The sequence below is a fragment of the Aulonocara sp. 'chitande type north' Nkhata Bay genome, linkage group LG3, assembly GCF_057382095.1.
Source record: "Aulonocara sp. 'chitande type north' Nkhata Bay isolate Kocher_YH1m ecotype deep benthic linkage group LG3, A_spYH_male_GT1.1, whole genome shotgun sequence".
NCBI classification, from domain to species: Eukaryota; Metazoa; Chordata; class Actinopteri; order Cichliformes; family Cichlidae; genus Aulonocara; species Aulonocara sp. 'chitande type north' Nkhata Bay.
This window is the reverse complement of record NC_141346.1, coordinates 65,565,385-65,637,473: the sequence shown is the minus strand read 5'-3', so window position 1 is coordinate 65,637,473 and position 72,089 is coordinate 65,565,385. Positions and strand designations below refer to the sequence as shown.

The 72,089-nt window shown below is 52.9% G+C and overlaps 2 protein-coding genes across 2 annotated transcripts; both read right to left on the bottom strand.

Moving 5' to 3' along the window:
* Positions 1–16,643: 16,643 nt before the first annotated feature.
* LOC147336620 (cyclin-dependent kinase 3-like) lies at positions 16,644–17,558 on the bottom strand. The gene has a single exon (XM_086286212.1). The coding sequence runs from the start codon at positions 17,556–17,558 to the stop codon at positions 16,644–16,646; it is 915 nt and encodes a 304-aa protein (XP_086142338.1).
* A 26,992-nt stretch (positions 17,559–44,550) lies between these two features.
* On the bottom strand, positions 44,551–48,621 carry LOC147336619 (uncharacterized). The gene has a single exon (XM_086286210.1). The coding sequence runs from the start codon at positions 48,619–48,621 to the stop codon at positions 44,551–44,553; it is 4,071 nt and encodes a 1,356-aa protein (XP_086142336.1).
* Positions 48,622–72,089: the final 23,468 nt, after the last annotated feature.

Genomic DNA, 72,089 nt, shown 5'->3' with positions numbered 1-72,089 from the left:
GATCCGTCATCATCGCCACACGTCTCATTGTGACACAACCCTTCTGTAATGACGCGTGAAACGCGTGTGTTGATCGATTGTATCTTTCCGATCTCGGATGCGACCCGATCGAGCAACGGTCTGCGTTCGCGTCGGTAGTATCCGCTCGCTTGTCTGTTGACCCTGGTGTCGTGAGAACCGAAGGCGAACGGCTTCAGGTCGCAGGACAAAGTAACTGTGAGCGCTCCGTGGTTCGCGACGACGATCATTTTTAGCACCACTCCCGCTTCCACCTCAAACCCCCGAACGTCTACGGGGTACCCGGTTCCACCTTGAGGCCAACCGTTCTCGACCACGTTAGCCAGCGCGAGGCACGAGCTGGAGCGCTGCAGACATTGAAGGACGAGGGAAATCGCGTGCGTTTCCGCCACCGCACCAGCCTCTCGCTTTGACTCGACAGAGCTGCGCTGCTGTTCAATGTCGGCCGCGTGAGACAACCACATCGTGTCTTCGAGCGACAAAACGGGCTCGCTCATCGATCGGCGTATAAGCCGTATGTTTTCAAGTAGCGTCTCTTTCTCCGTTTCAGTCCGCGCGGGCAATGTCACCGCGAGCCTAGTGTGCCGACGGTCGCCGGGTACGCTTTGAACGCACCCGACGCCCAGTAGATTGCGCTCCGCATGTTTGACGGCGACGCCAAAGGGCAACGTTCGAAGCGCTGCCCCCGGTGTTGTCGGTGGTGGAACGTGGTAACATATGACATCCCTGTCTGTGTCCACAAACACGACAACTCCGCTCCGATTCACAAGGACCGTCTTTGCCCCGTACGGTATGTAGCTCATTTCTCGTGCGGCGCTGGCCATTGGGAGTTTGCTGATAGGCAAAGTGGAGCCTACGTTCATATCGGAAGACAGCCCGAATTCCAACTCGGGCACACCGGGCATCGACACGAAGCTTTTCACTCGAGGACTTTTGTCCGATACGCGTCTAAAAAACATTCCTGCCTCTAGCTTGTACACGCCGTTGACTTTTACGGACGAAAACCCCCCGTCGCCAAACGCGAGGTTCCTCGTGTAGCGGTAGTGTAACGTCCTGAAACGGGTGGCGGCTACCTCGACCGCGTTGGCCAGCACGGTGAACAGCGGCACGCTACTAGCCCTAGCGAACGTATAGTCGAGGTAGCCTAAGCCATACCGAGAGACACCCCATCTGGCCATGTCTAGTGCGAGCACAGAGAGTTCTTGTTCGCTGTACATCAACGCGTTCGCCGAGCGTGCGTTGTATCTGTTTGTCGGATTCGGCGGTTCTACGCAATCGGGTCCCAGTTCGTACGCAGAAGACGGCAGAGATACTATTATGCCGCCTCGATTGTTCGAGCGTCTGCTCAGCTCGTCGAAGACATAGAGGCCCGACAGTTGCAGACGCCTAACGTCCGACACGTCGACGATGAGCTCGTGCTCGTCGGAATACCCTTCGGCTCGCCATATCTGGGGATTTAGCGTATCGCAGCAGCGCTTTTCGAATGGGACGCGCACGTTGGTCAGATCTAAAAACGCACCGTGTCGGGACACCACACGTCCCAGCGTCCGTAACGTGTTTTCCGCGGAGGTCTGCCTGGGCGTCAGTCCTGCGAGCAGTTCGGCGTGAATACCCCTGGCGAGCATTAGCTCTGCCAATGCGCTAGAGGTCAATCCCGGTTTCACGTCAAACCTAGATCCGTACGTTGTGCTGACGAGATCCAAGTCGAGAAGCGCGCCTTCCTCCAAGCTCGCGTCGATCACGACAATCTGAACGTCGCTCCTCGAGAGCGCCAGCCAGTCTAGCGCACCGGACAGTTCTTCCTGGGTTGGGGTCGTCAGAGCGTTACTGCCGTTGTGAAATCGGAGTTTCACTCCGATTTCAGTCCTCCACCTTTGGCGATCGATGATCGCAATAGCGTGCTTAACCGCGCTAGGAACACACAGCTCGCCGTTCGCCAGAGCCCCCTCGAGCGACCTCACCGGTACACGGGTGCACTTAGATGCCCTCGCAACGCTGTCTTGGTCCGTGGGCAGCACGGTCGCGTCCCCCCCGATTGTGAGAATGTTAAATTCTAGCAGCGTGACATCGCATCGCATCAAGTCCAAGGGAGCGGAGGGTGCTTCTGCGGTCGGTCCTTGCCAAGATGAAAAAACCGCCGGTGTCACGACGCAGAAGATCTCGGTGTTTGGTTTGACGGATCCGTGTACGACTCTGCTCCGTCCCAGCGTAGATTCTGCATGATTGTAAAAAACCTCTAGCTTCCAATCGTTGTTGGTGCCGGGCAGGCCTGAGATCACGCGCGAGAACGGCACACAGCTGGGTGAACAAGGCCCGTCACGGTCCGTGTAGTCCGCCGTGTTCGCGCAATGGCAATCGGCGTGCCGTTTGTGTTTCCAAACATATTTCAGATGTATTCCTCGTGTGATTACACTTTCTGTAACGTTGCCGTCAGGGCCAACCCGGTCGTACTCCAAATCCACTTCCACGTGTCTAAATACACGGAGAGACGGAGGCTTGATGATCAACGAAATGTCAAACACGTAGACAAAGAAGCCCCGTGCGTAGTCCTTATCCCACTTGGCACCCTTGGCGATATCACATCTGCGATCCACGCGGTTTACGGTCGAGCCGGTCGCGGACACCAATAGAGGGGATGTCGTTTGCATAGGCGAGACACGTTGCACTCTGTACCACCTGACGTCCGTGGGTCTGAAAATGCGCTCACCGCCCAGCGGTATGGTTGTGCGGGCCTGTACGATTAGCGTGTCGCTGAAAACGTCTACCGTTAAAGGGTCTTTGTGTGTCAATTCAATTCCAACACTGGTAGGATCCAGTCCGGGTGACATAAACGGTTTCAATATGTCTTTGTGCATTCTAGCTGCCGCGTCGAGCAAAGACAATGTGTTTAGGGCATAGTACAGATGTTCGGCGACCCTCGACCCATCGGCAAACAAACGGTCCGCGACGATCTTGCCGCACTCGTCGGATATCGTAGACGGTGAAAAGTACTTGCATAGTTTCATAAACTCTTCCTCGGTCAGACCCGCCATCCAGAGTTTAGTCAGCTCGTTCAAGGTGTCGACTAATGCCGTCGACGCGGGGGGTTCGACTAACGTGCGCATAGGTGTGTAATCGTCCGGCTGGCCGCATATCGTATCGTGCCAGAGGGAACCGGGAAGGATGACTTGCTGGTTCGAAGGACACGTTTTGTGCAGGGCGCATGTTTGGATGAGGGTATCTTGGCGGTCGGCCGCCCTAACGTGATAACCGTTAGGGCACGCGTCCCCACATCCCTCAAGCAGAAGAGGTCGCCCCAGCGGACACCGATATCTGCAGATCGGCCTCCTGGTGTTGTCGCAGTGGAGTATGACATGCGTCGGGTTTGGACAGCCGACGGCGTTATGCGTACAGGTGCTCAAATTAGACGCAGCGGGTACTACATACGCAGCTCTCTCGTGGGCCGTCGACAGTACGGCCAACATGGTCAAGCGGACGACGAACACGAGCGAGAACAGAGCCATCGCCGTGCACTTTCACTCACGCACCACGACAAATCGTTTGGTTAACGTAAACGGATTAGTAAAAAAGACAATGTCTACTCCACAATGCCTAACGTTTCCCCTCGTCGGACACTGTTGAGTCTGTTCGATGGCACTGGTAGTATATGTAAACCGTTCGTGGATAACGGGTGGCTGGTGCGGAGGCTAGACGTCGACGGTCGACACGGCGCTGACATCGTTGTGGATATCTTGGACTGGGATCCGTCCAAGGACTGGTCCGGACCACCTCCCGATGTGATATTCGCAGGTCCGCCGTGCGAGCAATACAGCATGGCCAGAAGTACGGCTAAGACGCCGCGGAATCTGACGTTGGCCGATTCGCTGGTGGCTAAAACCACGGAGATAATCGACTATTTCCACAAAAGAAACCGCTCGCTACAGTACTTTGTGGAGAACCCTGACTCGAGCATGGTGTGGAAACGATGGGTCTCTCACAGGCTGTACCATGACGTGGGCAAACACCCAAAGAGCGTGACCGCTGCAATGCTCCGCAAGAACAGGAAAGTCAGTCAGTGGAAGCTGACAGCTAATGTTGCGAAGGTGTCTCGTGGAGACAAACATGTGATGCGGCTTGATTATTGTCAGTACAAGGCCAAGTACAGGAAGCGAACGAGACTGATGACCAACAACCCCTTCGCGGGCTTGATGTGCAACGGGAGGTGTGCTAGCATGGTGGGAGGAAGACATGTAGAAGTGGCCCAGAGAGGCCCGAGGGCTCATACTAAAGCGTCGCCTGGTGCACCGGGAAAACGGTACCATACTCGCGATCAGCTCCACGCTTATCCTGCGGATTTGGTCGAGGTTATTTTCCGACACGTCGACTCTTCGCCCTCACGCACTAGGGACGGCGTACACAAGGCGAAAGCGGAGCCAAAGTGGGATACTGTGAATGGACGATAGATGCAATAGATGCAACCCTTTGTCTCGTACGTCTGTGTATCGTTGTCTTTTTTTTTATTTCATGTTGAGCTGTGTATTGTGCATGTAAAAAAAAACAAAAAAAACAAACAAATAAAGAACCTTTGAGGCACGGTGAGTTGTAAGTGAAAGTTGTCTTTATTTTTATTCATTTGTTGAAAGACACCACAATTACACAGCGTGATTTATTGTAACACTACACACGATTAGATTTATTGTAACACTACACACAGCTCTTCTGTGTAATCGTTAGGTTGGCCAACCCGCAGGTTTGGAGCCGCCGACCTACGGGTTTGGAGCCGCCGACCTGTGGGTTTGGAGCCGCCGACCTACGGGTTTGGATCCGCCGACCTGCGGGTTTGGAGCCGCCGACCTACAGCACAAACCTAGCCGCCACAGGCTGTAGATCTCCCCCCCCCCCCCCCCCCCCCCAGCTGCGGTATAGATAAACCCTTCCCAACCGAGGCGAAAACACTTCAGGGTCAATTCACAGGCTACCTAGGGGATAAGCGCACAAGGTTTTGATTAGGACCACTCGAACACAGATGGCACGCTTACACTTTACCGTAGCGCTTCTTGCGCTTGCCATCGCCGGAGCATGTGGCGGGATCGTCGACCGAGGATCCCTGCACGCCGCCATGCTCGAAGGTCTGAACTCACACCCTACCATGCGACAGGTGACAGTGTACGATCCACACAAGTCGATCGTTAGGTGGCGTTTGGGGCCTAGTCCTCCGAGATGCGACTGGAGGATGACAGCCCATATCGTAGGTGATTACGCCGTGGACGAGACTCAGATCTCCATGAAATCGGACAACTGCTCGGAGTACACCACTCAGCATTGGTCGGGTACATTTCCCTGCGTATTCAACAGAGGAGATTTAACCACCACGTGCAAAGGCCCTCTCCCCGTAGGAGCGGAGAACGGAACGTGGCTCTTAGGCTACACGATTGTCGATCCCGAAAACACCGTGCTTCCACAGAAACCCCCACCGTTCAGCAGAAACGTCACGGCGACACCTTTCGCAGCAGAGCCAACTCTACTAAGCCTGGCGGGCTTAGGGTTAGCGAAAGCCGTACAGATGTCCGGGGAGTACTCCGGGTCTGGCGTGATTGCATCGTCTTGGTACGACGACGTGTTGTACGTTACCCTAAATTCTGATGTAATGTTTTCGTTGGATTTGAAGATAGACGTCTCAGAAGCGGAAAAGTACAGGGACGTCAACGTATCCTGGTGCGCTTGGACTGCGGGCAATAGACTGATTGTGGACATGCACGCGTCCTGGTACAACGTAAGCCTACAACACCCGTCGGAGACCGATGACTACGACTACATCGCCGAGGCCAACGCGCCGTCAAAACGCACGGATAGGAAGAAACGTTCCCCGGGCTTGGCTGCGATAACATCCACATTAGGTCTAGATTTGCACACTTTAACCCTAGTTGCCAAAGTGGAAGAGCAAATTAATCGAACGAAGACCAACTTGGTTGCAATTGCCAATGACACAGCAGAAGTCAGCAGGGAACTTCGCGACATCATCGCGGCAACGGAAAACAGCTTGGTTGCAATTGCCAATGACACAGCAGAAGTCAGCAGGGAACTTCGCGACATCATCGCGGCAACGGAAAACAGCTTGGTTGCAATTGCCAATGACACAGCAGAGGTCAGCAAGGGCCTTCGCGATATCATCGCGCGCTACAACGCTAGCCGCGACGACACAGAGAGTGCCGCAGTGTCCCACGTCGATGTAATCGACAGACCGCCGCCGCCCGACGCCCCGGTGAAACACACGGCGCGCGCCATTGTGAGTTACAGTAGAAACGACATAGAGTCTTCCGACGTTACCGTGGCTGGCGAGGTACACAGGTTACATTACGCTGCGTTGTTGAAGTCTGCAGAGCACGAACCCAGACTGTGTCCCGTGATCACCCTAACAAGTGCCTGCGCTATCATGAATGTCATTGTGACAGACGAAACCCAGCTGCGGAAACTCGGCGGCAATCTCACTGCGTTCTATCTCCGTGATTTGAATAGATGTGGGCGTAAAGGACAGAAGTACATTTGCACCACAGGCAACGTGCGTGGGACAAAGGGACTGCTTATCGACGTAAAATACAGAAGTCCCATGTTGAACTCCGACGATCCGGCGTGGATGGAGTTACCCATCGGACCTCTGGCGCGTTGTGCCGAGAGGGTCTACCATTTCACTGAATGTGAAACGCCCCAGCCGCCGGCTCGATTCACCGGACCGCCACAGAACATCAGGCGTGGCAAGATGCACAAGTTCTAACGGCCGTTTCGTTCATGTAATGGTCGTTTATGTGTATCGTGAGGGGCCTGATCTAATGTTGTGTGTCCGCGGTGTTCTGTGCACTCCGTCTGAATGCTGTAGTACATCTTGATATTGTGTTTTCCACATGTGAACCAAATAAAAAAGAAACCTGTACTCATTGAGCGTGGTCTTCTTCTTTATTGTGAAGCAGCGACAAAAAGCGAATGCTGGTTGATCAACGGCATTTTTTATTCATTCACGACAACACAAAGTGTGTGTTATAATATCAGGACCCCGGTTATGTTGTCGCTAAACGTAACCTTGCGAAGACTTAAACACAGGGGAGCTGTGTAGCTGTTAGTTTACGGTGTATGCTTTTCTGTCTCTGTCCAGGTGAGATTCTGGTGGTTGGTTCGAATCTTCCCACCGTAGCCGCTCCGGGTGACACCGTGGTGCTGCCGTGTCACCTGGATCCCACGTTCGACGTCCGGGGTTTGACGGTGGAGTGGTCCAGACTCGACCTCAAACCTGACCCGTCCGACCGGCTCAGCCGAGTGGGGTACGTTCACCTATACAGAGACAAGAACGAGGTTCCCGACATGAAGATCGCGTCGTACCTCAAGAGGACGCAGTTGTTCGCGGACGCCATGAAACACGGGAACATTTCCCTCCAGATCACGAATGTGTCCGAGGGAGACGCAGGCAGATACCGCTGTTTTGTACCAAAGCTACAGAGTCGGGTGAAATTTGCGATCGTCGAACTTGTAGTCGGTGAGAGCAAATGTTTTTTTTTGTTGTTGTTGTTGGTGGTGAAGAAGGTGTTGTGTGGTGCCAAGCTCACTCACACAGGCTACAGTGTGATGACGAGCGTTGACTCTTTGTTTTTTTTTTGTCGTTTAGATTTGACGTTTGTCAGAAACTCGACAACAGAGGCACCGCTGACGTTTGTCAGAAACTCGACAACAGAGGCACCGCTGCAAACTCTAACAACTGCAGATCATCGAGACACTACTCCAACAAACGGTGAGAACACTCAGAAAAGAACAACACTCAGACCTTTCGGTGTACAATTCACAGTTGGTCGCTTTGTGTGTGTGTGTATGTGTTTGCGGTGACCTTGTTGCTTTTTCTACATCAGCAGATGGAGCCAGGATCTACGCGATCGTAGCTGTCGTCGTCGGCCTACTACTTCTGCCTGTTGTCGGCTTTGTTGTATATCGTCATCGTCCCATTTGCTCATGTTACACCGACGTTAGACGCATTAGGGCTTTAATGCCACATCTTCCTCGTACTGCTTGAGTATGCGGTTACGACGATAGCATCGGCCCTGTCACTTACCGTGTTACTTATTTTGTTTTATGATCTGTGCTGAGAGCATATTTTCTAATGTCAATGATGTACTTTGTGATCAATGTATGCGTGTACCTTTGTTGTGTTTCCTGAATTGAATAAACTGTATATTTTGTAGTAATATCACGGTGTGTCTCTCTTACTTATTATTGCTTTCAGACACGTACTCAATAACAGCAAACACGAGTGTTTCCACAGTGGATTCTTTATTTGTTGTACATAACAAACACTAAACGCATTATTACTGTTAAGTGACAAAACATTTGTGTTTGGTTTGTGTAGCAAACACGAGAGCGCTGAGTTTAGAGGTAGAGTGCACTCTGTTATGTTTGGGGCACGGGTACGTCGTCGACTTCTCCGTGGCTTGCACGCAGAACAACCCCGTTCCAGTTTGCCTAACAGTCACAGGCACCCCCCACAAATCCATAAGTCGTTTAGCCTCATTCTCCACCCGTTCGCCGTCGGGGCTGTCTTCTTCGGCGTCGAATTGGATTGCAGGCAACCCCTGGCGTTCTTTCAGTAAGTCCGCGAATCGGTCACCCAGAAACGTGACGTCGTCGGCGATGGGATTGGAGGAAAGTCCCACAGAAAGAGAAAGATGATGGTCGAACCCGGACCCGGGGAGATTGATCTGATCGTTGAACGTTTCTACGTATTCGAATCCGGTGCCCTGTTTGTAACAGTTGGGCAATCGCACTGATTTTCTGAAGGCATACGGAGCCTTGTCGATGGCCGAACGCCTTGTCGTTTTGCGAGGCGCATCTGCGCTCAGTCGCAAACAGCGAACGTCGTTCTTTGAGGCGCTCTGCGATATCGCCTTGCTCAGATCGCACAGGCTGCAGGCCCGTGTCTCCTCTGGGTACGAAAGCAACAGGTAGCGCAGAGAAACCTTCTCCATTTCTTGCAATAACGGCCTGTACGCCTCTATGCCACGGACACTGCACAGTTCCACGGGCAGATACCACAGCATCCTAAGGCTCAACTTAGATTGCACGGACGACGATCTGATGTACACGGCCACTTTACCGATTGCTCTCGTGAGCTCCTTCAGGCTTACGCCATCAGGGGGGCTATTGGGCCGTTGGGCCCTTTGCGCCGTTGGCGTTGCGTTCACCATGGACAGTAACGACTCGGCTACCACCAACAACAAACTACTCGCCATCGCTCGGCTAACCTTGCGTCTCGTCGCGCAGTTGGCCTTCACCGTGTACCGTGCGTGACACGACGCGCAGCACTTCATGTCCACATCGAGATTCAACCGAGTCACTGGTCTTCCGGGCAGAAAGACCTCATTGTAACAAGGCCGAGTCGTCAGCTCGCTGAGGTGTCCTCTGGATGTTACGACGTAAGAATGCGCAGTCTTCCCGGTAGCAGGATCGACATTGTCCTCCATAAGCAGCACTGGGTTCACAGAGCCCCATTCTCTACGCGACGGCAGCGATCCAATCTGAGCCTGAGGTTCTCGCGTCACGCAGTACTGGATCAGATCGTTGAACGTGACACCTTGTCCCACGTGCACGGCGAACCTGCAAGGGAACGCCGCGGGTCTGTCCGTCAAAGTCCCCGGGTGGTTATTGAACCAGTGTATCGTGCCGTCGTGTTCCACCCGCTGCTGCGAAGGCGCGGTGTGAGAGGACGCGTGCGTCGTTAGAAACGGTGAACCGGGGGTTGTGGGGCGTTGGTGTACCCCATCGGTCGGTTTGACTTCCCGTTCCGCCACCGAATCTCTGTTCACAAAGGTGCGGTCGGACGTAAGCGACTCGGACTTGGGATCGGACTGCAGTTCGAACTTTAGCTCCGGTGTAATAACCTGAGCCGGTTCAGCTGGTTCGTCTTCGCCACAGGTCACGTCTAGCGAGTTGTCCTTCACATAAGGGTAATTCCAACGTTTGAAGGCTAGGTGGTCCAGGCCCGTGACCGAAAGTCCGTGTAAGGACTCGTGTTCACCAACACTCTTGTCCAACAGCCCTCCGTGGTCGATTACATCTTGCAGCGAAGGGGGGGCTGTGGTGTCCTTCTCCACATAGTAGATGCTCATCATCCGGTTGAAAAGTGGGTAATGGTGCATAATATCGTACTTCCTGGTCAGCATTTCTCGTGTCGCGCAAACAAACAGCGAATGCATGCGTTCGCCCAGGTCAAGTTCCTCGGTGTCAGCGCGTTTAACGTAATGCTCCAGGAACGCAGCACATTTTATTCCCTTCGACATACACATTCGTACCAGTTCGCTGTCAGCGGCAGCAAGCGAGACATCGGCGAGAGGTTCTTGGAGCTCTATGTCATGGCCTGCCACACACCGACGATCCTTCAACCCGGGCACCGCCACGTCTCGCACGATACGTAGTTGACAGAACGTGGTACGTTCCATGTCCGACCTCACCGCGTGGACGCGGGCGATGTCGTCTTTGCGTAAGGCTAAGGCCGAACGAGACGAATTCCACAGGTGCCACACATCGGCCTCCGCTCCTCTTGTCAAGAAGCAGTGTTCCTGTAGACTAGGTGTCGTCTGGTTCGCAACAGCGGGCTCGGCGTCCATGTCCATCGGTGCGCTGGAAGGTTATGTTTGTGCAGAAACTGTAGCAACATATAGCACTTACCGTGTGTACGCCACTTACCCGGTTTTTATACATATATGCACGTGTGGGTGTGTGAAGAAGAAGAATTAGAAGAAGAAGAACAAGAAGAAGAACAAGAAAAAAAGCTTTAAGAAACAGAAAACGAGGTCAAGTTGACAAGACGTCGAAACCAACACGGCGATACGTACGTCGTTACTAGAAGCGAGGAAGTGGATAAAAGCCGAGCCCTTGTATCCATCGCGAAATCGGTAGATCCTATTCTCGGGACTGCCGTACACGCCGACTGGTTTCTCTTCCTCCTTGAACGACGGCAACCTCTGCAGTTCTTCCATGGCAGATTCTACACCCAATCTCAACGTAGTGCACATGTGGTTATTTTGAGCCTGGACCATAACGTTGATGTCCAAGTGCAACAACACAGACGCTAGGAGCAGTCTCATCATCAGACTCTTGCCGCACTGCCTCGGCGCTAGGCAAAGCGTGTACGGATTTGCGTAACGCCGAAAGTCCTTCTCTATGTGATACCAGTGACTTTGCGTGGGTTTCGCGTGGTCGTACGCCTCGGATCCCAGGGGAGCCAGTCCGAGTTTGGACAGTAATGCGTGTTTGTACTTGTAGAGATTGTCGCCCAGTTGGGTGAGCGTAACACCTAACACCACACCTCGCAGGAGTTCAATTTGAAAGGGTTCCAATCTCATGTCTTTGACTCGGAAATATTCAAACACCCGGTCGATCATGCGGCCGAATCTGCACATGACAGAATGCGAGTCCTGCTTACTAAGGGCGTCGGTCGTTTGCAAAGTCCGCATCCTCGCCCGAGCTCCTTCTAAGCCGAGCCGCTGTATCAAAAGGGCTTGCGCTGTGCGGTTCGTGAGCAACTGCGTGTACTCGGCCATCGTTTCGGTGTGTTCCCTGTCCTTCTCGCTGTCTCTCGTCATCTTGGACAGTCTGATTCGGATACAGTCCACCGACACCCCGATCGGAGCCACTTGAGATGTAACGATGGGATCCCTGGTGAACTCTGTCAACAGCCACTGGGTATCCTCCGCGCACGGGGACAGCGCACCGCGGTGCAACATCGCCACAGCCGGAGAGTGTCGAGCGGACGGAAGCGACAATTATTTCGTCCACGGCGACGGCGCGGAACTCTGTCCCGCTCGACTTCTCGCAAATAGTCCTGCGTTGTGTCACACGGAAAAAGAACTGAGGTGTCCCACCAAGGCCTCTCTGATGCAGTTTGTCCTTCCGAATAAAATATACTTCAGATACTGCTGGTTGTTTTCGGGTACACCTACCGACAACGGCTACATTTTCACCAACGGAGGGGATGCATTAACCGATAGAGATTTGGTCTAACGAAACAGACTTATGATGACGAGCGAGCTGCCCAACGACGTGGATCTCGAACGCCGGTGCGATCGGCGACACGAGGCGCTCAGGGCCTTTTGGTTAACCAGCGAAGGCAATTTGGTGTACGTGACAAGTAGTTCGGAGGACATGAAATTCCGGTCGATCAGAGCTAGAAACCGCAGCGTGGCACTATCGCTGTGGACCAGCAATCCGGAGCTGTGTGGTCAAACGATGAGGGAGTCCGCGTCGGCCTATTCTAACCTCATCCGCATATGCGAACGCGCTAGCGTGTCTAGCAACGGGAGGTTCTATAATCTGTATGCCAACTACCCGCTGCCCGTGCAGGGTGAACCGGACGAACTCGCTGGCTGCGAGCTACACGTGTGTGAGGAAAGGGACGTGTGCGGCATTGAGATTCGCGACGGGGATCAGCTGTTGGTGTACCTCAGTCCGATCTATGAGAAATACTTTGACTTTATAACGGACCAGAACAACGCCGTTGACCTACGGGATCGAGTGGAGTCGCTTGGGGCTCGATGGTTGGTGGAACACGATCGCAACGAAACGCTGTTCACCTTGCGTGTAAAACACAACTGGTTCACAAGAATGTGCATCAGAGTCACGATGTTAATGTCCGCCATGTAGGCTAGACCGCACGTACCGATGAAACAGTACTAACACTCATCGGACAACTAGTCGTGCACATCCTACAAACTCAGTGTATCCACGGTGGACATATATATATATATATATATCTCTAGCTTCACACCATGGCGGAGCAGCTTAACCGAAAAGGAGCCTTGAGGATTGAGATGCGAGAACGTGACAGGTGCGTCTTTGCCACTTGGCGAAGTGCCGTCGTTGCCGGTGCGACTCCCTACTTCCCAAGCAGAACCCAATGCTTTTCTGCGATGTCTAAGCCGGGACCGGGGTATGTTGCCCTGACGCACGGCCCCGACGGCGACCTAGCCACGTTCGAGTTGTTCACTAAAGGCAAGGGGTGCATCTGGAAATACACAGTCGGCCCAGACGAGACGTGCACGGAGTACGTCTTGTCTTCTGGCAGTGGGTCCACCGCTCGGATTGTGTTTCGAGATCCAGACGGAAAATGCGTGGAGTATGTCTTGTCTTCTGGCATCGAACCCCCCGATCGCTTTGTGTTTCCGAACATGGAGTCGCTCACGCTGTATTGCAGAAAGCAGGCGACCGAGCGCGCGGTAGATAAAGATCACTACGACATGATCAGAGGCTTGGAAACGGCCGACCGAGAGGCCTCGTATCCTCAAGGAATCTGCGATATGATGGGAGACTTACGAGTAACGTCAGACCGCGAGGCTGCTTCCTACGACGGCGGACGACCTTTGGTGTTGCCGCCACCGCCTCCTGTCAACAGGAACACTAAACCCGGCGTGAACCGGGTCGCGCGCGAGACGCACGGGGATTGTCCCGTTGTTCGCAGAGAGTTAAAGCCCCCGACAGGTACTCGTGAACTAGAGGAAGGCTATCCTTATCCGCCACCGAGACGGTCTGCCGGAGAACGTGGGGTATCAAGGGCCGAGTGGACTGGCAGCGACGAGTACGAGTGGTTGGCGGCGTATCGCGACTGAGGAAAAAGTGCCGCGGTGAGATCACACCGCAGGGCTCCCCAAGTTGGGGAGACACGAAAGCCATTCCGAAGAAGACCGCAAACTGTCCTCCAAATAAATGCCAAATGGAACCCGTCTAGTGTGTCTCGCAAGTGATTATGTGTGTCGATGATTCTGTGCTGACACTGACCTGCGAACGATGAAATTTGCATGCTTTGTGTTTTTGTATCACATTTGATAATAAACGACCACCGTGGAACAACGTGTGGAATGTCCCATCTTTATTTATTCGTGTGCTGTTCAAACCACACGCGTCTGGTAACTGACGTGTGACTCGTACATTATGTGACAGCTAGATGTTAGGTTAAGCACGAGTACTTGGGTGCTTGTCTACATTTGTCCACCTGCAAAAGTATAACCATATCATCACGACTCAATGTATCAAAGTCAAAATGAAATAAGGCCTGAAACAATGACACGGTCCACATTGTACACACATCTCAACGGCTTTATTCGAGAGGTTACACGTAACAACGTATTATAGCACAGAGAAACATGTGACATTCTGCGTTCCGCCAGCAACAGAGGCACACAACTCTTAACGGAGGGACTTAGTGTAGTTTCCTTCTCGTGTAAAGCACCAGATGCCCTGGGTGCGATGTCCCACGCCAGCCTGCGAAGCTGACACGTATGAGCTCGGTGAAACACCAGGTGATTTGTTTCAGCAGCTCAGTTGGAGTCGCGTGTCCGGTGAAATGCAAGTCGCCCGTGTAAATTATATAGTCTCCGCGAAACCTGGCGATCAGACCTTCGTACTCATCCGACATGATGCTAGGGTACGTGAACATGAGACCCGATGCACCCTTGTAGCGAAGAACCGCATCGCGACAAGACAGTGCTTCGACCAAATCGTTGGAAGGTTTCGCATCTGTGAGATGCACCACCTTTGCGGCAAATAGCTTGTGTGCTATGTAGTAATCCGTTACGCCGGAACGGCTTTCCACCGACAGTATCTCAGGTATGGTGGGGAATCTGATCCCCTTGGCCTCGGTGATCAAGCTAGACAGGCAGCCGGCTCCGTGTTCGAAACGCACCGGGGTGGTTCTCAGCAAAGCTGCTACGCTACCGCATATTCTCTTCCACCGATTAGAAGGATGCTTCTCATCGGGGTATTTGCGGCTGATCGCAATGCCGTCGCAAAGCGACACATGGTCACCGTGAGCACATTGTGTAGGTGAAACCCAAACCGACCGGGTGTCATTCTTCTCCATAGTTGCGAGCTGGGTCTCGGAGCAAGTGCACCGTAAGTCGTCCTCGTGTTCCATACGTGCAGCCAGCATATTCCTAGGTCGGCCAGTCTTCCGGCGTCTAGGTCGGCCGCTCCCGACGTGTAGGTCGGCCGCTCCCGACGTGTAGGTCGGCCGCTCCCGACGTCTAGGTCGGCCGCTCCCGACGTCTAGGTCGGCCGCCCCCTACGTCTAGGTCGGTCGCTCCCGACGTCTAGGTCGGCCGCTCCCGACGTCTAGGTCGGCCGCTCCCGACGTGTAGGTCGGCCGCCCCCTACGTCTAGGTCGGTCGCTCCCGACGTCTAGGTCGGTCGCTCCCGACGTCTAGGTCGGTCGCCCCCGACGTCTAGGTCGGCCAGTCTTACGGCCGTCTGTAAAAACATGGTACACAAAAACACACACAAGCATCAGTGTACCGACCAACATATGTACCACTTGATGTATAAAGTACGCAGCATACACAAAATGCATATACTATACACCATGTTCAGTGGGGAAAAAAAAACAGAACGGTGTGTACCGAACAAAAACTCTGTCTCTGTCAGCATTCTAGGTCGGCGGTTGCTCGTTCTCAGTCGGTCCGACTCACACTCACCGAACCCTTTCACAAGAGTATAAAGCCCCAAGACTACCGGTGTGTTCGTCGATTGCAAGTGGGTTTGCTGGAAAACATGTGGCAGTCAAAAGCTTGCGTTCGAGTGCTAGTCAGCCTGCTAGCACTTTGGCTGGAGTGTTGCAACCAAAGTGCGATTGGCTACGCTGGCCAAGAACAAGTAGCTGTATTTGGGAAACTGTCTTATTCGCTCTCATTACCTGGCTATTTGGAAAGTCCTACTTCTGTCTTTCGAAAAAACGGTCAGGTCGTCAGGCCAGCTAGCCACCATCTGTATGAAGTGACACACACTAGATTGGGGTACCAGGTCACCATTCGATTTCTTACTTGCAATGACGAAGGGCAATATGTGTTAGGCGGGGCGAGATTCACTGTCATCGCAAACCCAATCGATCGAGGTATATATTATTACACGTCAAAGGCGCGCTGTGGAACGGGAAGGACGCCGTGTAGCGTAACAGACAGCACAGCAGTTATCGCTCCGCTAGATGGAGTCGGCGCAATTTACAAGTTTCACGTTGAGACTCCCGACATCTGGCGTGTAATAGAGATATGGAACCACACTATGAGCCCAACACAAAGGCTGACCGGTGGCTGTTTTATAACCCCAAACGGTACGACGTTTGTGGGGCGCGGCAATGTAAACTACAAGTATTTCATTTACACACGGCAAAGTGCTGAAGCGGATCAGTCCTGTTCACAAGTCAGTCGGTCTCTCGACGCTGATCCAATCGATGATCCTGCCACTGGGAGCACGGCAGAGGAACCCAAGCACATGACACCGCAGACTACCACTCGCTGTACGTAGTAAGCACATAGAAGCCACGATCAACAAAGTCAACGTTTGCCGTTCCGACGCCAGCCGCAACGGAGGACTCGACGCAAAAGTGTTGCTCCTGCCACTGTTTGCGCGTCTCTACATATGAACAACGACGCTGTTGGGGTCTGCTCAGTGTCAACATGTGGTATTATATGGACTCTGGTTGTATGCATAACAATCTTGTCTTCCACGCAAATAAAACAAACATGACAGCACAATGACAAAGGGAGTGAGATGCTTTATTGTATGAATGCACAAACATACACATACACATACATATGAGCGTCCTCACATCGCAACATAAATGCACACTAGTGTGATTTACAGGCTGTGCGCTGAATGCCAGCGTAACGTTTCACACGGTCAATATCAACATCGGTGATCGCGGCGGCGATCCGTTTCCATCTACTGTCATCCAGTAACGTCCGCGCAGTGAGTCTGCGCTTCGGGTCGTACTGAAGCAATGCCAATGCGATTCTCTTCACCTCTGTACACCGCATCAGGGTGGGCATTACACACATGGGATTCCAGATGCTTTCGTCGTCGTGGTCGTCGCGACCGAGAGTTTCATTGATGATTTTATACGTTGGAAAGTTTTTACTGTGAAAGGTCATCGTCGCCTCCATGGCATCTACTATCAGCACGCCCAGGCTCCACATGTCGATAGCGCAGGTGTACTGCGCGATACCCTCCTTCTTTGTGTCAAATAATTCCGGGGCTCTGTAGGACTCCGTTACCAACCCAGAACTCATGGACTTCGCAGCATACCTAGAAAGGCCCATATCTGCCACCTTCACGGTTAGCGTGTCCGCTGTGAGCAACACATTAGCGGGTGTCAGATCTCTGTGTATCATGTTAAGCCCGTGCATGTAAGCCAGAGCGTCGGCGATCTCCAGAGAGAAACGGCCGATAAACGTAATCGGCAACAGGCCCGAGTGATAGCGACCCTGGTAGATCACCTCAAACAGCGTTAAAGGGAGGTAGGGCATGAGCGTTGCTATCTCGCCATCGTGAAGAAAACAGTCCAGCGTCTCCACTATATTAGGATGGCCTCTCAAAGCCGATAGACAAGACAGTTCCCGGACGGTGGAGTCCGTCATAGTGCCGTTTTCGTAATTGCGGTGGCACTTCAACGCATAGCGTTGATCGGTAACGCGACACTTAACGTGGTACACAACACCATATGCCCCTTCGCCTACCTGTGCAACAATCTCGTACTTGTCCATGGCGGTCACGCGAGACGCATGTAATGTTAATCCGCTACAGTGACAAAAGAGCGATGGCGGTGGTACAACCGCAGAAGCACTTCGCAGGTGTTGATGTTTAACAGAGCCTTGGTGGTTTCGCACGTGTCGATGTCGGCCGAGGTAATGGGCTGTAATTCGGTGGCACGCTTACGGCGTGCCAACCACTTAATTTCTCTGCAAAACACACTGTTCCATCGACGACTGTTGGAATTGGAACTGCGGCGGACCGCTGATCGTTTAGCTCTTCTTGTAGCCGTTGCGCGGCGAGCTAGAGTGCTCGCCGATACAGGTTCGGCTTTCTGAGTCTCGGAAATCACAGCGAGCAACTGCGACTCTGGTTGCTCGAGTATCGGTGTGCCTGCTGGCGGATCGCGTATAACAATGACATCAGAACACCCGGGTTTGTTTTCCACCTGATATCTTCGAACCAGCAACTTAGACTCCCCCGTCGAAGTGGAGCTGTGTGTCGGAGCGATTACGTTGTTCACGTCGTCCGTTCTTTGGTCTTTCGCACATAGAACGGCAGCGTTTCCGTTTATAGACTTGTAGAAGTCAATGGCGTCCCCGTCAGTTGTGCCCGCGTCGACTGGGTCGATAATCAGGTTGCCGCTTAATGATTTCCTAATGAGCCGCGAGCACTTGGCATCTTTCGCATGTATGAACCCACACACGGTACTATCTTCCTGCAATAATACTATGCACGACACGTAGTTGGATGTCTCCAGGTCGGCCACCAGACACGATAGATCCGTGGAAGTGTAGCCTGTTGCGGCAAACGTATACCTTGTCACCGCTCTGATATCGAATTCCTCTCCGTGTTGCTGTTCGAGCACACCGCCGCCGTGCTGCACAAGCGCGGAGTACTCCCGGATCAAGGTGTTGGCGGACTCACGCTGAGGAATTGGTGTTACTTCTACTCGGCAGTTTGATGCTATGCTATTTAAGTACGTGTCCACACTGTTGATAGTACCTTGCGTTCTTAAATAAACAAAACCACTAAGCGTCTGGTCGCCCGTAGATCTGATCACCGTGGAATACGAAACCAACGCCTTGTCCCTGAGTCGTTCCAATAAGTCCTTTGTGAAGCTCTCTGAGTATATAGGTGTAGTGAATCTAAAGCGGTTTAGGTAGTATCTCATCGTTTGTAGGGTAATGTAACCCTCATGCCGTCCCTATGTATGATCAACAAACACAAGGCAACACAGCACAGCACGTTACTGCCCGCCGTCCCCACAGGTCGACGATATATAATGCCCGCCGGCTTGCCTGCTGGACACTTATTGGCTGTGTACTGCCTTTTTATTGCGTCTGTGTGTAATGTAACAATAACCGAAACCCTGATATGACAAAAGAAATACAAATGACATTGGGTTCATTGTGACATTGAAGACTTTATTGTTATTCATATGTACACAATTTTTTGATTACATTATTCAAATAAAAGACAACCATCGCCACCTTCAGCCTAGAGACCAGGTGATAGTGTCACTCCAGTCGCTCCAGTATTTCTGAACTGCCATTGGGATCCCGGGTGTCCATCTAGCTCTCGCGGTCACGGTTCCATCTTCGTACGAGGCAGGAACCTTTAGTTGACAGCTCTTGTTCCTGAAACACCTTCGAATCTCTCTGAAAAGATAGAGCGTTTTCGTCGTTCCGCCACTCTACGTCCACGTACATGCTGCAGTTCCAAAGCCCCCGACCTGCAGTTCCAAAGCCCCCGACCTGCAGTTCCAAAGCTCCCGACCTGCAGTTCCAAAGCCCCCCGACCTGCAGTTCCAAAGCCCCCCCGACCTGCAGTTCCAAAGCTCCCGACCTGCAGTTCCAAAGCCCCCGACCTGCAGTTCCAAAGCCCCCGACCTGCAGTTCCAACTCTCCCGACCTACAGCGACCGTTTTGTATTGAGTTGAGGTTGAGCACATTGATGTGGTGCATGTTGTGAGCTTTCTATTGACCTATGCTGTTACTTTTTGTTACAATGGATCGCAACAAAGGGCCCCCAGAGCGGGTTGTGGGACTGTTGTCCAGAAAGAGGAAACTAGGTTCTTGCGCCCCTGTAAATCAACCAGCTGACACATGTGTTCTTCGTGGCAACTCCGACTGTGCGGCGAACACCGACGACCAACTTGTCATTCCCACGCCAGACATGGAATTAGGCTTACAGTCGATGACTAAGGAGGATCTGAACAAGGCCGACTGTGCGGCGAACACCGACGACCAACTTGTCATTCCCACGCCAGACATGGAATTCGGCTTACAGTCGATGACCATGGAGGATGTGAAGAAGGCCGCCGTGAGCCAAGTTCGTCTACACCGTGTCCACGCACCAGCGGCTTTGGTGCACGCCCAAGGCCTGCATGGCATAAACCTGGAGAGGTACAACAATTACAGACTGGCCGCGGTGTCGTGGTTTGCATACATCGTACCACTCTGCACATCCGCGGATGTGCACACGGTGGTTTCGGCCACACTCGATCTGTTGGACAGACATGTGGTAACGTCACTGCAAAACGGCATCGAGCTCCAGGACCTGTTGCGCGAGATTAGATCTACACGTGCGGCATGCTTGATGCTTTCGTGTCACATGCACTGCGTTTTCAGGACCGTGGGGTTGCAGCATGTGTGTCTCGCGTATCGCTGGCCTGTGAAAGCGGTTACCGCGGACCCCAACTGTGACGAGGACGACGAGCAATGTACTACAGTGGACGGTGTACGGCGAAAACTGCAAGAGATAACAGTGACACTAAAAGGCAGCCTATTCCCCACGCACACAGAGACTGCGATCAGCGTGCTTTGCAAGTACATGCTCCTAGAGCATGTGGGTGAGACGGCGAATCGAGATGCATTCGCAACGGAGCCGCGTATACGGTCTTTAGCCATGAAATTGTACGCACGACGAGCCCTGACCGTAGAACTGCTTAAATATAAGCCTGTCCGCTGCATGGCAGCGTGTTGCCTAATGGCCATGACCAAGACGTTAGACATTGCACCCGTCAACGCAAAAACATTACGGCTGACTGTGATAGATCTGCTTCTGGACATGAACTGTCAGGGCGTGAGTGAACAAGAGCTAAATGACATGGCTAGTCTACTGGCGCCGGAGGACTGCGTGGTGTGCACCGGTCCATTTGTGACGACCACTTGTGCAGAGAGAGCATTGCGAACATTGTCGGCTTCATCCTGCTGCGGTTGTAAAGAACTGGTCGGATGACATTGCTGTACAAAGCGTTTGTGTCATGTATACACATTGTGAAAACAAATAAACAAACGCATTTGATATATCAGACTGTATGTTTTCTTTATTTGTGGTTGGAACATAAACACATTTTTCCTTGTTACATTCACACATTATGCACATGGATGAACAAGCAAAAAAAAAAAAGATCGTTCGAATGGCACGTTCATCACTAACTACATCCATAATCGTTGGCGTGTAACACAAGAGGAATCGTGCCGACTTCGTTGCCTCGCCCGTCTCTTGTAGGTTCCACGTCCCGTATTTGCCCGGTGCCGCTACGATCCCGGACGGCTTCTTTGATTCTGCTGTCACAACACCAGGCTTCAGTCGGTGAGGCCCACGCTAGTATCACCGCGGGGGTCTCGTTTGTGCACAGCCATACCCTCGAGACCGATCCTGAGTTCGTAGTATATGTCACCTCGATGTGTTCTCCAATGCAATACACGCGAAGAGGTCGAGCTAGGATCCCCGCTTTAATCAGCGCATCTAGGCCGGTCGAGATATTTGTTTCGAAAATAGCCCCTTTTAAGTCGAAGAAACGTTTGGGGCACAAGCACCTGCCCAACGGGTTTTGATCGGGGCGCCTACGGCGGTCCCGCGTGTACACACGGGTTTTGACGATCGTCTGTGTGACCACCAGCTCGGTTTCACCATTGTTCGCTCGTAGTTCCACGGCAGTATTCATATTTGGGGTTTTTTGTTGTTGTTGTTGTTGTGTAATTTACACAGAGTAGATGAAAGACCACAGGTTTGCTCCTTGTCCACTCCCAGCGATCGACAACAAGTGTCATGTGGTTGTGCTGCAAAGCGTTGTTACCGGCTTTGTGTGAACCTCGGCGAATGAACGCTCTGAGTCGGCGGGCGGACTTATGCTCTGGGAAGGCGGACGAATGCTTCGAGTCGGTGGATGAATCCTCTTGGTCGGCGGACGAATCCTCTGGGTCGGCGGACGAATCCTGTGGGTCGGCAGACTAATGCTCTGGGTCGGCGGACGAATGAGCTGAGTAGGCGGACGATTGCTCTGGGTCGGCGGACGAATGCGCTGAGTCGGCGCACGAACGCTCTGAGTCGGCGGACGAATTCTCCGGGTCGGCGGACGAATGCTCTGAGCCGGCGGACGAATGCCCTGAGTCGCTGTGAATGGACATCGCGGTGAATGGCATTGCGCATCACTGTGAATGGCATTGTGCATCACTGTGAATGGCAACAAACTGTGAAATGCCAGATACCGGTTTATTATAAACTCTGTGGAGTGCACTCTCAGCTGAACACAAACGGTCGGCGATGACAACCAAAGACACTGATTAACACCCAGGAATTCATCGCTTACAACCGCTAGAACACCATGGCCAGTAACTCAAGAGACCTTGATGAGATGCCACAACCGCGGACCTCAGAGCGCGTGGTGAGACCGTGCTGGCTGAACATAGACGCATCGGGTCCACGTGTTATCGTCTCTGACGGGTTGAGCCAAAGTGTCCGGCATCTCAACGACCCCCCCACCTTCGGATCCGGTTGGATGGCAGACGCCACGGGCATGATTCACATCGCAGGGTCGTACGACACGTACAAATGCGTAGACTGCAACATAGTCTTGTCGGGATACAAAAAGGCCGACAGAAGCCTAAACGAGCACGTCCTTCGTAACGCTGCCACAGGGCACCGATGCCGTTACCTAAAGGCTAAGTTCAAACGACGCGAGAACGAACTGCGGCTGTTGGAAGGCCTGCTACGCTTCCAGGAAGGTCGAGTTGCTTTCCCGTTGCACCTGCTGCTCGCAAAAGAGCAGTACATGATACTGGCGGGGTGCTGGTATTGCGTGCTGTGCTCGCAGAAAAGGGGAGACGTTCACCATCCAGCATGTGCCGACATGGCGTCGGAGTTGAAACAGTTTCTCATCAAGACAACTCTGGCGACAAGGCCCGCGGGAGCGCCGTTGTTCACCAAAGCGGCGGTTCCTGGGACCGTAGACTATTATGCACTGGGCGATATATGGGAATCCGACGCATCCGCCATTCGCACCGTTCGCGATTTCTCGGAGTTAGGCGATAAGGCGAACATGGAACATCTGCCATGGACTCGGGACAAACACCAATGCGCTGCTTGTGATTTGTTTCTCCACAGCTTTGTGGTAGGAGACACCTTTGTGGGCGAGCACATCTATTACATATACAACGAAGGTAAGCGTTGTCCGTATATCGACGCGAGATACAGCAGAGACGAGATACTCTACGAACTCGGACGGCAACGTTCCCGGAGAGGACTACTCGCCTTCCCGAGTCGCGTACTCACAGCCGAGCAGGGCTACAGCTCCGTGGCCGATCTGGAACGATGCCTAGTGTGTGGAGTTACCACTTTACAGGAAAAGTATCTGCCTTCGCTTGGTCATGATGCCTGGTGCTGTGATATGAAAAAGGCCTTGGAGAATAAACTGGAAAATCTGCGACTCGTGTAAATCCTAAAGACAACACGGTTCATTTTCTTCCTCTACAATTTGATATATGTCTGTGCGCTTCGCACCTCATATGTTACACAAGTTGATATCACCCCCCCCCTCCCTATGTTTTCATGTGCTCTCGTTTAGCTCTCGATAGAGTGTAGCGGATTGTTGTACTAAGGGACCGTGTTCACAATAAACAATCTTTCTGTGGAAAACCTAGTATTGTTTTTGTTTCTTCTGCCTCTTCTTTTTCCACCACCACTCACACTACTGTAGCGCAGGGTTGCAGACGCCATGACAGAACACAACCCCTCGGTTGCTTATCAAGATAGCGTAGACACGCTGCTCTTGACCGTAATAGATGGAACGATAACACACCGTACCCAGCAGTGTGTCGCTAATAAAGGGCGAGCATTTAGGGTGTTGAAACGTGCAGTCCGTGATGTGTTGTGGACGCAAAGAACGGAATACTGCGGTAAGTGTTGGGTGTTTCTCCACGACGACTATCTGCAATAGTGTCGTTGGCGGACAGCAACGTAGTGTACTTTGAAAAACTTGCAATTGTAATAACCACACGCACGTCCACACAGGCATGCTCTCACTGCAGACCACCGCCGCCGAAGTGCCAATGGTCACACGTGTGGCACGCACCTTGTTTTCAGACGGCATTATAAACTGGGGACGCATAGTAAGCCTTGTGGCTTACGGCACAGTGTTACTGCAAGCGTCGAAGTCAACCTTGGGACCCGAGTGCGCTTACGCGATCGGCGTGTCGATAGCGGCTTACATTACAGACAATCACATGGATTGGCTCGCTGGCACCGATGGTTGGGTATGTTCTTTCTTTACTGTTTTTTTTTTAGTCACTTTTGCCTAGTAGACACTTTTAAGCATTTACAATGATGGACACAACAACTCTGTTGTCACGTGTTGCTCTTTTCAGGACGGATTCGTGGACACCTTCGACCGAGTACACCAACAGCCGTGGCTGTCAACGGAAGGAAAGCTGCTTTTGCTTGGTGTGGGATTCGGTTTATTGTCAGTTTTACTGTGATACAAGATAATAAATACTTACACACACACACACACACACTTGGTACATGTCTTCTTTCCATGCTTACACTGCGCAATGTACATGGGGAACATGCACCATCACCATCACAACCTACAAACATATCACATCTCAGCCCCAAACCCCGTGACTTCGAACGGTTCCAGTTCCAGTGTGAGGTCGAAAGTCGACGTTTGGTCTCCGGAATAGGGTTCTTCTAGGTTAGACGAAAGCCAACTTGTCAACACACCCCATTCGTCGTAGACACACTCGTGACCCGTGTGCACATTTACACTGTCCAACAACATAGGGTCTGAGTCCAGTAATACATCCTCTGGTACAGCTGACGTGACGTGAAGCGCACCACCGGAGCTCGTGCGCTTCTTGGGCGTAGCGTTCCTTCTCACCCCGGCGTTTGCGGCTGCAATAATCACTTGACGATGAATTAACATCGTGCGATCCACCTCTCCCCAGTACTCACACAGGCGGCCCCACCAATAAGCTGCGCTTTCGTCGAGCCAGGGTGTCAGAACGTAGCGTCTTATGTCATGGTACACCAGACCGATTGCGTGTAACACATTTAAAATATCGTACACCCTTCTTTCTTTGACGTTCAGTGTCACGGAGAGACTCCTAGGGACATAGGGTCCGGGATTACTGTGCACGTGCCGATACACCACCTCGGTGTAGTGCAGCAGACGACAATCTCGGTTTTTCTTGTGTCGGTTACATATCTCCATCACAGGCACGACTTTGAGGGCCTGCAGGACGTGCAGCGCGTCGTAGAATCTGCGCACCGAGGTCTGAGTTTCATGTTGAGCCCGCAACCCCTTCAAGGCGCCTTGAACATGTTCCGGTTCAGTGTGGCGCATTATCGTCAGCATTTTGGTAACGTGGATCTGCAGACGAGTTTCGCTCCCACGCCTCCGAGGTGCCATGGTGACAGTGTGTAGCATTGGCGCTCCACCGCCGCTGCTTTTGTACTGCCCTTCGCAGGGTCCGGTCGGTGGGTCGGTCGGGTCTTTCTCCGACCGACCCACCGACCGGGCGCAGTGTTGTAACACTTACTTAAGGTATACAGAAGACAACACAAAATGGGTCTAGCGCGATAGCTTTCGCATGAGGCGAGGCAAACTATTAAAGGTTGAAGTAGTACACTACGGCAACCGAGGACTGTGCTAGAATGTCGCGGGTTAACGCCCGCACAGGGCGCCCGGTGGTTGATCAGACAGTTTACAAGTTGGTCAGTGGTTGGTTGGGTGATGTTCCGGAAAGTTTGAACGTGAGACTACGTGAACTTCTCAAGATGAGTCAAAGTGAAGCAAACAGATACGGAAATGTGTTCGCCAGACGCCATCGGCTCCTCGTCAACTACATTCTGGACCACTATGCGGACTCACGGGACTTAATTGACAAGGGCGAGGACGACGACGACGGTGTCGTTGGTGATGGTGATGATGATGATGATGATGATGGCAACGAGGACGAGGGGGCTAACAGCATCACGCCACACGAGTTAAGGCAAGGGAGTGCGGAGGACCGGCTCTATGAAGACGATGACACTATACCCTACGTGTTACGCAACACTAACAACGTGTTCAGCTCCGGCGATGAGACTACATTTCACGCGTTGTACTTCGGCTCCGGCGATGAGACTACATTTCACGCGTTCGGCGAAGCTAGTGAAATGATGTACTTCAACTCAGACACTTGTGACGCTTTAATCGGAAGGAGTCCGACGAACCCACCCGAAGCTAGTGAAATGTACTTCAACTCTGACACTTGTGACGCTTTAATCGGAAGGAGTCAGACGAACCCACCGCACAACCACGTCGATTACGCTACATCTCAGGCGTCAGGGGAAGAAGGCATGTGGATGGGACAGTAGGACGATGAAGACGACACGATACTAGGTGTCACGCGTTACTGGACGAGAGTCAGCTGCTACTACATTAAAAAAACGCATGTAGGGTATTAGTGGATGGTGTCCACTCACATACTAACCATCCACCCCAAGCTATAAAAATACGCTTTACACCTTTTCATACCAGGCGCGTCGAAATGGCGACCGAGTCAATGTCACACTTCATCCGAACCTTCCTAGACAAACACAAGTGCTACGCTCTGGCCGAACACTTGCAGGGCATGTCATACAATGCCTTTCTTCAGACATCAGCTTGGACATTGTCGCAGTGGGGCGCATCTTGGGATTGCATTTTCGATCACACAAAGTTGGTGTACGACACCTACCGCGCTCGCACCTGCATTAAGGGCCTGCGCGAGGTGCCGCCCGGGACAACGCCAGAGGCGACGCACAAGGACTTTTCCCGGGGCCGCGGCCGAACAAACGACCGGGGCGCGCCTAAAGTCTTAAGGGCCATGACGACCGAGGAACCCGTGATGAGAAGTCGAGCACAAACAATGGGGGATCGGTGCTGCGGCCAGCGCGCAACGTACCAGAAGGCTGTCGACCCGGAGTCAGGCGAACGTGCCACGGTTCGCCGAGCTAGTCCCGACCACTACCGCACCAAACCGCAGCTGTTTTAACGAACGCCACAGGCTTGCGTGGCAATAATTTGGTCTACGAGGTCCTGGGATGACATCGCTCGGAATCTTACACACACACACACACACACACACACACACACACAGAGGGCGCTTCGTTCGAACACTCCTAAAAACACAAGGCGGAGTTCTGGTGGGCATGTGTGTATAAATGAGACCGCCTGGCTTCGTGCATACCACCAACGCTCCACACAGCATATGCGTCTGACACGAATAGAATGTCTCACTACGGCCATCCGAATATGTCGCTTTCCACATCAACCCTGACGACCGACACCAAGACGTACGTCTCGACGAGTCTAAGCGGTGAGCCGCAAGTCACGTGGTGTCAAGTAGGCCACGGTGGAGGTTCGCCTTCTGCGCAAATAGACGAGCGCGCCCCCGAAGCCACATCGCTTCGATCGAACTCCGGGTCTTTGTGCGAGTCTGACACAGATGAAAATTATGTGCACGAAGAGGGTTGTTCTTGTGGCGACGACACCAGTGACTCCGACGACGCGTGTGAGAGCGACGACGCGAGTGAGACCGATGCCGACAGTCACGACGAAGGCCAGTGTAACGACCCGTTCTGCTGCGATCCGGCTCTGATGTACCACTCCGAGGACGAGGTCTCGTACTACCGGAACAGAGGCATGGCCTTCGAGGACCAGGGTGACGGCACCGGCTTTTGGTACGACCCTGGGCCTTGGATGTCGTTTGGAAAAGCGACCGGTGTTGTGTTTGAAGACTAACGTCGGTCTCCGCCACCACCACCACCACCACCACCAACAACAACCCAGGATTGTTTATTGCTTTGTTGTATATGTTACCCACGGCCACGTAATACTCGTGTGTGTATCGTTTTTTACCTACAGTATATCTCAAGTTGTGCCCCTATGTTGTGTGTATGTTCTCATCCTAAGACCTCAAATGAGCCTTAATTAAAATAAATGCAGTTGACAGAGCGATTTGGGATCTTTCTTTTTATTGAGTCTGCTTTCTCTCCTCTTTCACATCATACAAAGACACACCACAGTATAGCACATTGTGCACCACGTTTAGTGTGCGCATTTCCAATAATCACAATTCTCCTCACATAAAAAAAAAACACACAATCTTCAATGGTAGTGTTTGTGTGCGTAGGTTGGTTGGTTACGGTCGATCCGGCTTGTTCTGGGACTGTGGATGCTCTGGAAAAACAAACAGACAGACTCAGAACATTTTGTCGGCCGACTCAGAGCATTTTGTCAGCCGTGGCGTTGTGGGAAAACCTTGCCAACCCAGCGCAAAAAGCTCCCCGACTGGGAACCCTTACAGACTGAGAGCACAAAATCTCCCCGACCTGGAACACTCACCGACCCAGCGCACGGTCGCAGAATGCGCATAAAACACAGCCGACCTGACTACATTACCCGGCCGACCCGCGGGTCGGGAGCCGCTGACCTGGCTACATTACCCTGCCGACCCGCGGGTCGGGAGCCGCCGACCTGTAGGTCGGGACTCGCTGACCTCGAACTCAACTCGTGTGCATATGCATAAATAGCAGTGTTGTTAACTGGTTGACTTTCACAAAGTCTTAGTGCTTGAGACCCATTCGACATGATGCCTGGCCTCATGTGGGTTCTCAGGATCGCAACTGCCCTGTTGTGCACCTCAGCTATAGAGGGAGCTGCTATAGCGGGATCAGCTGCTCTAGAGGACCCACCACCTTTAGAGGGAGGAATTAACAAGGACTATGTTGTGCGACTGGGACTCTGGGCAGCGAGGCAAGCCGTAGCCCTGAATCCTCAAAAAGTCCTGAATGCTCAGAAACCTGAAACCCCTGCGACTCCAGGACCCATTCCTGTCCCTGCGCCTGCTCAGAAACCTGAAACCCCTGCAACTCCAGGACCCATTCCTGTCCCTGCGCCTCCAAGACCTCTGAAGTCAGCAGACGTAACTAGGAAAGTGACTGTGCAGCGCGATGCGTACGTCGAGTTACAGTGTCCAATTGAGGGGTCTCCTGTGACATGGACCGTGGTTTCTGGTCAGGCTAACGTCATAATGACGGCTCGTCTGTTGGTGTTTCCTCGCATGGGTGGTGCCGCCGCACAGGAGTACCGTTGTGAAGTCTCCAACAGAACAGCCGCTCTCCTGCTCAGTGTCATCGATGAAATTCCGGCTGATCAGAAGGATGGTGATATAAACTATTGCCGACACGGCACACTATGTTTGGTTCCCTGTGCGGATAAAGCTGAGTGGAAAGGTGTCAACTGCACCAAGGAACAATGGACCCCTTTGACTTGGACAACGGCTTACAAGGTAATATACCACCTTATGCATCGGCTTTGGTGACATTTGCATTCCCGCTGCTGTGTGTGTAACATTGTCACTTGTTTGGGTTTGACCATTTACCTTTTTTCTAGCCTGAACCATTCTTCGTTGGTAACGGAATTCTGGCAGCGGATGCAGTCACCAACCCATCCCGAATGGCGTGCAACTACAAGTGTTCTATAACAGAAGAGGGCGAGCGTGCATCTGGACTCCACGTTGGCACTGAACTTGATGGTCAAAAGAAGGTGTATGGCATTTACATCAACCCACCAAAGCCAATGTTTATACGGCCAGTGTTGCGTTTTGAGCGTAGTACTGTCAGACAGCCCGTATGCGTTGGTAAGCCGACGACCATACTTTGTGACGGCCAGGTGTCTGGTATCATGGGGGAGGCATTTTGGTTGACACGGTTAGGCTCCAATGAACCAAAGTTCTTACCATGGAACGACTCATCCCTGTATGAGACAACTGTTCCGTCCTCAATCGCCAAATCCGCATTGGGCGTAGGTGTTGCCAGTATGCTAACAATCAACCCGGTAAAGAAAGAGCATTTGGGTACCCTTTTTGTGTGCAAACTGGCAAGCAGTGACGGGGCGGCATTTTTACCTGTTGAGCTCTATCCAAACAATGCTGTTTGTCAGTAAACGAATGTGTCTACTAACTTCAACCTGATGTGCCCACTAACTTCCCACTGTGGGTACTTATTTTGTTTTTCATGCGCCTACAACTCCCACAGAGGAGATAGTAGGTGCTTATTGCCTTACGTGCCGCAGTACGGGGTATGTTGACGTTTAGTCTATGTGTAATGCCATTGATGTTGTATTACATATTTGTTCACACGCATGGTCATTTATGTTGAATGCGGTCTTTTATATTACGCATACTACAATGCAGTGATTTTTTTTTATATTCCTTGGTATTGGTGTATGTTTTGTTTTCTGGGGTTGGTTTATGGGGGTTTCATTTATGGTGTATTTTTTTTGTTTTGTTGGGTTGGTTTATGTGTTGTATGTGGTTATATTACGCATACTACAATGCAGTGACTTTATATTCCTTGGTAGTGGTTTATGTTTTTGGGTTTTTTTTGGGGGGGGGTTGGGGGTTTCAGAGTAGCTTTTGCATGCTGTCATGGATTGTGTATCTTGTATATGCGCATCTTATATATCTTGTATATGCGCATCGTCCTTTATCTTCTTGAACGTACTATTAATCATTCTTGTATGTACTATTAATCATTCTTGTATGTACTATTAATCACGCATAATACAATAAAGTGATTTATACACCCCAAGAGAGTTTATTGGTTTCTTACACACAATAATAAAGTCCCACTCAGTATAATACAAAACACAAGACATCGAAAACTGTATACTACATCTAGACTGCCATTATAGTTACCAGCATGCACATTGAGGCTATTACACCAAGGCCTCCTCTATGTTGCGGGGAGTGTGACGAACGATGACCCTCTTTGGACACTTTGTCGCCAACGGACCCTTCGTAGTCCGCGGACCCCCGTCGGACGGGTTGTTTGCCTACAACCAGAGGTGTATGGGTTGGATCCCAAATCTTTGGAATAAGGACTGTCAATTGGGGACTCTCGCTCTCGGTCAGGGGACTGAGAGCGAAAACCCCCCACACTCGTTCTAGTGGAGTGTCGTGTTTGATTTGATATTTTGGTTGTTGCCGTATGTTCGGTGTACTGTGCTTGTGATAAATAAAGACACGTTGAAAAAGAACAGGTTCCATCGAGTTTCTCTTTTTATTCAGGACATACACAATCATCATGTCACATACAGCATGTTGCAATATCCCACTATCGTTAGTCGCTGCAATCTGTGGCATTGTGGCCGCCACACGAGTGTTTGTTCTCAATAGCCGCTAGAGTCGGAACGTTCGAGCCTTTGGCGTGTTTCTCTCCAGAGCGTTTCGTTCCAGATGGCGAAACCGTACACATTAGCCGGTGTAGCGCTCAAGGTGCATATTTCCATGTAGTCTGACACATCATCTTTGTCGGAGGGCACGCCGTCCACTTTCACATACTTGAGTCTGAATGCCGATTGCGACGTCGTCGCTTTGCTCGAAGAAGCGGTGGGGGAATCGTTACGCTCGTTTGTTCTCCTGGCCGCTTCCATGACAGCGTACGCCAACATGTTGAAATATCCGGTCTCCATTTCTTTGGTATCGGAGTGGCTTTCTTTGTGTACAACTCCAACACATTGTTTCTTCAGGTTACACACCAAAGTTATGTCTGGAGCAAAATAAACATTGTCACAGCTCAGGTCAGGTTGCAAAAGCAGTAGATTTTCGTCGTCGAGATGGAATTCGTTCGGCGTGATCCCACCGGCCGTCCACACCTCCCTGAGAAGCGAAGCCATGAGTTTCACCCTCAGGTACGGCTTCACGTTACCGCACAGTTTCAGGGTCACTTTCGCACACGATTCTAATCTTGCGGTGAGCTTGGACCACATCGCGACGGTTTTGAGGAAAATACCCTTCAGACGACCGAAGGACATCGGAATGTGAGCCAAAACCATCATCGCTCGGACGAGTTCCTTCAACAACCGCGACTTTGTGTATGGCTGAACCGAAATTGCGTCGACGATCTTGCGGGCGGCGGGCATTTTCTCATTCTCTGTTCCAAAGTAGAATGTGCGACACAACGTGTACGTCTCCTTCATCTGACACGTCTCGCGGATAAGCCAGTCTACCGTCTGGCGCTCAGCTCGCTCGGGGAAACATTCGCACACATACGTACGGCACGCCTTTACGTCGGTGTCCGGAAATTTGTCAGCGTGTACCAACGATATTGCGGCTTTACAGGCGTCTCTGAAGTCGCCCCATACCCCGGCCGTTGTTAGCATGTCGCGAGCAGCGTTGTCGAACTCATTCGTAGAAGCTAGCAAACGTGGATAGCAGGCAGCGAACGTCAACGTGGTCCTCGTTCGATTCCACACAGTGCTTGCGCAGGGGTCGTCTGCGAGAGTACCGGGTAGATTGAGCGCCAGAGCGGCGCATTCTTCCGTGTACAACGTTTGAGGATCGGTGGAGAGCAAAGTTTCCATGGTCGATCACACGTGTAGGTTCCAGGTGATTCACAAAGAATTAATAATGATAGTGCACAGGGTAACTGCTTATATATCTCCGAGATGTGGTGCGCACATGCACACGCGCGCACGCAATCAGATTATGCGCAATGTGGACTTGATGCAATCAACCGTCTCATGGGCGACGATGGACGAGTAGCTGAGGGGACTGTGGTACACCTAAATGTAATAAACTCAATACTTCTCGGACAAGAGTGTGCTTATTCACATCGCGCTCTCTCTCAAGCGTGAAGGAAATGAAGTGTGTTGAGATGCAACAGTTCTACCATGAGTACGATCCTACGATACGCACAGCCCAAAGTGTGCAGGTCCTCTCGCGTCGTAAAGATAAACTGTTGTTCCAGGCTGCCCAATGTACTGCCCAGATTCGAGTGCGACACCCTCGGTAGTCGCATCTTGGCGCGCGGGGTTATTCTGCTGTATTCCTCCAAGGCTCTGTGATAATCGGCCTCCTGACAAGGACTCAGGCTCAACTCCCCGTGTTGGACTCTGGACGCCACGAGCGGATTGAGTATCCCGGTGACGGAGACTAGCCGGTCGTGCTGCTGCTGGCCCGCTTGAGCACGCGTGAACTTACACACGGGCTTCTCGGACGGGTTCTGTTTAAGCGCGACGGGCGGATTGAACGCACATATGCCGTATATGTTCATGAAGTCGTAAGAGGCAGAGGGTGTGCTCATACGTTCTACGTATTCTCTCACCAACGTTCGCATATCCCCGAGCGCTCTAGTCCTTAGCTCATAATACACACGCCTGTATTCCGCGTCGAGAGCGGTGGTCCCGTCGCGCTTGGCCTGTGCGTTCGAGGGCAGAGCGTCCACCCTAGGTCGCTTGGCATCGTGTTCGGTCGGTCGTTCGAGCTCCACGCAATCTGACAATTTGCCGTAGCAAGCTTTAATGGCCGTGGCGACGAAGAACTGTTCGGGCGCACCTTTGTCGGATCCGGGCCGACGTCGGCCCGCAGGACACGTGAGCATTCTGAAATACGACGGCTTTCTGAGATACTTGGTGGACGAGCTGGAACGTGCGACCGAGCGTGAAATTCGCCTGTGCGACGAAGCCTTAATAGAATGTCTGGTAAAGCACAGGGAATTGACAAACGGTCCGTACGTGTGGTCGCCTCTAGCCCGATCGTACCTTCCTTTCCAAGAAGCTAGGCACGGGCACTTCTCCGCCCTAGTGCCAAAGGGCCCGTGTGTTGTCAAGTACGTCGACGCGTTGCTGCCGCTTTACTGTAAGCTGTGTTTCGCGGCTGACTGTCACGATCGAGCCGGCTGTACGGCTCGATCGCTGTTATCGCGCCTGCGACGCGTGGCTAGTTGCCCACCGGACCCCACGCTGGCGTACGAGCTCAGAGCGGCGGAATATTTGATCGACAACCTTTCGGCTTCCCCGCCTCGAGAATGGGGAGACGTAGCTAGGTCGCCCGACGTTTCGGTGGACACAAAGGTAGCTGTGGAATTACTTTGGTCTCATTTGGTCTTGGTGTACTCGGGGAATAGACGGCTTTTGCTGCACAACGTCGAACGATTCTTCACCACACCGCAAAACTCTTTCGCCCTGTGCCCCGTGGAACTGCGCGCGGCTCTATTCGCACACGGGCGACACGACCCCATCTCCAAGCGCCATGACCGATACCGCAGAGAACACGTATCGCGACGGACGACGTGTCCGGTGTCACCTCGGCAGACCGAGCACCACCGTAATAAGCGCAGCAGACAACATACGCTCAACAACAGCTTATACGAATCCCGATTATCGCGACTCTGCTGGCTCGGGGCCCTGTGGCTTTTGGACTTCGAGTGCAACGAGACCTTTTGCCGCTGGCTTCGCAAACCTGAGCCGTACAGAGCCCAGTCCGAACGCTCTGGCGACGACCCTCGAGGAACACTGTGAATGGCAAAACGTCTCTGCTGGCGACAGTCTAAGCGAATGCGCCAACGCTACTCTGAGAACAACGGGGAGCTGCGTAGTACAATTGGCAAACGGGGTACTTCTGCACGTGTTACACGTCAACACCGTGGGCAATCAAAAGTTCAACGCCACGGTGTTCTCCGAGAGGCACAGACGATACGGACAATTGCAGTCTAACACCACGAAGACCAGGAGGCTCAACAGGTTGCGCTTCGTCTCGGACAAGAAGAGATTGTCTTCTCAACACGGGTACAAAAACACCAGGATAGAGTTTTCGTCGAATCCGAGCCGAAGCGCCAACTACACGTCTAACGCAAAGTATCTGCTCCAGTCCTATTTCCGAGGCGTTTTCGATACCGTCTCGCTGATGCTGGGAACGTGCGTCACGTCGACCAAACCGTTCACGGTCAGCAACGAGAATCTGACTTGCTACATATACGGCGCGGCCAACCCGCTCACGGTGGTGATACGCATGAAAAACACAAAGACGCATTTCCACACGCCTTTCTTCTTCTCCTCCGTCAACGTGGCCGGCGAGAAAAACAGACATCAGCTGTTTTCCTCCATGTCTATCAATTCGCAGAAAGTCAAAGATGTGACCGAGGACCTGCCCCACGCGCTGGACACAGTGGCCAAACTGCTCGAGATCCACGTTCATCTCAACAGGCTGTGCTGCGAGCTATCCCAAGAGCGACGCGGAATGCTGACCGCTAAAGAGAAACTCTGTTTGGTGTACCTCACGGAATTGCATTTCGTCGACGTGACGGATCGCAGCCACCCGAGACACTGGAGCGAGTACAGGGCCTCGGTCAAGGGCGCCTTCGTCAAGCAACACCGGAGTAAACTGACCTCTTTCCAGGACAAGGTCCTGACCAATTATCATTTGAAAAACCCAGAATTCATCCACATTGTACCCTGGCTACTCGACAACCCTAGTCCACTGCACGCCAAGCTGTTAACGTCGCACGAAGCCTACCTCAGCCTCGAACGCAAAGTCACAGCGAGAGTGGAATTGATCGCCACGGTCGCTGTCGGTATCGAACGAAACCCCGGCAGACGCGCGCCCGAGGGATTCCCGTCTCTGCAGGACGTGGACTTCCGTGAATTGGGATACACGTCGCAAACTTTGATCAGGGCGATAAGAAACGCTAGACTGTCTAAAGTGATACGGCCCTACAACGAAACGGACCTGTAAAGAGCCGTCTTACGGTTACTAGCCCGTAAGGTTTATTGTGTGTGTGTGTGTGTGTGTGTGTGTGGGCGCTACGCTAACACCGAACATCGCTTCCCATGGCCGACCGATGCAACACGACGAACCCCCCGCCGAGTGTCGCTTCTGACGACGTGCTAAAAGTGTGGGGCATGATCAATCGACACTTTGAATCGGCACTGGTTTCGGCTGGCAGATCGGACGCTGTGACTAGAGCGAAGACCGAGATAAAATCGCAAGTGGCCGATTTGCGAGACGTTGTCGAGAACTGTGTCAAACGCCTGAACGCGATAGAGGACTACATACACGAACTTCAGAGACTTGAAGGTCGCGACGCACAAGACCAACTGGCGTCTGCGTCTCGATGCGATGCGCTGACGGGGGACTGGCATTTTCTGTACTTGTCGACGGGGAATGTGTTTGGTTATCTGAAGATGATGCCCGAGAGCGTTACGGCTCACGAGGACCCGGACCCTGACACCGGTTCTCGTCGAGCGGCCGCGTTCACCGTTCCCCTAGACGTATTGGACGAGGCGGGGGCTGTCGATGGGGAGCCACACGTGCGAGCCGACGGCGGGTGTGCGTCGCTGTGCCCTTGTTGTCAGGTCTCTTTTGACAGTACCGTGTTTTGGAAGCACGCTCTTTTTGAAATCGCGTCCAGGGGGAACAGCGTTACGGCGTGGCAAGTGGTGGATCGCGACAATAAACCCAGATGGGTCGTGGATCGCGCTTCGGGTTGGAGGGACCCTATTTACAGACCCCGAGATGCGAGAGGCATGTGCGAGATCGGACAAAGCCTCGGCGAGTTAAACCTTCCGCACTTTCTATCGGATCGAGACTTCTCGTCCGCGTTGGACGCTACGTTCCAATACTTGGAGAAGGAATTGACGTCCTGAACATGCTCTCCTACACCTACAAACCACCAGCCCGAGGCACCGACCGGATAACCCCATCCGAGTCGGATAGATTTCTCGAGGCGATGGAAGACGACGTGGTCACGTTGGACTATTTGATAGGAGTGACACAGATAAACGGAGCATACGCCTTCGTTCAATACAAGCCCACCGAGAAACACAAACGCTGCGCGGGGACTAAAATATCCCCCGTTCATCAGACAAACATGTTCATCCAAACCTTACGCGATAACGGCGTGTCGCTGGAAGCCGCTATATGCACCGTCGCGGAATCTAACCAGCGAACCTTATGGCTACGGATTCCTCTATCAGAGCTAAAGGAACTTAGCCTAGAACCTCTGTGGATGATAAGAGGGGTAGTCCAGCTATTCGGCAAACAGCAATGCATCGCCATCGCGATCGACGACAGAGCGCTGGCGAACACGACGCTGGATCCCGACACTGCGCTACTGGTCGACTCGTGCGCACGGGAGCAAACGGCGCAAACCCATCGCGACGACGAACCTTCCCGGCGACAGCAGGCGCCCAAAGGCTCGCCGCCGCGTTCGCCTCCAACTGAAACCCTCAAACGAAAGCGTACTCTCGCTTCACAAGACACGGACAGTGTCGCCGTCTGCAAAAAGCCCAAACCCCTTTGCTGTGACACACCGATACACGGAGAGAAGCAACACAGACGACGTGATGTTACGCCAAAGTTTAATGTGAAAAACAGAAATGTACACAGATACAAAACACGTAACAGGACAAGGATTGACACATCTGAGGTCTCGCTCGTCGCCTCCAGCGACATGGCACGACCGGAGACGCCTTCGGCCTTGCCGGCCGACACAGCGGACGATCCTGCGTGCGATGCGATCGTCACACAGGACGAGCCGTCTCGCGGAAGTTCCCCTTCCGTTCACCGTGTCGATCTCGGCGGAGACGTTCCCCGAGATCCCTCTTTTGTCTCGTTGGCGACCGTGACCGTGGATCGGCGTGCGCCTTTGCGAGACTCTCGGTCGCCGGTCCCCCCCGATGATCCCGCTGACGAACGAACCCAGCTTGCATCGCATCCGTCTCAGGGGATGCGGCGTAGGTGCCTGGTGATGTAAACAAGTCCAGGTTCTCGGGTGGGCTAACGTGATGTTCGCATCTCACGTCGGAAGGCCTCAGTCCCAGTTTGTTGGCCAACAATAGCCCATACGCTACGGGATGGAGCGAGTCCCGCGTGAGCATAACGTCGTTCACCGTGAGCGAAGAGTCAGGTTTTCGTCCGGACAAGCTGTCCGCAAACACTAAGCCTGACGTGTTCAAAAGCGTCACCAGCATCGAGTGGAAAGTGTGAACGGGGGACCCTGATTCCAACTCCCGAACCGTGTCTCTGTTATTGTACTGTATCGTGTTATGTCTTCTGCTGAATTGATTGAAGCCGGATAGTGCGCTCCGCCAGAAATTTGTCCACATACTCAACGTCTCCTCCAAGTGAGCGACGCTCACCGCGGACGGGTAGCTGCACACCAGTTTGACGTCCGACCCAAGCTCCGTGACGGGTCCCTGTTCCTGCTGCCCGTCGGCGTCACGCTCGAGCTTTCTCGCTATGAGATCGGCCGTTTGAAGCAACTTACTATTTTTACACACTTTTTTCAATTCGTCCACCGCCGCGCGAGGCCGCCGTGTCACTTCTTCCAAAAACTTTCTCACCACCAGAATCTCTTGTCCTTCGGAGATCATGGTCGCCATCATCTTACTCAAGCTGTGCGCCACGCTGGCTGACTTGTGTTCCGAGACCGTACCGCCGACTCCGGATCGCAGTAAGAAGTCGGGCAACTCGGACGCCGGTAACCCGAACATGTCCGTGCTGTTGTTGGCGGTCATGAAGCGAGACAAGTTGTCCAGGAGCGGTCTCCCCGATGCGTTTCCGTTGACGGGAACGCCCGTCGCCAGCGTCTGGTCTGCTCTACCTGAGAGAATGGCATCTGCCAAGTGTGTCAACGAAGATCGATCCGCTCCCCCGCTGTTATAAACCTGTCGGCCCGACGCCTTCATTAACCCGGCTATGATGTTACGGAAAAGAGCGGCCCAACATTTGACCGTCTCGTGTACCCTTTTGGCTAGCGTGGAACCGTCCGCCCCGGCCGTCCAAGAGCTTTCCCACATCGGTATGTGCCGATACAAAATGCCGTCTACCGCAGCTGTGACGAGGCCGGTCTCGACGTCGAAGAAAGCCACGCACGACGAGACCTTGCATTCGGGAACGACGGGACATCTACCGTGTTCGAACGTCTTCATCACACCCCACAGCCCGACGGTGGCCATCTTAAGCTCTGTTTCCTTTATGGGATTGAGTCTCAGCCCGGCGTCGCAATCTATCCAATCTCCTACGATTTTACACACCACCGACACTTGGGGCTGTGGAACGCAACTGCTCATTAGCAGCTCAAGGGCGGCGGTCAGTTTGTCGAGCGGCACGTGTAAAACGGAAGGCAGGGCTCGCTCGTGCGCACGGAGCTCTTGGACGGATTCGGCCACGGCCTCGCGGGGACTCAGCGTGTCGTACACGCTGGTGAAAAGGGACCTTTTGCAATGCCGCTTGTCCAGTCGCGGAGCACAGGAACAGTACCGGTCGGATTGCCGACGTCTGTTGAGCGTCCTCACGTCCGAGGACACCAAAGCATTCAGACTCGCTCTGCTCGAAGGTCCCACGCCTATCTTCCTTATCCTTTGCCACGGGACAAAAATGCACGGCACGAACCCCGCCAATACAGTCCAACGGATCATATTGCGCAACGTGTTCTTGATGTGCTCGCACACGCGATTCGAGGAGTAATAGTTCACCAAGTACCGAACTAAGCACGTGGCACTCTCGTTGTTGCTCCCCAACACGTTGTACAACAACAACTCTATGGACAGATTTGGATTGAACGTGTTGACAATCTCTTCCACGGCTACGGCCAACTGAGGATCCTCGGCCACGTAAATCCAAGACTCTACGTCGCGATGAATCGGTATCAACCCGTAATCTCTGTAGTCGACGAGGCGGGACGCATCTCGTTTACACTGCTGCTCGTTCCTTCTAAACCTGTAAAGGTCGTGCGAACACGGCCTGTCTCTCAACGCCACCTCCGCTAACTGTTTCTCCACCAGCGCACGTTCCGACGCCATGACAATGGCTTGAATTCCCAGCCCCTCTAATCTTTACCAGTATGTAGTCCGGTTAACAATTCTATCCTCAAATATACTTATTATCACCTGCTTTTTAATACGAGCGTGTGACCGTTTGCCTACTGTCGGTTCGGGATGGTGTGGATGTTATTCAGAGCGCTTTGCTGCCTGTGTCAAAACAGGGACACTGTGCGCGGCTACATGGGCGGCGGCGGCGAGTATTATCAGGAATTCGAGGACAGCGAAGATGACGACGAGGACGAGGACGAGGACAAGGACAAGGACGACGACTCAAGTAACCAGAAGGAATTTCGGCGGAGAGCGTTGAAGTTGTCTAGACTCAAGCGAGACGCGATAGAGGCCACCGCGGATGCGCTCGTTGCGGACAGACTGCTGAAGCGACACGGGGGTGATTCGAGTTTACTAATGTACTACGACGAGTGCTCCCATGAAATGTCCAAGGCTCTACAGCGACTCCCCCTTGGACCGCGCAGGACACAGATCAAGGCGATCGGTCGCTCTTCCCGTGTGAAATCTAGAGCATTCGTAGTGTAGTACAGTACCGCAGTGGATCTACAAAGAAACAAGCAATCATGAACATCGTAGTGATGGACCCGGGCAGCTACAAGCTGAAACCGGTGGAAGCTGTGGCCAGATTGATCGGAGCCCCCGGGTTTCTCAGAAACCCAAATAGTGAATTTGCCGAGTACATTGTCGACAAAGTGATCAGATCCTCCGCTGCCAACACGAGCGTGGTCACGGACGTAACTCTGTTGATGTCCCAGGCTCACATGGGAGTGACTCTGTTTCGACAACAGCGAGAAACGAGCCGTTTGCTGGGGGGGTTCGTTTACAAAATGTTAATCCCGGACGACAAGGTGCCCACGGGCACGAAATTCTTCCGAAAGTACAGAATCACGGATCAACGAGAAGCTCAGCATGGCACGTACGACACAATAACCAACGGAGTGCAGACCACCGTGCACAGCGAGGAATTCAGGCCCACGTCCAAAGTTGTGACCATGCAATTCGGTAGTCTGCTGAGCGTGACGGTGCCGTCGGTCGCCGTCGACCTCATCACGAGAGAGCTGGAGATGGCCAGCACGGCCTGGGAACTGACGAGAACGTGCGAAGTCTTGCAATACTGCGCGGCTCAGCCCACGCTAATCGACAGAATCGCCCGGCAGACCAAAACGGCAGGCCGCGCCGAACGGCTCGACTACGTGTTGACCATGGCCGAGCTCACGTGTGGCATGGTGAACATACAGCCCGACACGTTCGTTTGCGCTTTGGAAAACGCCAGGAGAGTGTTAGAGAGCGAAAGCCCAGAGGTTCTGATTATGGGCGAGAGCTTATTTAGAATAGTGTCCCAGCAGCACTCCGGCTCCTCGAGGTCTCACATAGTTACAGAGGACACCGTCCTCTCGCCGGAGTTTGCGGTGTACACCATGGACAACGAAACGGTCAACGCGTCCGACGGTCACCAATTTGTAATGAAAGAAGTAGCGCACCACAGCTCTCTGGGAACGGGCCTGCCTTTCGTGGAGGGGTCTCTGTCTCAAGAGTCCACCAAGGTGAATTACATAATGGCAGGCGGCGGACCGACCGACAAGATACCCATCGTACGCGTGGACGGCGTGCAAATGGAACACGGCGTGAGTAGGAACACTTCCACCGAGCACAAAGCCTTCTCCAATTCAGAGGGTTTTAAGTGGGAGTATTTCACGGTGGGGTGCACCGCTCCCGCCGTCGCGCAATTGAATCCGTACACTTTGCTCGACACCAAAGACGCGGACGAGCTCAACTTCAAACACGTGGCGCAGAGGTCGCCGTCGTCCACCTTCCTGCACAGATACGACGGGGCGGTGGTAGAAGTCACGCTTCGTAGTCTTCACGCCAGAGGGAACCCCAAGGAACTGTTCACCGCCGAGCGAAGGAGATTTCTGCAAACCGAGGTGGATTCTCTGATGACCGGCGGAGAACGCACACGGATCACCAGAGCGACGATGATCGCGTTGGCGAAGACTAGAGACTGGTACGCGAAGACCAACAACCCGGCGTCTCTCTTGGAGTTCGACACGCGACACATGGTGATACCGCAAGACGACCGGTGGCTCGTGAGACCTAGGTTCGCGCTGTTCAACTCCTCGGGCATGAACTCCATCGAGAACGAAATAGCCCAAATCGGAAGCGAGTTGCTCGCACGTTTTGGCAAAACCACGCAAGCGCAAAGCGTAACCTCGGGCTTGGAGTTTATCGACCACGCGCTACTACACAGCCCCGGCATCCAGGCCATGTTGGCAGTCAGAAACGAGGCGTTCGCGAACACCTTCACGCTAACCGCGCTGATGAGCGAAGCGGAGTGGGCGACATCCAGAAAGTACTGGTCCCTGTTAACCGATCCCATCTGCACGATCGCGCTGCACAGACGGCTTTTGGCTAAAGAAGGGGGCTCTGAATTTACATCTCAGGAGCGTACGATCTTGGTACAATTGGAGGATCTCATAAACGGCGTGCTGTTCCTATTTCACGCAATAGTCGGCGAAAGAACCAACTCGGTGCTCCCCTACATGGTCGCGTTCAACAACCTTTCAAATGGACACGAAGAAGCCAACCACGGTTACCCGACGTCGTTCACCGCCAACGAGATCGACTACTGCAACATCATGTACTGGGTAGTGTTGCCTGCTATGGGAGCTAGGGTGTATAGGACTACAGAGTCACGGGATTGCGATCGCGACGTCCGACACGTCCCCGTAGTGCGGGACGGGGACCTTGTCAGGCTAGAGAACGAGTTGAATCTGACCAACAGTGAGATGCCCACGGTCCCCCAGATCACCGGTGTGTGTTTCTTTTCAAAGACGACACCGGGCGCAGGCTACGAGGACGCGACAGACGTCTTCGTTCCCACCGCGGGGTTCTCGGAGAGCAGCGACGCGAGCTTTCACCCCACGTCGATCGTCACGTACATGTGGGCCGTCAGGATACACAAACTTACCGGCGTCACCAACTACCTTGCCAAATTCCTCTTGGGAGTACACTATAGCACTCTGTTGACTCGCCGGGTCATACAGGACCACTACGACACCAAGTATTATTCGGGGTTGTCGTATCTGATGTTCCGAGGTCTGCGATTTACCGGTTGCGGGATATCGCTCATGCCGCAGAAGTCCATGCTGTACACCTTGGGCACAGGGGTAATATGCAAACCCACCAGCCACAACACTCATCAACTGCTATCCGTCAACCAGTACTGCGAATCGACGATCATCCCAGATACGATGGACTCCCCGGGGTTATACATTTCTAACATGTACATGAAAGACTTGCGAGGAGGAGACGTTCACATCGACACGCAAGGTCCGTACGACGTGGTGGTAGCGGACGCGTTTAACGGCTTCTGCCCCGAATCCGACACTTCCTGCGGCGGCTGCAGACCTTACATTTTCACGACCGGTCGTTCGGAGAGACTGACCTCCTCGTTGACGCGTGATCCGAGGATGCGGACGGAAGGTTACAGTTGCATACCCACCTTGCTTCACCCTTTCACTTCGGTGCACGCCGTAAAGCCCAAATCGCATTCTCGGAGCAGAGGTAGCGAGGAGAGCAACCTGAGACTTTTCTGTAAAACCCAGCACGTCGTAGACTTAGACAAAGGCGTATTGGACGCCGTGCACGACCCCTTCAAGGACACGGTCGACAGAGCCAGCGGAAACAAACGGATTACGGACATCATGCACAAGGAATTAGGAGTGGCTTTCTGTGGTACTTACGGCGTGGGCCTCACGTCGGATAAGAAACTCAAGTTTGTCAGCGACGAAACGACGAGCAATCTGGTCGATCGACTGGCTCCTAGAATCAGCGGCACGGGGCTGTTTGCTAACACCCCGGTTCACAGCGCGTACCGGCTCATCACTCCTATATTCAACCGCATATTTGAGAGTACGCGATACTCGCGCATGCTACAGTGCTAGCCAACGTCCGAGGTGAAAAAAAAACCAAATAACCCCCCCCCCCCCATAAAAAAACAAACAATGGTATCGCGCTGCGCTCGCAATGCCTCGCTGGCGGACCGGAGTGTCGGATAGGCTGACCGAGGCCGTGTGCTGTTTGACGGACGCGCTGCTCTCTTGCGGAGTGAACTTTTTCACTTCGTTATACATGCATCCGATGGAACAAGAAAATATTCTCGTGCTCATGAGAAAGAAAGAGGAGGCGCACCTCGACGTGGCGATACACACGGTGTCGCGAGACATATCGAGTTTAGACGCAAACATCGCTCTGCTCAAAGACAGCACCGCGACGGCGCTCGTCGCGGATCACACGGAGGAGTATCAGAACCTCAAGAAAGAGCTGGACTCGGCTGAGCTGGAGAGACAGCGTCTGCGCTATTTACTCAGAGCTCTGAGAGGAAGACTCGATGTTCGGCGGCTGATTCCTGCAGTTAAAACATTGTCGGACAACGTGGGACTGCAACTCAATGCTTCGGAATACATAAACAAGCAAGTGCTCACTCTGGCCATACAAAGGGACTTGGATGACGCCAGGGAGCCTGTGACCAAGGTCACGGTCCAAGAAGCGTGTAACGCATACGGAAGACCGCCTGAACCGAATTGTCCTGTGCACATAGTGTAGATTGCCTGTTTTCTGTTGATCTGTGTGCAATGTACAAAATAAACAACACGATGGTAGAATGATACAAATGTCTTTATTATTGTGTCGTCACATACAGCATTCTAACACGTTGGTACGAGCCACATACAGCATTCTAAAAACGTGGGTACGCAGAGTCACAACAAAACACATTAGATGTTGACGATAATAACATATATGATACGGTGGACCCAGACATCGCTCTGCGACGAACGGGGGGGGGGGGGGGGGGGGGGGGGGTCGGTTTTGGGTTTGTCTTTCACAAGACAATGGATTACATACATACATACGCCACCACACAGTCCAGTTCTTTTACTTTTATTACATACATATATATACACACACAAACAATGTACAACGTACAGGTATGACACTGACAATTGCATTACAATTACAATACCCCGACGTGAAAGCAGTGGGTTCGTGTTGTCTTGAAACAGACAACCCTTTCATAGCAGCTTAGGTCTTCGGCGAAAACGAGGCTTCACGCCAACCGGCCGCGAAATACCTCCGCCGCCGCAGCCTCCTCCACAAAACATCGTATAGGCTATCCCAGCAGAAAGGCCGGTACACCATGCCATGAGTACAGCAACACAAGTCCACAGCGCGGCATCGCTGGCAAAACCTGAAAGCCATCCTCCGAATGTGACCCTGCTAGCGGTTATCTCATCGTAGCGTTTATCAAACGCTTCTATGTTTCTGCTTATGTTGTCAAGTTCACCGTGGAGACTAATGAGTTTTATGCTTGTGTTTATATTCGTAAGTAGCTCCAATTCAGGCCCTCCTGCCGCGTTGTCCTCTAACAGATCCGCAAAGGACACCGGGCCTTGCGATATATGCGTCCGGGAAAAGGGTTTAAGGGGGGGCGATTCTATTTCCACGGTCGCGACACCTTCCATCCAAGTGACTTGGTTCTTCTGATAGCATACGCCTTTGTGACACGGCGCGCACACGGTCTTACAGTCCTTGGGATTTTCCAGGCATCTTAGGTACGTGTGATGAGGCTCGGGTGCACGGCAGTACCTTCCGTGACATTCCGAAGGCTCGTAATATTTGCCGTTTATCAGCCACACCTTGTAATCGGGCCAACATGGGATGCCGTCGGTGCTCATTTTGGGCATGGGTATAACACCCCTGATTGTGGTTTTCTCCACCGTGTTGGGCAAAGAATGCACTATGAACAGTTTCCTGTCTTTGTACAGAGCGGTGGCGACCGTCGGGAATTCGGACAATCCGGGGTGTTCCTGTATCACAGACATGCCGCTCGGGCAACTGCCGGATCGCTTCGATGCAATTTGCCTGAGACAGTTCTCGATCCCTCTGGCCATGAACCTCACCTGCATGGCCGCCTGCATCATTTGATGCGTGACGCTCTGCATCTGAGCGTACCACATCTGGTAGCTAATGGTGACGGAGAATTTGACGTTGATGTCACGCATCAAGGCTTCCCTGTTTTTCATCATAGTCTCTTTGAGCAGGGCAAAGTTTTTGTTGGCCTTCTCAGTATTGCGCTGCATTTGTATCTCCTGCTCGTCTAGGCGTCCATTCACCAATGCTATATTATCATCGAGCTTCCTGCTGACTTCGACCATGTCCTGAGAGATTTTGACATAGTTGTTTTTCAAAAGGTCCATCTGCTCTTCCAATTTATCAACTCTGTTCGACGTGTGCCAGGCCAACCCCAACGCCGCGGTCGCCATGCCCGTGGCCACGAAACGTTTCTTTCTGCCGCGGGGTTTAGGCGGCCTGTCCAGCCAGGGAAACGGCGCCGAGTCCGGTAGTTCGTACATCCTCGCTTTCCGTTCCTGCATGGCCAGCTCTCGCAGCCCCTGTTGCACAAATTCACTGGCTCTGCGTGCGTCGTTTACTATCTCGTGAGCGGAATTGCACAGCCTGCCGTAATTCCTTCGACAACTGTCGTCCCCTCCGCATATCGCTATTAGACACGGTTGCATGGCGCTCACGTCGTAATCGATACACCGCACGTCCATATTTATGTAATCTATGCCGTGGGTAAAGTTCGATACGAAATACAACGCTTCGGCCGGCTTGACTATCAATCCGTGCTCGGCCTCGATCGTCGGCTTATCCACCGTGTAGCCGTCGTCCACGGCCACCACGTTCATATTGTGGATGGTCTCTCCGTCGTTGTAGGCGTTACACACTTTGTTAACCGGAGGCTTGTACTCCACCACGGTAGCGGTGTCCAGTATACCCACCATGTAGTGACTGCTGTCCGTGGTGGGTACTAGCGTGTGTATGTTGATCGCGGTCTGCGGCGGGGTGCTGGACAGTAGGGCCTCGCGTTTCGGTTCGCCGGGCGTGCAAGATTGCAGCGTGTGCACGTTCACGATGTACATGTTATCGTAGCTTGTCTTGTACATCTCCTTGTACGGCTCTTTGAACACCCCCAAGGCCCCGTTCAAAATTATAAGCCCCGGACACACGAGTCTGTTGCTGAGACCGACTTGATACTGCGGGTCGAGGCAATTTTTGGATCCCGACGCAGGGTCCTTGTATTCTCTAGGGACGGCGATAGCTTCCGTGGAATCCGTTCCCACGACTGAGTTTGCGGAGCGCCTGTTCCTCACGCTGGCACGGGATGCGGTGTCGCTCGACACCCCCGCCACAGCCTGTTGTCTGCGCCAGTCCCTAAGCCTGTGGACTGCGGACGTCACGCTCGATATAGCGGGGGTGTTAGCGCGCACCTTTCGCTTGAAATCCGAGTCCACGGGGGAGATCACAAATTGGTTGATACCAAACGCGACCGCTATCAATTCGGGGTACTGCTTGAGGGTTTCGAGGGACGTAGACGTGTACGTCGCGTTGACTAACGCGTTTCTTCCCCACATGGTCGTCGTCGATCCGGAGCAACATTTCGTGTTCATGTCTTCCTCGCATCTCAAAATGTTATTACTTTCCATGTCGGCCAATGTGAGTTCGGTCGTGGTTTTATTCGAGACGTCCGTCACGTTGTTGTTCTCCACGGGTGTAATCGTCAGCCCCCCGGTTAGCGACAACGTAGCTATCAGCTTGTTAGCCTTAACGCCACCGCGTAATACAGCCAGCACGTACGGCACGATGCCCTTGATCGAACCCCCTTTTTTCGTCCACATGTTCTGGCAGTCTTTGGGTTCGGTCATGTCAACGAACAGTCGGGGGGTGACAAAGGCCTCGAACGTTCCAAGGCTCGCAAAGTTCATGGTCTTCACACGTCTCACATCTCTCGGTAAACGAAGGAATAGCTTGGTTGCCCGTAGCTCAGTTATCGCCCGCGCCACGTCGCTCGCCACTTTGCTCACCTCGGAATCTACGTTGTCCCGAGAGCAAGCGGAGGAGCCCCAGTCGCTGGCATCCAGCATGATGGCGCTCGCGTACGTGGCAATCGCCGTTTTGTGCAGGGTCTTAGCTATGTTCTGCATCGTCGAGGCGTACCCACCGTCTGTGGAAGCCACGGGGACCACGCACCTGTCCAGCGGTATCCTGAGAATAACGTGCCCGAATTCGCTCAACGCGTGGAACCTGTCGATGTCCACGTCCAGGGACAGATGATCCGAGGCGTACGTCGCGTTGTCCGCCGATACTATGGTAGCGTCGCAGGACGAGGAGGCGATGAAGGCTTCGATTTCACCGGTAGTGGGTCGCGATAGTACATCTCTCCGCAGCAGCTCCGCGGCACTAGATATTTCGCACATAGTGATAGGGGCCGAGGCGTCTTCGTCGGCGTTGGTTATGCCCACGCTGTTGGTATCGGTTCGTCCTATGCAGAACGTGTTTCCGTTTGAGCGAAAACAGTTGTCGCCCAGTTGAGTGTAGCACAGGCCTATCGACTCGCTGTCGCCCAGGCCCACGTACGATAACACGCAAGCGTACGGAGAGTTTCTTATGCTCAGCACGTCGTCGGTGTCGGGCCAAGTCCTATTCCCTTCGGTTGCGTATAAGGTCCTTCTCAACAATTTGTAGGTTGCGCACTGGGGATCGGGGTCGCACTGCGCCGCGGGATCGTCGCCAAAGAAATACTCTCTGTTTCTCTCATTGGCGTGCAGCATTACGGATACCTTGTTGATGGGAATTGAAGATACCACGCGATCTGCGCACGGGAACTTTCCTGGTATTTCTACGCACGAGTCTCTGTCCAGCTTCAGCACGTACGCGCCTAGCATAACACCTTGACGTTCGTATCTACTCAGATCGCCACTAGCACTCCTGTCGGGTCTCCAGCTCGCGTAAATTTTCCCGGAGCAGTAATGTGTACACGTTTGGTCACTCGGATCCTCGCGCCCTGCGATGTCAACCGTCAAGGCGAAGCTTCCTTTGCTGTAACCTTGACACCAGCTGGTCCCCGCAGCGCATCTCAGAACCGATATCCAGACGTACGGAGCGTATCCGTACGGCTTGGCGATTCTGTTGTTTTTGTTGTTTTTGTTGTTTTTGTTGTTGTTGTTGTTGTCGTACACCACGGGGCTGCATGCCGCGAAAGGCAACAACAAACCCACACACAGAGCGAATGCGGCGATCATGGTGTCACGACGAATGTGCCGCTTACAAGGTAAAGCTACGGAGGGCGCTCTGATAGCATCAGCTGCACAGCGTCATAGCAGAGGATGCGACCCTCCCTTGTCGTTTGAATCTACGGGCCGGTGTTTTAGTAGAGTTCGGCACATGGCCGTGAGTCCAATGAATTGTTTCACTGCGTCGTTGTGAATCTTGGCCACGTCCTGATCCGGTACCAGTATCGCCTTACCCATATGGGTAGTCACGCGGTTCATGATGTGTAGCGAAGTACGGTTCGCTAATGTGTACGAGCGGGCTATCAAGTCTATCGACATGTTCTGCAGTACGCCGATCGTGTTTTCGTCCGACGTTACGGTGTGACCCAGATGAACGTTGACCTCTTCGGTTGTAAACCTTTGTCCGCACGACACCAAAAACGACCTGACTTCGTGAGGTTTGAGTACCTTGATCGCATCCGCGGTGTTTTGGTCCAGTTCGCATAGACGACACTGTTTTTGGGGGCAGAGTTCGACGTCCACGATACCGGGCTGCTGGTCCGTGTTTAACTTGACGTATAACATCGGATATTGCTTCTGCATGAAGCGATCGACATCCCCGTTTTGCTGACACTCGAGAACGCCCTGGTCCGACGGCTCTGGAAACAAGCTGAACACGGGATCTGAAGCCATAGCGACGGAATACCCTGGATCTCATGGTGCGGTTGCACGAGGCCTGTTTTCTTCCGTGGAACCTCGCTGCGTCGAGGAGTTAGATCTACTAATAGAGGGTCGGACGCCCGACGAAGAATGTTCCGCGGGGCGACTAGTCGTTGTTGTCGTCGCAGTTATAGAACGTGCTCGGTGAGCGCGGTCGGAGGAGGATGTCCAGTGTTCAGACCTCCTCGGCCGAGTTAGTGGCGGTGAATCGCCGTGCGGACGGTTGCTCATCTTCGCAAGTCGAGGAGTGCGGCGTGGTCGGGCGCATACAGTGTGACAGGCTCACGGTGTCGGGTGGATTGCTGTCGGTTTGTTGCGATCGCTTTCGGACCGGCGGCATCTGCTTACATCGAGATTCGGCCGGCGAGAACGTAATAGCTATAGTACATAGCGAACATTGTAAATGGTGCAAAACCGGTTCTGTTCAAGGCACGCGCGACAGACTCGGCGGCGGCCTTTACACCGGTGCGTATCTCGGACGGCTGTTTCAGATCAGAGTGTCGGAAGCCGCTAGATTAACGGAGTTGATCGCAGAGTTGACAAAGACGCAAGGAGCAACCCTCGACCACCGCGACGTCCCCGTAACAGGAACCCCTCCGTACTGTACGGTCGCTGACGTGCGACATATATCGAGCGTGGCTCTTACGATATTACTGGCCTTCGACGACGAATTTGTCTGGGGTGACAACGTGACGTTTAACACGAAGGCTCGCCTAGGTTGACTCCGACGTCGGTGCGCTTCGCCGCGATGGACGAGGCCGTGGCGGGAGCCATGGGATCGAGACTCGGTCCCGTATTTGCAACCAAGGACCGGCGGGCGTACATTAAGGTTCGCAAGGACGACAGCGTGCGTGCTGTCGTCGACTTATCGACGATGACCCTAGTGGACTACGCGACTCCGGAACAATACCCGGACGAACCCGTGCGGTGCGACCGATCTCTGTTCGTTCCTATCTTTTGCAAAGAATGCTACGGCACACACGACGCACAATACAACGGCGCGCTGCAGGCTATAAAGTCTTCTGGCGCGGACACGTTCATCGTGGGCATGTGCAGCGTGTACGGCGTAGCCTCGGGCGAGATATACCCGGATTCTAGGCTGGAATACATTGTGCCAAACGACTTGTCTTTCTCCGGAGCTTGTCACCCTCAACCGGGCAGGGCCTTGTTCATGCACAAGACCGAGAAGGAGATCGGCTCGGTCAAATGCTACTGGCACGTGCACAGCCGATCGACAAACAAAACCTTTCTGTATTGCTGCGTGGCGAGGGCCGATACGGAGTACGCGGCGGGCGTCGTGCAACCAGAAACCAGTACGGGTTTTAGCTTAGGTACAGTCGGGGATAACGCAAAGGGGCCCGTCACGGAAGAGTGCAGTTTGGTCTCTTGGCCCATGAGACCGGGTTGTTTTTGCGTGGTGGTGTCGGCAAAGGACTTGCCGTCGACGATGACTAGAATGGGGTTCTCCTGCTCGAAAGACGCCGCACTGGACGCTGGCGAAAAGCCCCTCGGCCTATCTACTACCCTCTGCGCCCCAGAGACTCTGACATCTGCAGAGCGAGTGGGCCAGCAAGACGCGGAGGCTCTGCGAAAGATGGTGGCGGATCAGACGGCCGAAATGCGCCTACTGAAAGACGCGTTAGAGGCCGTGAAGGTTCAGAATAACCTATTTACTCGTTTGCTAAGGGGACCGGACGAAGACGCCTTGTTCACTCTACGAGGGGCCAGGGAATTCAGTAGGCGAACAGGCACGGGAACCAAACTCTGCGCAGGTGACACTACTGACGAGAAACCCCTTGACCGAGAACCCGAACAGACGTCGGACGCTCATAACGCCGGCGAGATGGCCGCAACGCAAAGTCAGGTGGACGAGATACTCAAGCTCCTGCAAAACCAACACCGGCAACAACAGCCTCAACAACAGCAAGACATGCAACACGCTCAACTCTATGCCTTTCACAATCAAACGCAACCCAATCCAGTCTACCTTCCGTATCCTGCAGCTGTGCAGCCCCACAACCCAACCGCGTTCCACCGACGATACGGAGACGCTGGGCTGCCCGACGCAAACCCCAAGGCTGCGTTTTCCCGCTCCGAAAGCCCGATGGATTACGATAGTCTGACTCAGGAACAGAGACGGAAAATAGCCATGGCGTACAATCGAGAGGAAGCGGAAAAACAGGCCGTTGCGCAAAAGGAACAAGAAAGGATGTTGGAGTCCATCAAAGCCAGCATAAAAGACGCCCTGAAAGACCAGATGTCCAAATCCGCATCGACGGAGTCCCAGAGCGAACAATACGACACGCTCAGGATGTTAGCAAAGGATACGCCGTACAAGCGTGTCAACCACACTCGGAGTTCCGAGTCGACCGACGACGACAACGACGTGGCGGGGCTTTTGCGCGAACTCCGCGAACTGAGGGAACTGACTAAAGAGCTCTCCGCCAGACGTGCTGTAGTAGCCGATAAACCGAAAACGAACCTCGGCAATCCAAACACCGCCAATCAAAACCGCAGCCCTGACAATCAGACTGTCGCCATGGAAGCTGAAAACACTAGCCAAGCCGCACAGTCCGCGGTCGTTGGGGATCATTCTCTGGTGACCGCGAAGCAACAGGCCGGTTACGCCAGTGTCGCGCAAGCTAGCGCCGGGAGATCCACTGGAGACTCGGTTTCCGATTTCATATCTGCCGTTGTGTCAAAGCACTGAATGTGATGTGTTGTGATGTACACGTTGTAATGCTTGCAAGAAATAAAAAAGGAATGATACACAGTGTTTGTACAGTTGTCAAACGTCTCTTTATTTTACATATCACACAGGCCAATGACACGACGTCTGTATTACTGTGACAAACCTGGTCGAGGCCACTCAGTATAATCCAGTGTATTTACTATCAGCATTAACATTGGAAGAACCACATGCCGTGCATAGGATCACCATGGACGCCGATTGCGAAGTCGTGGGTGTTACTACATGTAGCACGATGGACGATTACGAAGGTGCGGGTGCTACAAGTAGCGCGGAGGACGAATGTGAAGTTGTCAGCGTTACAGCTGCAGATCCGTCGGAGGACAAATGTGAAGTTGTCAGCGTTACAGCTGCAGATCCGTTTGTTTTCCATCCCCTCCATCCATTTGCTAAGCAGTTTATGTGCGATAAGAAGCTTTGGATCACTAACGTGAAGAATGCCACGGTACCACAGGCCATCGACATACTACCCCTTGGCCAACCCTGCAAACGTATGGCCGTAACAAGCGACGGCAATTGTTTCTTTCGGGCCATCAGTCAAGTTCTTTCGGGCACCGAAGAAAACCACGAGACGATTAGAGCGGCGCTCGTGTCAGACATGCGACTGACAAACGCCGAGTATGTCCAAGAGAGCGGCATGGATCGCGTCGGCGTGTGGGCTACCGAGGTTGAGATAGAAGCATTGGCAGCCATGTTATCTACGAGAATATATACCTATTACCAAGGTCGGTGGCTAAGAACTTGCCACAAGGGAATGTGGAAGGGGGCTATTTATCTCAATAACGACGGCTGTCACTACGAACCGGTGTTATGCACAAAATCGACATGCGGTGCCGTTTGCGATAGGTGCGATCGCGGCGTACGCCCGACCATTTACGTGGACGTGTCACAACTACCGGAGCAACCAGGTTCACCGGAGCAACCAGGTTCACCTGTTGTGTGCTGCAGCGGCGAAAAGGAGCCCGGCTGTGCGCACCGAGAACAAGCGGAGGACGTGGTGTGTCGCGAACAAATTGTCCTCGAGTTTGTCGAGGAGGAGGAAGCCCCCATCGGTATCCCGGACTACCACGGACAGACGGACCGCTGCCAGGCACGCCCGTCCCTCGAGTTTGACGACCAAGCCCTCGGCGAGAGCTCAGCCTACCACGAACAGGCGCAGGCGGACTACAACAAATACTTGCCCGTCGACGGCGACGAGCGGCTCGACCCACAGCGCAACAGGACTGTGAGACCGTGGACATTGCTCGCTGAAACGTGGCATGCCTTCCTAACATACGCCGACGAGGGCTGGTGGGGCGATGTCTGTGTGTCCACTGTCGCATCCTGCATGGATTTCGGTGCGGACGGCGACATCGCTATCACGGCTGCGCTATCGAGCGACCCGGGGATTGTGTGCTCTGTGACCGTGCGAGCATTCCCTGCCATGGTCACCCATAACGTCGTTCTCTCCGGTTGCAGATTTCAATGTGACACAGTCCCTAATGAGACATTTTCATCTCTCATAACGTGCGTGCATCGCATTGTCTCGACCGTAACCCGCCCCGTTATACTGGCATGACCTAACGGCCTCAACGACGCCCGACCCTTGTCGCCGGTGTCGACTACACGCAGCCGAGCTGACCGTAAGTTGCCGGTCAGGTTGTTCGGGGCGCCGTGCCGCGAGACCTCCGACTGTTGGCTGGAGGACCTTCCGTATCGACCCGTCTCCCTGACAAGGATGATCGAAGACATGAGGAGCCTAACGGATTCGCCGATATGGTTTCGGCTGGCGTATGGAGAAGAGACAGATTGTGTTACGCCAGACTGCATCGTAGGCAACCTACGGCAAACCGATCCGCGAGCCGGGGCTGTTGTGTATAACCTAAGCAGGAACATACCCGGCTACCTATTTGACATAGTTACGGCGGAGAGAACATGGTTTGTGACATTTAGTCAACACCTGGGTTATGTGCTAACCAACGATGGGCCCAGCATGTTTTTTCGGGCCATGGACTCCCTTATGTCTTACGTGCAGAGATATCAACACGTATCGTTTGTGAGCGAGACCGAGCTGTTTCTAGACTGACAGTGTCAAATAAAGCAATGCGTTACAACGAAAGAACTAAAGAAAGAGAAAGAGAGACCACACTGTTCATTGACATGTGTATTTGTTTTATTTGATATATAAAACCTACTACACAACCGCTCTCATGTGACAATAAACATATGTGAACATAATAATAATAATGTGTAAACTGTGTGTGTGATTCGTTCAACATAAACAACACCAAAGTAAGTCCTCGGTTTCACTGACGATACAATGCAGAGGGCCGTCTGTAAAAGAAAGTCTTCCACGTGTGCAGGTCCATGTCACCACGCATGTCGGACGTCAAGGGCGCTCGTCTCAACAACACCTGGGGAATGAGCTGGGGAATGAGCTGGGGAATGAGCGGGGCACCGTCGACTAGACCGTAATGTTGAGCTTCGTCTTCTGTCACGTCGGCCGACTGGTGCTGTGTCAACAGTCCGTTGTACACTTCGCGAACGGTGGAGCCGTATATCGTCGTAACGCCGATAGATCCGGACACCAGGCCGATGTTCGCACAGGGGCTCTCCAGTAGCACCTTGACGTTAGGCGTCACGCTGTCCACTATCGCGAAACTGTCCGCGTAGTCGCTCATGGCTTCGTACAGAGCCGTCAAGTATTTCATGAGCGAATGCGGAATCACAATTCTTCCTTGGTAGCGGTCCCTAGGTGGAAAGTCAGTCGAGAACGGACCGTCAGGCAGTCCGCAGTCCGATCTAGTTAGCTCCGTCAGAATGCTCAGATTGTCGCCGCAAGCGCATCGGATCAGGGTCATGATGTCGCACAAAGCTCGATACGTGCGATCCTGCACATTTCGAGCCGAGGGCATGCAAACGTATGTGTCTTCGCACTCCGGAAATGCAAACGACGATCCCGAGTCGTTTTGAGTGTACACTACGCTTCGGCGACCACATAAGTCACAATGCACGTTGAACTCGTTAGCAGCTGAGGCCATTAAGATGTCTAAAGCCCCCCGGGCTTTATCCGCGACCCAAAGACTCTCCGACATCATGAATCGTAATACGTTTAGAGCGGCCTGTTTATTCTCATCATCGTAGACAGATAGCGCACGACTGAACGGTTCGCGGTCGGTCCCGGCTATCTTGACGCAACGCCGACCATCGGAGTGGTCCTTGTTTACGCCGGAGGCTTCTTGCGCACCGAGGTCTACGAGCCACTTAGACGAATGCCTGTTGGGATCGTACGTGATGACCCTTGTCTTGTTTCCGTTTAACACTGCAAATTTCACAGGCACCTTCTTCCAATCCCCTTGACTGTATGCCGTAACGGTCATCGAGTCGATCGTGAACAGAGCACTGTGACCGCCGAGCTGAATCAGGTCCGCCAGATCGACGGTGAAGACGGCCGGCTGGTTGGCATCGGTGCGGTTCTTCATAGTGTGGGAGAAAACGTAGTCGGTGTGGCTGAACGCCATGACGCCGATGTCTTTAAGGTCTCGCTGGCCCGAGAGGTATAATGTGACCGCGCGTGGCGGCGATACTGTATATATAATACAATCGGCTATGCTGACGTGGTGCACTGAGTCCACCGTGGCTCCGATCGATCACGGCGTGTCGCGCTTCTGCGTCAGAAGCCAAGGCTTTTCGTTCACACAGCGCCCGATCTTACGCGTCTTGTCCGGACCGTACACGTGAGCAAAGACCGCATGCACGGGCACGTCGTTGGCCAACAGGTCCCTGTAGAAATTTTTACAGCCCGTACAGTGGTACGAGACCTGTTTGGTCTCAAATGGCACACCCGGTCGTCTGTCGCTCCAGTCGAGGGTTTTCACAGTGAGCCACTGTGTCTTTTTGAATTCGTCGATCCACATCGCCATGGCCGTCTCGTCTGCCATGGAGTACGGCATGATGCAGAGAGTGTTCGATGGGCATAGTGTGTCAGTGGACCGCGTGAATGCACCGGGATTCAGTATCTGCAGCATGAGCGTGGTTTGGTAGAGAAGACCCGCTAGGTCGACCAGGGGTCTTTCGTGTAACTCGTTCCTCGACACGTGCAGTTCTCCTGTCTCAGATGCGATCCCCGCTTCGCGTAGCATGGCAACGGGTAGCGATATCGATATCTTCTCACCGGCGTGGGTTTGCGTGCGCGTAGTCGAAATCGCACCTTGTCTCATCAGCGTGGACAACGACTCTCCCAGCTTGCGGCACAAGTCGCCGTACACGGCCGCCGGACGGAGCGTCATGTCGCCGACCACGACGTTCACGCACGCCGTCAGTTTTTCACCCCGAAGCCGGCTCACGTGCTGCCGGTTTAACATGATCCTGTCCAGTTCGTGCTCTCCGCACGCCGGTATCATGTGCTCGGGGCAGGTGTTCATGATACAGTTGAAGGCAGCGTTGGCCCTTTTCAGGCGGTCCTTGATACAGCAAATCGACAGAAGCAACCGGGTCTTGCAGTCTTCCGCCACCTGCTTTTCCGAGTTGTCGCTGTACATGTGTCTAGGTAGACAAAAGTCTATTATGCAGTGCGCAATCAGTTTCGCCGCCCGATTCACCAAAGACCGATCGGCCGAATGGGCCAGCATGACTTTTGAGTCGGCGTAGCATTTGTTACCCAGCTGGTAGGGATGGTCGATCAAGCAACTGTCGGCGCTAGACCCTGGATCCGTGCGCGGAGACGGGGAACCCGTTTGAGTGTCGTCGTCGTCGTCGTCGTCATTGTCATCTCGTAGAGAAGACTCTGCGGCACCGGCGGCGCTTTCGCACAACAGGGAACCGCCAAACATGACTGTCAAACAGCCCGACGTGGCCTGCAAAGCCACCGGGTATCTGTAAAACGTGGCTTCGCACGGGTTGCACTTGTGGAACTCGTAGCATTCTACCGGTTTCACAGCGAGGCCGGTGATGCGCTGCAGCCAGGTCCTAGTGAGCTCGACGTACGTCGTTTTGACGTTGGAGTTGCCGACTTTCAGGCGAGCCAGCGTGTGTTGGCTAAAGTGTTTGTTTTTAGCGCATTTGATCAGGGTGCTCCAGGGGATCAACCCTAAGCCCATTTTAGATGCGATCATTTCGGACGCCCTAGCAGCAAGCAGGTCTCTCAGGATACTTTCCTTTCTGGAAAACATGTGATTCATGCAGTAAACCCCGTCCTTGTACAAACTCAAACGGTACACGCTGCGTCTTGCGTCCTCGAGCTGCGCGTTCTCCAGCTTGACCAAGACCGCACTCTGACCCCCCGTCAACTGGAGCGTGTCGACAGATACGACTCTGTGTGGCGTCAGAAACGATGAGGCCTGACTGAGTTCGGCCCATCTGCTCGACTCGTCGTCAAACGTAGGCTCCTCTTTCACGTACAGTATCACGTCTCCAGCTCGAAGCCGATGCCACGGTGCGGTTGAAAAACACGACACTCGATCGGTTTCCAATTTGACGCAGTCCCCTTTCATTACGCACGATATGAACGTATCCGTGACGGCAGAGTCGCAGGGGGATCGCATGCTTTTGAAGGCGGCCAGTCCCCTCACCTTAACCGAGATAGAGGAGAGTTGCTCACCCAAACAGTCCACCGTGTGCGTCAAGGCCAGATATGTCTTCTTTGCAACGTGACAATATATGGAGCAACTGTTTTCGTATTCTAGTTTCACCCGTCTGTCTTTCACAAACGCCTCGGTGACAGGAACGCGAGCGCCTGCACCGGGGACTCTTGCGAGATACACGGGGTAACCTTCGTCGGTGAGATTACCCTGCGGGTCGCGGTGGAGCTTTTCGTGCTTGTTGTCGCGGCCGATGACGTACATTCGCTTCAAAACATCTTCCACCAGCGCCACGTGTACGTACTGCAGGAAATCGGGCACTTGCTCTCCGACTCGCTTCAGCTTCGAACGTATGGCTTCCTGGGCCTTGTAGGCAAACTGTCGAAGCGAGGCCTTCTGTTGCTGAGAGTTCATTTCTCTGTCGCGCACGGCGTCCGGCACGTCGATCTCGACCGAGTCCCCAGGTCCGTAACCCACCGCTACCATCACGCTATCCGTGTCGCTGTACACCACGGGGCATTTGTGACGGTAGAACTCCGACACGCAGTTGTTTACGACCGCGATCTGTTGCCTTCCATGGCCCGATATCAGAGGCCCGCAGGGGTACGGAGCGGTTCCGTAAAAGGAATTGGCCATAACCTTGCACTCTCCCTCTTGCAACTTGAAGTATATTCGCTCTGCATCGCCGACCGCGGGGTCCTTAAGTTTTGCTTTGAACGCCGAGCGTTGGTTCAGGTAATACTCCACCGACGAGGCGAACACCCCAGGCGCCCTGATGTACGAGCCGGTGCGCTCGTCGTACTTGAGAATCAGAGACGCGTACTCGTGCCCTTCGGCTTCCCAGCTGTAGCAAATCCAACCCGACAGATCGTGAGGGAAATCGACCGGGGGCCACGGTATGGTCGTTTCGGGCGATATGTTGAGCGCGCACATGATGGAAGGGTACATGCCCGCAAAGTCAAAGGACAACTCCAATCCCATACCCGGACCCGAGTAATGCAGGCCGGTGAGAGGTTCGCACACGGCGCCTCCTTTCCAGGTCTCGCAGTCTCCGTCGGGCACTTGCGATTTGGGGTCCCATCTCAGTCTCGCTTGGTGTTCGCCGCCGACCGGCCCCGCTTTCACTCTGAGAGTGTCGAGCGTGAACTTCAGTTGTGGCATTTGCACCGAGTGGATACTCTGTACGAAACCGCTAAACATGTCCCCTCTGCCGTGAACTACGACGTCTATGTTGAGCGTAGTCCTGCATCGATGGAACAGAGCGGACACCGGTTTGAGCACCTTGGCCAGTCTACAGCACAACTGCGAATCGACCAAGTTGTACACGAGCACCGCGAACAGGCTTTTGCCGCCCATGCTTATCATCTCGTCCATTTTGTCGTAGCTCACGTCTGCCACCTTGTACAGTTTTCTCGGGTCTTTGGCGGGTTTCTTGTGTATCTCTCTGACTTTGGCGACGACGTACGGCGCGACGTCGTTGGGTTTCATGCTGGTACACGCGTACTTGATATCCCTCGTGCCGGCCATTCTGTACAGGTCGATCACGTTCATGCCACAGCTGTTCATTTTGAAGTGGCCCAGTTTGGCTTTGTCTTTGTTGAACGTTTCCACATGCGTCGCTATCTGTCTCAGCTTGTATTTGGTCAACGTGCCGCTGGAAAGCACGGAACCCACGTTTTTCAACATCTCCCTGTACATGTCCAGAAACCGCACGTTTTCAAACTGAAACACGGGCTCAGCGTCTGCGCTGAGAGCTCTCGTGACAAACAGGCCTGTCCACATTCGTTTCAGTTTCTCACATCGCTGTCTAGCGGTCGGCTCTAGCGTTTTCAGGTAACAGGGGTCCGCGTAGAAGTGCACGCGTTGGTTCAGCACGCGTATGTCGAACTCGGCGTTGTACACGTACAACAGTTCGATGCGGTGGGTTCGTAATATTGATATCGTTCTCTCCAACAGCGCTAGTTCCCCTCCGCAAGCGTGAAACTCCACGCGACGCACATCGTCTATACCGGCGGTTTTGGCTATGTCGAGGTCGAGTTCGGGGTGAGGACAGAGCGCGGCTTTCTCTTTGTTGTATGCCACCAGTAACTTTTTCCTGTGACCCCCGTACGCCTTGGGCATGTGTGAGTTCAGGACCACAATGGAAACGCACGTTATCTCGTGCTGTTGCCCCGGCATGTCCGAAGGCAGGCTGGGGATTGACACGCGTTTAACGTGTTTGGGAAACTGTTTTTGCTGTTCCTTCAGATTCGACACCATCCTATTGCGGCATGTAGTCATGTCGTCCACCGTACCCTCTGTGCAGTAAGGGAACCTGTACGCGAACGAGTTCGATCGGACCGCAGGATCCCGGTGAGCCCCGGCGAACACGGTTTCGATGTCCAGACACGCCGCTTTGTAGAAATGATTCACGTGAGAGGCGTCGAACGCTCTAGCCTCGATCTCCGAAGCTCGGTGGTCGTAGACGAGATCTCTCGGGGACACGGTGCGATTAAGTTTGCCGACCGGAATGTAATACATTCTTCCAAACATTACATCTGAGCAAAGCGCCGGCGTGTTGCCATCCCTGGCTAGGTAGTAGCCCTTGTCGGGACTGAAATCCCCAAACGTCAGCGCGCCTCGTACAAGTTTCATGTACGCAGATGCCCGCGCCACGGATTTCAAAGGAAAGACAGCGGCGTTCACTGTCCGCTTGATGTCTTCGTGCGAGACGCTGATGAAAATCGGCTCTGCTGCAAAATGCCTGGACCATGTAGCTTTCACAGCGTTCCAATTTTCGCCGTCATCCGCATCCATCTCCAGGTCGTAACCCACCACGGGTGCCATGTCGGTCACTTCCAAATTGACAGTGGTGTACAGTGGCACGGTTTCGCATTGTGACCGAATCACCAGTCCCCTGCACAGCAATGACTCTTTGTGATAAAATATCGACTTCAGTAGCACTCCGACTACTGTCGGTTCGCAATCGATGTCGACGCTTCTACGCTGGGGATATATGTCTGGAAAATAGTCGACGAACGGCAGCGGCTTGTCCATACTCTTCCTTGTTAACACTAACGCCTTGTATGTCTGTGATGCGTAACAGCCGAGCTGGATTGCAACCTTTGTAGTAGTACCACACCAAGCTTGTAGCCACCGACCCTGAAACGATTCAATTTAAAGACACCCCCTCACCAACCGTGACCCTTAACCCCCCACCCCCATGCTAAATAATACCGTGCTGTCCAAGCTATCGGTGTTGTGTGTTTTGAGCGTGGAATAAATGACACGAATAACACAATAGAGATTTACACTTTTATTGTAGACACAACTCAGGTAATGTTTTATTCAGCAATAAACCAACCATGTGTACATACAAACTGTCTGCGTGCATTTCATTCAGATCAATCCAACGTGATATCAGAGGTTGTAACCGTCATAACATCTGTGTTTTCGCCATGACGCTCGATAGCCACATTGACCGGTCCCACCACGCACGCCTTGCTGCTGTCATGTATAAAGCGACGGTTCGCCGGTAAGTCTGTAGTCAGGGACCCCATGTCCACTAGGTTATAAGTGTATTTGTCCATGTTGTTTCCTCCGGCCATAATGTAATAACTTTTCACAAGATTGAGGCTTGGATCCAGGCCTGGGTTGCTGCTTTCGACCACTATTACATACATACCCTCGCTCATGTAATCCACACCGTATAGTTCGTAGATGCCACAGGGAGACCAGCATACCAGCACACCGACCTGGTATGTTTCTACCAGGGAAGCGAATTGTGCACAATGACACGATGCGGTTTGACTGGGAGTGTCACGGCGTTGGTCGTCAGGTGTCAGCATCTCGTAAAGTCGCGATAGTTGCGAGTCCGATCCCAAGGTCACAAGTATGACCCTAGTATACGAAGAACGCAACACCTTTCGTACTATGCAACTCGGTACACCGATGTACTTTTTCTTGAGTCGGCCACAGTTTTCCAGTGTGAAACCTTTACTCTTTCTCTCAGCTTTACAAAGGCTCCACGTAGTGGGATTGGATAATGTTGTTTCGGTCTTTAAATCAGACCCAACGTTTGTAAAGTCATAACTCGTCGATTCGGTCTTGAGCTTTAGTGGTTGGGGCGATGGTTCACGTTTCCTTTGCTTGTCGTGTTTTACGGTGACACAGGCCTTCTTCTTCTTACGCTTCAGTCGGGGCCTGCTACTCTCGCTGACATCCATGGGAGCTTGTTCCGTACCAAGCGACCGAATCGCTGCTGCTACCACACTCTCATATAAGTCAAACACTATGTCGGTGTCATGTGTCTCATGCGCGATTTTGTCTCTTGCATCTTCGCGGGCGACACAAGTTTGCTTCAGCACATCTCCTAGCTGCAATGCCGACGCCTCGGTCTTGTCGCGGATCACAGGCAGTATGCCATCTGGCTGCATGCCTCGTAGGTCCACATCTAGTGCGGTAGACAACGCGCGGATCGACGCCGCCAATGTGTTCATTTCAATTACTTTAGCTTCCATGTGGTCAACCTCGGCCTTTGCGCTCTCGAGTGCACTCTCGAGATTGGAAATGTGTTTGTCTTTCTCTGTTAGCTCTCTGTGCAGTGTGCCGTTCAGGTTTGTCAAAGCGACCAGGCTGGCCTGCAGTGACTCGCGTTCCTGAGAGAGGGTTTGGATTTCACTCTCGCTCTTCTGCAGTGACTGTTTGTTGTCGACTACAAGTTTCTCTAACTTGTGGCTGAGATCATCTATCGACGCCTTGTGACAAGCTTTATCTTGCTCACTGTCTTCTTGGAATAAAATGAACTCTTTTTTAGCGTCATGGGTCTCTTTTTTAGCTTTTTCTAATTCCTGCACAAGCCTCCGTCTATCGTCTTCGCGCGTACGCTTGTACTTTTCGTGTGTGGCCGTCAGCTTCTGAATCGTGCGTTTCTGTTCGTCGAGTTCCTCGGCCAGATCCCGGATTCGCCTAGCCGAGGTCAGGTTGTGCGCTTCGGCTTGCGACTGGCGCTCTTCCTCTTTTGCCGATAACGCGTTGTCTAGATTTGTTTTCTCGGCCCGTAGTTGTTCGCATGTCGCCGTTTTACGCGTGAGTTCGTCGGCAGTGTTTACGATGACAGCCGTGAGCTGGATTACCAACTCTACCAGCGCTTGAAAGCGCTCTGTCAACTTAACACTGGTGTCGGGCATAGTTTGCGACGGGACGGGTTTCAATCGTTGCACGATTGACAACAATTTCTCACTGAGATTGCCATCGTTCTTACGGACATGCTCGGTGATGGCGTTCAAATCCGTGGTCTCGATGGCTATATTTTCTGCACACAGTCTTGTGCAACAAGCTATTACGTTGTCCGCCAGCGGTATATCAGCTAAACTCTTCATGTGCCTACACTCCGAGAACAAGCCCGTTGTTACACAGCTCTCTAATCCGCGGATCGTCATGTCGTAACAACCGCATATTTCCATGGCCAAATCGAACCCTATAATCTCACGAGCATCGGTTGTTTCGAATGACTCTAACCATCTAGTCAACTCGGCAAAAGTCTCTGTCATTCCCCTAAGCGTACCCGTTATCGTGTTTGCCGGCGAAGGCTTTTGTGTGACACGGACAGTCTCCTCAGATGACGAGGGGTCCGTCTGGGTGTCCAAATGGAAGAGTCTTGACATGATATCCAACAGATCGACACGAGAATCTTCGCCAGCACTGAACTGAGGTCGATTGTTCACTCGACTCTTGTGCGGCTTCCCAGCTTTCCCTGTACAGGTCCCAGACTCTGTGTTTTCGCGCACGGACGCCTCCTGTTCGTCCGTGCGCGTGGTCTCGGTGCCGTTTTTGCCACATCCACCAGCCCGGGTCGGGCTCGTTCTTTGGCGGCTTGTTCTGTCTTTTCTGTCTTTTCGCGCACGGGTACGTTTGCTCGTGGCCGTGGCACTCGCCTCGCTCGCTGTTCTGTGGCCCGCGTGTTGTTGACGTGTCGCCGCCGTGTCCATAGCGGAGGTCTGGATTGTCTTCTTGGTCCGACGTGAATTCGACTTGCTTTTGCGTCGTTGATGATCCTCTCTCTCCTGCTGCACTTCGGTGGCCGCGGTGCTCGTTTTCCCATTCCTCCTTGAGGCTCGTGGTGTAGGGGCGCTTGTGATTAAGGCATCGTCCCGGTCCTTGGGTTCTCGCGCACGCGTGTCCATTTTCGGAAGACGAGCGTGTCGGAAACACTCTGGCGCACAGAGATGTACACAGGTCGCCGAAGAGCACTTTGTCAATCTGCGTCACGGCCAAAACTCTCTTGGGTTCTGCGGGGCAGGCTATTGGCATATCGCGGTAGTCGTGCCCGCACCGTTGACAGAGCTCTTTAACGCGACCGTACTGTTTCGCGTCGACCTTAAGGCTACCCAACAGTTTTTCCGTCGCACTGCACCAACCGTCGAGCGCTCCGCAGCACAAGGCCGTGAGTATCACGGCCCAGTACGGAGCGTCTATGACCTCCCGGGTGACGGCTTGCGATACGCGCTTCGATATAGCTAGACCAGTACGTGTCAGTTCCACTTCCACCCAAGCTAGAGCGGATCGTTTAGCGGACTGTCTAGCTGCACGCATGGGCCGTAGGTCGTGTTGGTTAACAGTCGTACATGCCACGGGTGTTGTGTCGCTAGACAGTGTCCACAACACGGATGTGCCCCACAGGTCCCTGTCGGGCTCGATGAAAGAAGCACCGTCGGCGCCTCGCGACGTTTCGCGGCGCAGGTGCTCTAGGGTCAGTCTGCTTTGCTCGTACACGACTTTGAACGCCAAAGGAGCCGCCAGCCTAGACAGCGTATCTCTGACAAGTCCTGCTATGCACATGTCTTTGTCCTCGCCAGTTATGTGAAATAGCAAGTTCCGAAATTCCATATCCACGGCGGAGTATATCCTAGATACGATCGACTCCGGGCGATGACCGTCGATCGCGTCCCCGAAAAACGGATTTGCGATTACGTGTGACGGGACGTGCGGTTTCACCCACGCGAACGGTGCTCTTGCTAGGATGCTCACCGTCCTTACTTCGTGGCCCTTAGAGTTCGTGTACATGCCGGTGAGGTGTTTGGCCGTAACAAGACCGCGATCGTCCTGTTTGCTGCTCTCTGCGTACGCGACCCGAATAATTAGACAGTTGCCGACTCTGGACTGCGCCTTGGTCAGTGGGATACGATAGAGACCATCCTCACCCGGCTCTGTGAGAATAACCGCTGTTGGTATCACTTTCTCGATGTTGACCGTGTGCGACCAAAAATATTCTACGAGTTGCACGTTAGAGGTGTGTTGGGCCAAACGCACCGTCAAATGATACGCTCCGCTCCAGTCGCCCACTTGACTCGGATCCATGTTTGTTGCAACTACACAACGCTGACAATGCCATGTGTGAAGGAATAGCGTGGCGTGTTGTGCGTGATACACAAAGCATAAGTTGTACAATAATCACACGCGCTTGGTATCACACAAAAACAGTTTATTGTATGTACAGTGAAACAAAAGCAACACCAACAACGGGAGATATAATACCTGCAAATGGGATCACACACAGTCTATAACAAACACATGACAGTGATCATCATCGATCATAATCATCATCGATCATAATCATCATAATCATAATCATCATCATCATCGATCATCATCATCATCCATGACAGTCTTTGGTCCTTCTTCACTGACGATCTTTATGATACATGCGGGTGTCAGAGTCTCTAAGCCCTGTTCGGAAGCCTGCTCTGCGATAGATGCGGGTGTCAGAGTCTTTATGATACATGCGGGTGTCAGAGTCTCTAAGCCCTGTTCGGAAGCCTGCTCTGCGATAGATGCGGGTGTCAGAGTCTTTATGATACATGCGGGTGTCAGAGTCTCTAAGCCCTGTTCGGAAGCCTGCTCTGCGATAGATGCGGGTGTCAGAGTCTCTAAGCCCCGTTCGGCTGAGTCTGGGCATTCCTGCCCGGGAGAGTCCATCTCCTTGTCTTTTACAGATGGCTTGCTTGTCACATCTAACACATCCAGGGCCTCAGACGCTTTGGATTCTTCCTGTGTTGTATTATCAGACACCGCGGGGACATTGCTGTCGTCTCCGTCGTCCTCACCATCCTCGCGTTCGAGATCAAATACGCAGCTCCGTGTAGTGTTGCAGGCCAAACTCATCATGTACGTGGAATCGGATTCTAGGTCGTAGTCATCTACACACGCTATGGTGCACACTGTGCCAGCGGAGGAACCTAATCCTTCTTGTTGCTGTGATGCTACTTTCATCAGTTCATTGATAAACTCGTCCTTGACACCCATGGTGTTTATAACGGTTAGGTACAACATCAAATTGTTTTGTGCACCTAAGCCCTGCAGAGTACAATCCATTTCCCAGGCCCTCACGTCGAACATGTCTGGGTAATGTCTCCCTATTGCGTCCAGAAGCTCGGTGTACAGCATGCCTGTGACGGCTTTCATTACGGCGTGGTTAGTTTCCATCGTTGTGGCCATGTCTTAGGCGCGCGAGCGAGTGTTTGGCAGCTTACGCACTGGGGGTACAGCGTTTCGATATCCACTAGTACTTCAGAAAAAATCGGTTGCGTACATTTGGGGCAGGCTATGTACATTTGTTTCATCTCGGTGAACGTGCACGTGTTGACGTCTCTGGTGCTAAGCGGCACATTGAACATTGGAGCCGCGCAACACGAGGACCCGAACGACATGCACTCAAAGTCGTATTCGACGTCTATATTCCTGGGATTGCCTTTCACTTCGGAGGAATGAAACGTTTGGTTTTTCAGACACTTGGAACACCTGAGATCGCCTTCGACTCTTGGCTGCACGGAAGGCGTGGGCGCTCCGGGGATGAGGAGTATCTGCTTGTGGTTGTGGTCGACCCAATTGATGTGGCAGTTTAACACGGCATACAGGAGCATCTGCGATTCCGGGGGCAGTTGCCTCAGCCGTTGAAATCGCTCAAGGTGAAAAGCCTCGACGCTTTCGCGCAGCTTGGGTATGCAGCCCGCTGCCGTTTCCAACGGGGTGTCCGTCGTGTACGCGAGCGCGAGTTTGTAATAACAACTCAGCTCCCACTCGGACGCTAACGTTAGCGTCGGATGCCCCAGAGTCTTAACTACCTGAAAGGCGTTTATCAACTTGGTGTGATAGGACTTTCTCGTCGCGGAGTACACGAGCTTGGACCATTTTATCAGGCTGGCTTCTTCGTGGCCGCGGTCCTCGTGCAATTCGTTGGTTCTTCGGTCTCGGTAGTCCGCCCCGCGGTAAACGGGCTCGGCTGTACGAAAGCTAATATCCTGCGCGTCACGGTGTCCCTTTGTGGCGTTTGCGCGTGGGGCTGTATTGCCCGCAGCCCGTTCCGGCTGCTCGATCGGAGGCGGCCGATGTAGTCCGGGAGGCGGAGTCCCGCACCATCCCCGGCTGGCCAGAAACTTTAAAGCCTCGACTGTCACGAGCCCGAGTTTGTGTTCGGCTTGTTCCTGATCGAAATATAACACTTGCTTTTGAAAACTATAGAAATCGGCGAGCAGCGCTAAGCGTAGCACACCCTCGTACCCGGCCAGTTGCACCACCGCGGATTCGTCCGATAAGGAGGACTCGCCCGTACACTCGACCAGGCTGCGCGACAGAGTACGCCACAAAGACAGGCAAACGGTCTTGACTTCGTCCGCGAGAGGGACGTTAGATTTAGCGGACAAACATTTTACAAGCTCGGATCTTAACGTAGAGGGGGAACCTGTCTCCTTTTGCTTATAATGGCACGCCAAACTGAGACACTCCAGGTACGCCTGCAGCAGGATCCCTTTTGCATACCGACCGGACCACACGACGACGGGATCGGGTACCCTTGCAAGGTCAGTTCTTTTGCGCCGGTGATCCTCGATTCTCCCGTCGTCTTCCATCTGTACCTGCCGGTCCTGTTCCCCGATGAAGTGTTGAAGATACACGCCGAACACCTGGGACACTTCTTAGCTTTGCAGAGTATACCCAAAGTCAACGACGATCTGGAGAGCACGCTCTTCCACGGGCTGTGTCGACTGTTCACCAGCGAGAGTGTGCGCCCAGACCGTAGGGGATCCTCCCTGTGACCCGGAGGGTCTACCTTGCGGTCAACGACTGGAGGACTGTGAAAATGACGCCGGCGAACCCCCTCGCGTGTTTGCCTCTTTCACTAAAAGTACAGCAAAACAAAACGTTCTGGCTCTACTGCGAGGCCTTCTGTCTTTGTTCAACAAGACCGACCTCGTCGAAGAGATACCTCATACTCCCGGACACGAACCCGAACACATGCTATTCTTGTATCTCATCCAGCTCATGGTGGTGTTCGTGAGTAGCCAAATGCCTGAGACCGACCTGGCTACTATTATGAGCGTGGCATCGTCTGTGTTTCTCGAGACGAACCTCTGTCACCCCCTGTGCGCAGCTACGCTGTTGAAGCCCATGTTCGTCCCTTACTACCAGCAGCAATCCAGCAGGCCGAAGAAAAAGGCAGACGGCAAACCGCTCGCCGAGGGCGCACCCAGAGTTGCCTGTTACAGGTTGTTCACGGGGTACGTGTTGAACGACAAGGGCGAGGACGTGTCGACTTCCGGTGATCTGGAGTGGACGGAGCGCAGCATTCTGAACCGCGTGCAGGGCTGGAAGCTGCAAGAACGTGACAACAGGAAACTGTGGTTCGTGGCGCCTCAGATGGGCGACAGGGTTACAATGATCAAAACCGAGGCCTTGCAGTTGATGGGGGGGCAAATCGGCGAGAAGGCCGTCAAGATAGCAGAATGCCTGGTGTGCGACAATGTCATGGCCTACATGCAGTCGAGCGTCATCGGCACCTTGCGTAACATGTTACCTTGTCACGCCAACAGTGAGTTCGACGAACCTGTCATGGCCACGGTCAACTTTTCCATGACCAAGTTATCCGAGGCCATACGACATCAGAGCAGAAACCTGTGGTCCAAACTGCGTACGCGCACCAAGAGCAGTCTTTGCGTCACGGGCGTTGGGTTTGCGGGGCAAGACAGCGGAGCGGTCCTTCATTTCGGCCGAGTGTTCACCGGATCCGAAGAGAAGAGACTCCAGGGCCAGGGGTCCTACGGGACATTCACCTCCGTAGTCCTAGGAACGGGAGAGACCATGATGAGTAACATGCTGTTCGCTGCGTACAGTCTCCAACCGCCCCCCGCCAACAAAGGTGTTCGTGCTACGTTGGCCTCGCCGTACAAACCAGTGCCTCGCCGCGCCGACACCGTGACAGACGTGTACATGTACGCTAGATATCATCACAGGCTGAACTCGGGGGAATTCACCGAAGTTGCACATGTGAAACCCGCAAAGGATTCCCCCCAGGCCAATATGGTCATGGAGACGACTCTGACGCCAAACAGCAAGTACAAGGTCACCGCGGTGCACGGCGCCTTGCCCATGTGCGGGCTAACGCTGGCGCTTACCGTCAGACAGACGATGATAATGGTGACTGGCTTTCTGTGCGCGGAGATAGCGCGGTGCATCTACGGGACCAAGTCCGGCGACATGATGACCGTATGCAGGAGCATCACAGCGCTGAGCATGTCCTGTAAATTCAAGCTGCCTAAAAGCGACGACCAGGAAACACTCAACACGCTCAAAACCCCTTTCGGCGAACTCTTGAAGGTGACAGGTCCCATGTTCGGCAATTCCTCGAACAGAGCATGCCTCGATCTCAACGCGTTGGAGTGGCTTGACGCCAAAGACTACAGGCTGCCCGAATACTTGCGCACGTCGCTGAACATGTTGGGGGACACCAGGCAGCAAGTGGAACAGATCATGAGAGACAAGAACATGTCGTACAACAGGGTCGTGTTCCTCAGCGACAATAGTAGAATGAGCATGACGCAGTTGTACGAAAACGAAAAGGGTATGGTGAATGCCCCTCTGATGGCGATGTGTAACATGAGGTTGTTCACCAACAACACCAAGAGCTACGCCGCTTGTAAATTTTCCAACAAGGGCGGCTACTACCTGGTCAACGTGTTTAGCAATACTTGCATAAAGACACAGCTGTATCACCGAGACGACTCGTTGGAACTCCAGTGTTTGATGCGACCCACGCAAAGCACAGTGGACGAAGTGATGGAAAGCATCGCGAAGGAGGTATCTTTCACGGTGCCTCGCATAGACATCAACCGGGTACGAATGTTGGCGGTGGATTTGAGAGCGGAGGACTTTGAGTCTTTGATCTGCGCTATTGAGAAGAAAAACATCCTGGTTTCGCTGCCCTCGGCTTCAGCCAAGAAGCCGAGCCCGTCGCCTGCGTCGCAGACGTCGACACAGGCACGGGATGAGGCCGATCGAAACGACAACCGTCGGGCGGACTATTCCTTGAAGAGAAAGGACAGGGAAGAGGAAGAACCCGCCAACTCGCTCTCCGGCGGTAACAAGAGTAGCAAGATTGCACACGTTTCGGCTAGCAACGCGGCCCTCGATAGCTACGGTGAGACAGAACGTTCTGCACCTGCGGAATTGTCCGTGGTGGATGACAGCGACGCAGACTGCGGATACGACGACTCTGACTAACCGGAATACTCCTTCTTACTATGATAATGATGATAATGATAATGATGATAATGATAATGATGATAATGATAATGATAATGATGCCGATGATGTTTTTTTTGTGATGCCACTGTCTAGTTTACACGATTTTTCATGTTCTCGTAAAAATAAAGACAACCTTAAACCATAACAGTTCCCGTACAGTGTCTGTGTTTATTCGAGACATATACACTCGTAGTGCTTACAGCGTGTCGCATGTAATATATTGCCAATACATTGCCAATCGTAATATTATGAACGCGTTGGGTGTCAATATAAAACCATCGCGTCGAAACGATGTGCCTCAGTCGGACACTCTCACTCTCAGTCGGAGACAGAAGTACGTCAGTCGGTGAGATCGCATTGCCCGCAAGAGGAGAAATATCACCCTATCATCATCATCATCATCATCATCATCATCATCATCATCATCATCATCATCATCACACAATATATGCCCCCGGGTCCTAGTGACCCCAAACCTATCATCATCATCATCATCATCATCATCATCATCATCATCATCATCACATATGCCCCCCGGGGGGGTCCTAGTGACCCCAAACCTATCATCATCATCATCATCATCATCATCACATATGCCCCCCCGGGGGGGTCCTAGTGACCCCAAACCTATCATCATCATCATCATCATCATCATCATCATCATCACATATGCCCCCCCGGGGGGGTCCTAGTGACCCCAAACCTATCATCATCATCATCATCATCATCATCACATATGCCCCCCCGGGGGGGTCCTAGTGACCCCAAACCTATCATCATCATCATCATCATCATCACATATGCCCGAGGGGGTCGCTAGGACCCCCACCCTAATCATCATAAAACACACATATCCCCCCCCCCCCAGGGGGTTACCAAGACCCCCCATCGCCACCACCACCATCATCAGGATCATCATCATCATCATCACACACACACACACACACACACACTCATCATCATCATCATCACACACACACACACACACACACACACACACACACACACACACACACACCTCGGGGGGTCACCACGACCCACGCCCCGAGAACAGGCGGGCGCACAAGGGTTAAGAGTGCAGGACCTAAAACAAACACAGACAAAGTTCATTTAAAGACAAGAACTTTAATAAGCCAAGTCCGACACAAATGTGTTTTATTTACTTTCAAATCCATTTATCATAAATGTAACAAATAAAGTGTTTTTATGTATCCATCTATAGAACGCTGCATGTTATATTCTAAATCTGCATGTTTCTTTTTAGAAACCTATCAGCAAAAAATGAACCTAAAGTATGTAATGCAAGGATGTAATCACTTTCAAGAGGGAGAAAACATAAAGTTTGACTTTAAGTGACAACTATGGACACCTAATATGACAAGCAGATTCTGCAGGTCATTAATCAATGTATAAAACTAAAACAGAATGTATTTTTAGTGACACAGGACACAAACAAGGAAGCAAGATGTGTAATTAGGATTATTTATAATAAATATGAATTAATTAGGGCAATTTCTTTAACCATAAAGAATAACTAAATCCTTCAGGACAATGTCACATCAATGCACTGAACTCACTATGTTATCCCTCTAACAGAGCCTCTTCATGTTCTCACTGTAATTTCCCCCTCACGAATGAATTTTTGCTAGCACTAATTTGAATGTTGGGGGGAATCAAACGCATTTTACTCGCAGTACTCAAGCTGACTTACCTTTGCTTGAATGACGGCGTACTCACAACGTGGAGGCTTAAAAATAGCCAAATCTTGTACCCAGTCCTTGGTGAATTGGATGTGCGCCTCCAGAGATTTATAATTGCGAAATTGGTGCGCCGTGTATGCTCTGACTCCACAGACAAGGTATGAGAGTAGATCATGCTAAGTCAATAGCGGTTTGGTCTTCAGGGTTTCTACTCCA

Bases quoted from the DNA above. Each gene is read 5' to 3' on its own strand.
- LOC147336620 (XM_086286212.1), bottom strand. From the start codon at position 17,558: ATGGACAAGTACGAGATTGTTGCACAGGTAGGCGAAGGGGCATATGGT.
- LOC147336619 (XM_086286210.1), bottom strand. From the start codon at position 48,621: ATGATCGCCGCATTCGCTCTGTGTGTGGGTTTGTTGTTGCCTTTCGCG.